The 70767-nt window shown below is 39.7% G+C and overlaps 4 protein-coding genes across 7 annotated transcripts in view; 1 reads left to right on the forward strand and 3 right to left on the reverse strand.

Moving 5' to 3' along the window:
- Nucleotides 1-1931: 1931 nt before the first annotated feature.
- On the forward strand, nucleotides 1932-21364 carry LOC140935963 (sodium- and chloride-dependent GABA transporter 2-like). The gene is made up of 15 exons (XM_073385540.1): nucleotides 1932-2289; nucleotides 4659-4793; nucleotides 7873-8023; nucleotides 8739-8828; nucleotides 9605-9737; nucleotides 10896-11030; nucleotides 11392-11498; nucleotides 12344-12468; nucleotides 13267-13379; nucleotides 14023-14151; nucleotides 15191-15290; nucleotides 16838-16938; nucleotides 17629-17802; nucleotides 18713-18789; nucleotides 19912-21364. The coding sequence occupies exons 1-15, from the start codon at nucleotides 2046-2048 to the stop codon at nucleotides 19931-19933; spliced, it is 1836 nt and encodes a 611-aa protein (XP_073241641.1). The 5' UTR covers nucleotides 1932-2045; the 3' UTR covers nucleotides 19934-21364.
- A 565-nt stretch (nucleotides 21365-21929) lies between these two features.
- On the reverse strand, nucleotides 21930-26505 carry LOC140935962 (microfibril-associated glycoprotein 4-like). The gene is made up of 4 exons (XM_073385539.1): nucleotides 26236-26505; nucleotides 24599-24702; nucleotides 24212-24488; nucleotides 21930-23175 (listed from the first exon to the last, which is right to left on the reverse strand). The coding sequence occupies exons 1-4, from the start codon at nucleotides 26489-26491 to the stop codon at nucleotides 22898-22900; spliced, it is 915 nt and encodes a 304-aa protein (XP_073241640.1). The 5' UTR covers nucleotides 26492-26505; the 3' UTR covers nucleotides 21930-22897.
- Nucleotides 26506-28788: 2283 nt separating this feature from the next.
- LOC140935967 (paladin-like) lies at nucleotides 28789-51517 on the reverse strand. 4 transcript variants are annotated; one of them, XM_073385545.1, is made up of 19 exons: nucleotides 51315-51517; nucleotides 47630-48057; nucleotides 42444-42611; nucleotides 41390-41550; nucleotides 40720-40944; nucleotides 40301-40412; nucleotides 39587-39691; nucleotides 39063-39158; nucleotides 38573-38713; nucleotides 37794-37847; nucleotides 37222-37284; nucleotides 36760-36882; nucleotides 36093-36149; nucleotides 35917-35976; nucleotides 33143-33292; nucleotides 31400-31549; nucleotides 30651-30731; nucleotides 29504-29644; nucleotides 28789-29098 (listed from the first exon to the last, which is right to left on the reverse strand). In XM_073385545.1, exons 1-19 carry the CDS (start codon nucleotides 51340-51342, stop codon nucleotides 28805-28807), a joined length of 2637 nt encoding a protein of 878 aa, XP_073241646.1. In that variant the 5' UTR covers nucleotides 51343-51517; the 3' UTR covers nucleotides 28789-28804. The 4 variants fall into 4 exon arrangements, with proteins under 4 accessions (XP_073241646.1, XP_073241647.1, XP_073241645.1 ...); XM_073385546.1 differs by lacking the exon at nucleotides 51315-51517 and adding an exon at nucleotides 49877-50325; XM_073385544.1 differs by lacking the exon at nucleotides 51315-51517 and adding an exon at nucleotides 49721-49828.
- A 3304-nt stretch (nucleotides 51518-54821) lies between these two features.
- LOC140935972 (histone acetyltransferase KAT6B-like) overlaps nucleotides 54822-70767 on the reverse strand; it is a 21052-nt gene continuing 5106 nt past the window's right edge. Inside the window, exons 3-16 of the mRNA XM_073385552.1 lie at nucleotides 70280-70400; nucleotides 67772-67884; nucleotides 67482-67563; nucleotides 67121-67247; nucleotides 66184-66258; nucleotides 65580-65749; nucleotides 64582-64759; nucleotides 63923-63995; nucleotides 62386-62475; nucleotides 61556-61696; nucleotides 60045-60138; nucleotides 59247-59393; nucleotides 58859-58943; nucleotides 54822-57937 (exon numbers count right to left, since the gene is read on the reverse strand). Of these exons, the coding sequence (XP_073241653.1) occupies nucleotides 56890-57937; nucleotides 58859-58943; nucleotides 59247-59393; nucleotides 60045-60138; nucleotides 61556-61696; nucleotides 62386-62475; nucleotides 63923-63995; nucleotides 64582-64759; nucleotides 65580-65749; nucleotides 66184-66258; nucleotides 67121-67247; nucleotides 67482-67563; nucleotides 67772-67884; nucleotides 70280-70400 (2544 nt within the window). The 3' untranslated portion in view covers nucleotides 54822-56889. The remainder of the gene's footprint in view (nucleotides 57938-58858; nucleotides 58944-59246; nucleotides 59394-60044; nucleotides 60139-61555; nucleotides 61697-62385; nucleotides 62476-63922; nucleotides 63996-64581; nucleotides 64760-65579; nucleotides 65750-66183; nucleotides 66259-67120; nucleotides 67248-67481; nucleotides 67564-67771; nucleotides 67885-70279; nucleotides 70401-70767) is intronic.

Genomic DNA, 70767 nt, shown 5'->3' on the forward strand with positions numbered 1-70767 from the left:
CAGGGTGCTTCCAACATAAACTGCAGCACTGTTGTTTTTATCATTGATGTTTGCCGCTTTTCATAACCAGTCTCCTCTAATAACTATGGCTTGACCTCGCTTGACTGTAAAATAACTGCTTTGTAAAGCTGTTACGTAACATGGTGGTAGTTGCTTCGGAGATAATTCAGTCAAGTGATTCAACCCCGGGGGTTTCAATTAAAATTGAAGTAGCCGGCAGATTTGAATAGAGTAACCGACTGTATCAACAGCCTACATTTTCGAGGGGTGTTCTGGGGGCATGCTCCCTCAGAAAATGTTAAAATTGCAAAGCCCTAAAAAGCAATTTCCAGCGTTTAGGCCCGGGGGGGGGTACTTCCGCGAATTTCGGATAGGGGTGTCCCGCGAAGGTTTGTGAACCCTAACCCTATTTAAGGACTAAGAAAGCGAAAAATGATACCCTTTGGAAGGCCCAAAGCCGAAAAATGACACCCTATTCAAGGAAAAAACAAAATTATTAATAGCATGAAAAGGAAAACTTTATTTCTTCTCCGTAACAATGGATGTATAGCATCAAGCATAAAATACTAGAATAAGCTACTTTAAAAAAAAAATGTTCGTTTAGGCGGGCGTTTTCACACTCCAGTATTAGATAATACAATTAAGGTACCCTATCTAAGGACCACACCAGAGACACAGAAACAAAAGGGTCAAAAAAGATACCCTATTTAAGGACCGAGAACCTCAAAAACCATACCCTATTCCGCGGCACGTACCTATACAGCCCATATATGGGAGTACCCCCCCCCCCCCCCCCCCACGGGCGTTTAGGGGACTAAACTGAGACTAAAAGATCGAGTTTTGCATTCAAGAAGATTTGGGTTTGTGTCAAATTTTAATTTATTTGCCACGCAATAAACTTCTGCAAGCAATGAGCAAATGATAATTATACTAAGTTACAGAGTTACATTTCCGCGTGAACAAATTATAGTTTTGTACATGACATTACTCAAACTAGTTGCTTCTTCTTCGGAGGAAAAAGTAGCCGACTTCTCTGAGCAATGTAGCCGACGCGTTTCGTCGGTCGTCGGTGCTTATTGAAACCCTTGAACCCACTCTTTGACTGATCTACTTTTCTTGTATTCAGTACTGCACTATGATCAAAATCTTTGTCCTTTGTCTATTGTGCACCGAAAGGCGGTTTTAAATAAAATTGAGTGTCCATGTCAGTAACCTTTCTTTAAATAATATGCTTATTTGCCCGTAGGAACATTCTTTTAGCTTATCTTTGATCTTTGCAAGTTTGTCATAAGACAAGTTCACATGCAACCGACACATGTTCTGTAAAATTATGAAGAAATACGTCTTAGGCCATAGAGTTGTTGCTGAATTTATTTAAAACCCCACTCTTAAAAGATTTTCTAGATAAAAATAATTCTTTGTCACGCTCAAATGATCCGTTTTTGTAGCAACTCAATTAGCAAACACAACGCCGGGCGTGAACCTCGTGTCTCCAGCTTTTGTACTGCTATCCCTGAGCTGAAAAAGCTCAGTACACCTGGGGTACCCGCAAACGCGAAGTAAAAAAGTTAAGCCAAAGGAGAAGTTCCTTTGACTGAAGTTTGTTTCGCTTTGTCTACAGTGAGTATTGACTGCAAACAGCCGAGTCCTGTGTGGTTATTGTTTGATCCGGATGCTGATATTGTCGACATATCTGTAGTCAATAACTGACTTCTTTGACTTCTTTGGGTAGATTCGATCACAAGATTATTTGGCAGTTCGTGAATTTCCAATAAGGTTTAAACCAAGCTTCCTTTAATTCAAAAACAAAAGCGAACAAGAAAATTAATCCACCATTTGTTCAAGAGAACACAGTGTATTTCGTAATAATGTGAATGGAATTTCGTCACATGGCACTTAAACAATGCATTTTTGTGTTTGGCGGCAAAATTAGTATGCAGTGAAGCTCTCTCGTAATTACTGATCCATTGCAATATCAGCCCAGTCACCTAGTCGCTGTACGAACTAGTGTTGAACACAGGAGTCCGTGAACATTACCCATCGACATGGCCAGTAGAGGCGTTAACCAAGATCTGTACCTCGTCGGCTACGACAGCAGGGCAGGCCTTGCTGACTCTGAAGTCAGGCAGAGTAAAGCAAGCGTCGATCCTTCAAAGGAGCCCATGGTTGAGGTAGAAGAGCGAGAACACTGGGGTCGCAAGCTGGACTTCTTGCTTTCCTGTATTGGGTACGCTGTCGGTCTGGGGAATGTGTGGAGATTCCCGTATCTTTGTTACAGCAACGGTGGAGGTAATTCAGTAATTTGACCACGAAAATTGATCTCTTCTTTGCTGCGATTTTTCTGACCAATGACGCATAACTTAAGAATGCATGAAGCGAAGCCGTTTTTAAGGTACTTCGCAGCCACTTGTGAAGTCTTTGATTTATCTAAATTAAGATATCACAAAGAATGCAGTAAAGTCCAAAACGATATGTTTCATGTAGACACGCATTCATGTTTCTTGGATGTTACGATAAGTGAATTTTTTAAGGGAGAACGGAAATAGCGTGACTGCCGTAGATTTAACGTTCGAAAACACTGAGAGGCCGGAAGCTAAATATTCTGATTGAAAGAATCTTGTACGGTATCGGTCAATCACGATAATTTCAGATGTTGTTATCTTTGATCAGTGGTTTGCTACCGAGCTGTATTCAAGTCTTACCGAGCGAGGGTTTGCTCCAGGGTGGGATTGAAGCCGTGCAAGGGAGATTAGGCTTATAATGAAAGACAAAGGAAAACAAGCGTCCTACTGCAAAAATTTGCATCTTAATTGAATCTTCATCCAAAACAACTCCATAACAAATGAAGACCGGCTAAAAATCATTTCAGAAGTTTGTTTGGCACTCAGCCGCACTTGCAACTGTCAAAGCGATATAAATCTTACAAGAAGTGTATACAGACAGCATGGTGTAATCAAAATTTTGTTTTGTCTATCAAAACTCAATTATGTACTGTCTCGCAATTGAATGAGAAAGCCCGTGACATTTTAGACATAACTTTTGTTAGTTTTATCTGTCAGCTAATTTTAAGGGTACACCCATTGCACTTGGCTATCTTCCCAGTACAAAGTACAATTCAAAAGAATATATATATATATAAAACGGTCTCACTCCCTTTTCACATGCTCATACAGCCGGCGTTGACCCCTGCAAGCACGGCAACGGAAGCGAAAACTTCACCCCACAACAGGATTCGCGTTGTGTCAAATTTCATCGCTTATTCCAACTCTTCTAGTTTGTCATCGGTTGGTGATTTTTTCAGGATTTGAATTCTAAAGGACTACATGTAACTTCACAAAAAGAAAAAGGAAACCGTTGTCTTAATTGTGTTCCCGTCCTCCATGAGAACTTGAATTGGGAAGTTTCGCGTTGTAGCGTGCAACGACGGCAAAGCAATGCACCCAAAAGCGTGATGCTCACGCAAAGTTGTTGTTTTGCCACTCTAAACCAAGAGTCATAATTATGGCTCTTGTCTAAACCTATGGGCCTTTTTACCGATACGGCGGCCATATTGAATTAATTCGATTAAGGAGTATTATAGGATGCCCATGGGGCATGAGAACATTTTGTTTGTGTTTTCGAGCGCTTTTCGGGACATTTTTTCTTAAGGTTTTCTTAGAATAAGATTGTAAAGGGAAAAAAGATCCTTGTGCCGTGTTTGGATGTAATAATGACCAATAATGATTGTCTTTTTCTAGTTTCGTATTAGAAATATGGTCTTTCACTGTATATTTCGGCTCGGGAAAAAGGCGATCATTATTACATCCAAATACGGCAAAAGGATCTTTTTTTCCATTACAATCTTATTCTTAGAAAACTTTAAGAAAAAATCTCCCGAAAAGCGCTCGAAAATACAAACGAAATGTGCTCACGCCCCCTGGGCATCCTATAATACTCCTTAAATCGAATTAATTCAATAAGGCCACCGTATCGGTAAAAAGGTCTATTGCTTTTTTGCTGTCCATCACGCTGCTTTGATCCGCTAAGGACTCTGGGACATTCCGGAAAACAGTATGACGCCGGTCCACCAAAACATAGCCTCCCCGCAGACGTCCTTTGGGGTTCGTTTATCACGCATTCATCATCCCCCACGTGGGGGAGAAATGAATGCGTGACAAACGAACCCCAAAGGACGTCTGCGGGGAGGCTAACCAATAATTAATTGTACGACCTGTTGTCGTGACACATATTTATGTCCCGGGCGCATCTTGGCCTCGAAGATAACTACCGTAGTTTGAAAAGAATGTTTATCGGGCGTCGAAATTTGGCAGCTGTGAGTAAATGAAATGATTATTAAGCATCAACAATGCTTCGATTGTATAGTCACGGTTACAGCTGGTTCAGTGATTATAAGTTAACTCCGTAGAACTTAAAATGCAACTGCTCATCTTTAGTAAGGTTTAGCTTATAGGGTGCCTCATGCATAATGATCTCTCAGCTAGGATGACGGGGTGGGAAGGGAAGAAAATGAGCCGAAAAGCATTGCTCTTCCCACCTAAAACATCCCTTTGCTGTGAAAATGGGACGTCAATTCAAAGAGAAAAGCTTCCAAGTTCTTTACGATCGCAGTTCGTGCTTGCCTCCATTTCTTTAGCTTGTATCTTTGTTTTCCTTTCCAGCGTCATTCCTGATCCCGTATATCATCTGCTTGGTCTTCTGTGGAATTCCAATCTTCTATCTAGAGGTCGCTCTTGGCCAGTATGTTGGACAGGGCGTGGTCGGCGCCTGGGCGGCTGTTTGTCCATTCTTGGGAGGTAAGTAGCTATTATTTCTTCCTCATTTGCTGTCGGCCTGAATATTTTTGTTCCTTGTGTCTTACAAGAGGGTCTGAATGGGGGGGTCCACTTGTCGGTTGTCGGTTAAAATTTAGTTACTTTGTCGGTAGTCGGTTAAAATTTTCGATCTTTGTCGGTTGTCGGTTAATCTCAGTTAATAAGTAAAAATGCATGTTAATGATTAATAATTATTAGGGGTGACTGTTGCACATCTATACCGGCGTAAAACCGTGTGTTGACCTTTAATATTTTGGCTGTAACAAGCATGTTCTTTGCCATGGTTTTCCTTTCTTGTAGGAAATAAGGGGTGGTTCTTTAAAAAATTAGCAAAGTAGCGGATGGTTTTCTTTGAGATCCACTCAGTTTCCATTAAAGTTTCTTTTACAGTAGACACTAAGGGCTGGTATTGTGTCACGAAAGGCAACATTTCTTCTTTGCTGTTTTGTTTCAGGAGCGCGGGCTTCGGTTTCTGTGAGTTTCATTTATTTCTGATTGCAATTTTTCTTTCAAATTGTGTTGGTACCGGGCCTCTGTCCATCTTCAACCATCAAGCGTTCTTTTGAATTTTGAAACACTTTCCTCAAACTCTTTTGACAAATCGGTGGGTGCGGTTGAAGGGGCAAAATGTGTGCTGGAAGGTTTCGGTAGTCTTTACATCAAGGAAAACTTTTTTGTTGAATTTTGTGCCTTTGTATACAACTGTGTCTAAAAACATTGTCTCAGTGCATTTCGGTGGTGAATTTAATAGTAGGATGATGTAAGTTTACTTCTTCGAAGAAAGTTACGATGTCTGGTTTAAACACGGTTTAGCTTAGACTTTGTGTTTCAATATATGACATGAAAATGTTGGCAGAGGAAACTGCTGTCTTTGTGCCCATCGCAGTACGGTGGGTTTGTAGGTAGAGCTTTCCATTGAACTGGAAATAATTTTCTTTGAGGATTAATGTAAGCATTTCTCGCATAATGTGTAGGACTAGGCGGGTTGCTTTGTAGAAATTTTCATATGCTGTGCAAACCGATTTCAATACCCTCGTTTTGTGGTATATTTGTGAAAACAATTGTGACGTGGTATCTTTGGTTACTTCCTAGAAAGGTAGAAAAAATACTCTTCTTTCTGAAAAAATATGTAGATAATGTCGGTCCATGGCAGTAGTGGGTTAATATTTTTCCTGTCGGTAGTCGGTAATTTTTTTCGCGTTTTGTCGGTAGTCGGTAATATTTTTTGCCCTTTGTCGCTAGTCGGATAACGCCATTCACACCCTCTTACAACCCATCGCTATAGCTAATCAGTCTTACTATACTTTTTTTTAATTTGTAGTTTTATTCGTTTTGTTATGATAGCGATTTTATTATGGGGTCAGCGATTACCCTGGTGGAATCTTTCGGCGGTGACTCGAATTTTCGGATCGGTCACTATGTCATATTTCGATTTTTGAACCTTAAGAATTGAGGTGAAGAGTTTTTAGTCCAAAAACCATTTGCAGTTGACGTTATCTTAAAACTTAATTCCGTTTCTTTCCTCAGCATAAAAACAAATTCTAGTCGTTGAGCGTGGAATTCAGTGTACTTTTAAAATCGCTTTCCGGACCCCAGGGCCGAGTTGTTCAAAGCTGGGTTGAGATAACCCAGGGTTAGCGCGAGATTTAAATTTAGTTTTGTAAGCTTAAAAAGCATTTCCGTTTTAATTCTTTTCGTCTACAAGTTGATGATTGGAATCTCTAAAAATAACAGAGAAAATTGTCCGAGAAAATGCCTTTGAACACAAGAAAGAGAAACCCGGATTAAACGCTAATCGGCCTTCGAACAACTGGGCCCAGATCAATAAAGCAGTTTACCAATTAACAATCAGTTTGATTGATGACTTAATCCTTGCAATCCCAGAGTGACTAAAGGAGTTTTGTAAGGTGGATCTTGCTTTTGGACAAAATCCTATGGTGTGACCATTCAAATAAAACCTCTTTGACACTACTTTCACATGGCCGGTATCATAGGTTTTGCTTTATTTTACCTTATGAAATTTGTAAATCAAATGTTGAATTCACTTTTAGGAGTTAATTGAGGCCCGTCCACACATATCCGTTTTTGTTTCAAAATAAGCGCTCTCTAGAGTGGAGCCGTTTTGTTGCAGTCATGTGGATAGATGAATACAGAGGTTTTTGAAAATGATTTCGTCACGTTGTTGGATACCAGTAACTAGAGACCTTTAGATTCTAAGACGAGTACGACTACGAGTACGAGATTTTCTCAATATTAAGTAGTGCTCGCGCGTGAACCAGCGTCATTTTGGCGGAAAAATGTGGTAGCCGTCGTCACTCTACTACAAGTTTTATCAAGAATGTCGAAGTGGCGGAAACAAGTTATCAAATGTTAGAAGTTTAATCATTTTGCGTTCGGAAGGGTGTAACTTCCTTCACTAAAGGTAGCAGTGCTAATCTTTCTACTGAAAAATGGTTAAATGAAGCTCTCCGGGGAGTCTATATTTTGAAAATACGCGAAAAAACTTTAAGTCAAATCTCGTACTCGTAGTAGTCCTCGTCCTTGAATCTAAAGGTCTCTAATGCGCATGCTTCCATCAAAGATGTTGCCGTTTTCTGTGTCACTATTGCGTTTTCGTTTGGATGGGCAAAAGTGATTCAAAAAATGCATGTGTGGACGCGGAGTGTTTAAGCATTGGATAAAAAAATCTCCGTTTTCAAACACAAACGGAAATTTAAAACCTGCGAACGGGACCTGAGTTTAACTGGCTTTAGTAAAATCCAACTAGTGGTCTATTATCATCGCTGCGTTCTGATTGGTTGAGCTACTACTAGGCTACATGTTATAGCCCACCAGTAGCGAAAAGCGCCGGCTTTGAAAACGAAAACAATGGCGGCTGAATCGCGTTTTGCTAGCTAAAGCTGTTTTGTCTCAATATTTCTGACCAACTAGTTGGATTTTACTAAATTAACAATTATTCCTCGAGCCCAAATGGCCTCTGAGTCAATAGGTCATTCGGGCTCGAGGAATAATTGTTAAATAACTATTAACTAATACTATTTTTTTAAATTTATTTTAACAGGAATTGGTCTTGCCATGGTGATTATCACCTTTCTCTGTAGCGTGTACTACAATGTGATCATCGCGTGGACGTTTTATTACATGTTTGCTTCGTTCCGGAGCACGCTACCATGGGAGAAATGTGAACCGGGTTGGAGCGACAATTTATGCAAGTATGTTAAAACTCGTTTGTTTCCTTTATTACTTAGGACTAAACGTTTTTTTTTTGCTTTTTAAATTAATAGTTTTTGCAATTGAACTGAAAAACTTGTTGTTTTCCTTTCGACTTGAAAGAAGTCAGGTATGGCTATAATTCAGTATTCAGGTGATTTAAAAATGTCACAGTGTATGTTAACTTAACATGAGCAAGAAAACAAATCTGGAGGTGGCTTGTTTATCTACGTAAAGAGATCGAGTGTTTCCAAGTAAAGTTAGAACATCTAAGAATCCGAGATGACTTACAGCTGTAATATATTACTGCAAAAAAAACACACTTACTGAGAAACCAGGTATGTCAGGTTGAGCTCAGTGTATAGTTTGTTACTCAATCAGCCGGTCGGTCGGTCGGTCGGTCGGTCGGTCGGTCGGTTGGTTGGTTGGCTAAAACGTAGCCTGTTAGTCAGTCAGTTAGTTAATTAGTTTCTGTAAGTTGATTACTAAATAAGATAGTCTGTCGTGTTAGTTACTTAGTTACTTAATTAGTTTGTAAGTTAGTTAGTTAGTTAGTTACTGAGTTAAGCAGTTAACTACTAAAGTCAGCCTCCCAGCGTTCAAAATAAAACAACTAGTCTCTAGTAATACTAGTGTCTTACATTAAAACATGGAACTTTTAATTAAGTGAGCTATCCTTATGTTTGACAATAATGTACTTTTGTTTCCCTTCTTTAGACAAGAACGCGGTGGTAGTGCTCCCAACTGTTCGTTTTTGGATCAAGAACCAAACTGTACATGGATCTCTCCTGAAGAACAATACTTCAAGTAAGCCGAGTTTAATTGAAGAGTGCTTCGCGTTAACGGCACAGCAGCCATAGAAAAACCCTACGTAAGGCAATCCAAGACAGTCTTGGACCCTCGGATTCCACTCTGTGGATTCCGGATCATTAACCTTGTCAGTGGTGCATGGATTCCGGGTTCCAGTTGCATGTTAGTGGGATCCGGGTTCCTTGAGTTGAATTACGGATTTCAAAGCCCAGAATTCAGGATTTCACCGGCTAAATTGTCTCGGATTCCGGAATCCGGATTACCCTGTGCAGTTGTAGTTCGAAAATCGGGCCCCAAAAGGCACGTTCAGCCCTTTGCGCGCACTTTTCGCGTCTACATTTGACGTTGCGTTCTTTGCGTTGTCGGCTTTGCTAAATCTGTCTATTATCTGATCGCGTAACTGGGTATTACACTCGTACAACAGTAATTGAGGACGATACTCATGCAAAATTTGGGAAGTGGTAAATAAGGTGTATTGTGGACAATGTGAAAGTGGTTTTCCTTCCTTATTATAGGGGAAATCCCTCCTATATAGGAGAATGACTTTTGGCGAGTTTGGTGCACATAAAATGAAAATCTGGCATCCGCCTTAAAAGTTGACAGTTTTAGCCTTGAAATCCGTAAAATTTGTGTGCTCTATTGTGTTATCGTATGAGTTCGAATTTGAAAAGAAGGTGATTTTGTCTCGTAGCTAGAGGTCCACTATCTCCGCGTATTTTTCTCTTTGTGGTAACTATCCCATTATCCCACTGATGTTTAACTGTTTATTTCAGCAACCACGTGCTTCAGCTATCAAAAGGAATTCACGAAGCTGGTGAAGTCAGGTTCGAGCTCGCCATGTGTCTTTTATTGGGCTGGATCATTGTTTACTTCTGTGTATGGAAAGGAATCAAGTCTGCAGGCAAGGTAATTTAACTACAGATCAGCTCGTCGGGCAAGCTATAGTTCTAAACTGGTTTCGTTAGTTTTTGAGTACGCAGGTGTACTGTCGCAATTCGTAATAATCGTAGCCTACGTCGCAGAGGTAATTTCAACCCGGTTAGTAACGTCTGCAAAGTAGCGCCGAGATCCTTGTTCAGGACTACCATCAAAGCGTTTCGTATTTCCCTTCAACCTGATTGGCAATCGACAATGGCATTTTTAACAGACCAATCATAGCGCGGACTCAAATCTTGGTACACAACAGCTAGGTATCCAGAACAAGGATTTTGACGCAATTTCGCAGACAGACTTAACCAAAGTTTAGTTTCGGTCTGTGGCGCAGGGATAATAATCGTAGCACTTTGTAAGATCTGTCACAATTTGTGTGTCGCACTTTATAAAAAAAATAATCGCAATTTGTTATACTGGTCCATCGCACTTATAAACAGTTATTGGATAAGGTTTTTGTGAAATCAGAAATATCCAAGGTCGAAGTAAGTGTTATTACTCGAACCGAAGGCCGATAACACAGCTGGACCTTGCTTATTCCGGATATCACAACAGAAATGACTCTTTTTTAAATGACGATATGATTGTCGCAGTGGTAATTGCAATTTTTAGCATTTCCAAATTAACCCGCAAAAAAATTCCGGGACTTCAACGGGGTTCGAACCCATGGCCTCTACGTTAGCGCTGCAGTGCCCCACAAACTGAGCTATAAAGACCCATACATTGGGAGCAAGCCAATTTGTTGAGTTCATCTTAATCCGTGAAAGGAATGAAGCATAGAGTGAAGATGATGTGAACTGCGGTGATACAAATTTAAATTTAAGATATGATCGTCGCAGCAGTAATTGCAATTTAAGCAACTGAAATTAACCCGAAAAAAATGACTGTTATATTTGTTTCATTATACGGTTTTTTGACAAAAATTACCTCTAACCCGTCGTCGCACGGAACATAGTTTGACATTGCTCTTGAAAAGCATTACGCGCGCAACCTACAGATTAGTCACAAATCTGCTTGCAGAAAACTCACTGATTTGTAGGTTGCGCTGATTTCCAAAATTAACTGTAGGCTCTCAGCCAATGAGGAGATAGATAGTGGTACAATGTATAACAGTTATTATTGTCTTTTTGTCAGGTCGTTTACTTCACTGCTACCTTTCCATACTTGGTTCTTTTCATTCTGTTGATTCGAGGAGCCACTTTAGAAGGTGCGGGAGAAGGAGTAATATTCTATCTCAAGCCCAAATGGAGCCGGTTAACAGACCCAAAGGTGACTAGAAGACAATTATATTTAATTCTTAAAGATAACTGGGTGCGAAAACCGCACAGAGATATCTCCCGAGTACAATAACTTTTTTTCGTGCCGTAGAAGACAAGTATATTTTGACAGTTGTTATAAATCTTTGTTTCATGTAAGTTCAACTGAAAAGTGACTTGTTGTTGCTGTTATTGTTGTTGTTTTCGTTATGCTTTAACTTGTTTGTATAAGTGTATTGTAACAGTTCAAAGATCTTAGCTCAACTGGGGAAAGGGTTTAGATAACTCTTCAATTTGTCGTTATTGTTGCTGTTTTTGTTATTATAGTTGTTGTTGTTGTTGTTGTTGTTATCCTTCAATTTGTTTGTTTCTAGGTGTGGGTACAAGCCGCTGGGCAGATTTTCTTCTCTCTCAGTATTGGCTTTGGCGGGCTCATCACCTACGGTAGCTACAATAAATTCAAAAATAACTGCGAAAGTAAGTGTATGAAAAGACGTAGAATTAAAGTACGAAATGTATCTAGTGTTCAATGCAAGGAAAGTAACTTTAACTTGGGTGTGCCGTCAATGGTCACAGCAGAATTAGTTTCACCGATGTATTCTACCACTCCTTAGCTACAATCTTGGACAAACCTGTTGAGAAAACTGTATACTTGGGGGGCATTTTTTTAAAACATCGTAGCTGTACCGGTTCTTCTCTCTCCCCCTTACCCTGAAAGCAACGTTGTTGTGTATTCAAAAGACAGCCTGATCCCTGGGCGTTTGTAGGAAGCAACATAAAACTAGGGTAACGGGATTTCTTTCCGCAAAGGCGTCGTTTTGGAAATAGTTTGTTGTGTAGGAAAGTGGACATGATGGGGTAAACTTTCTCAAGTAGTTTTGTCCGGGATTGTAGCTTGGCTAGCTAAGGGTCATGGGCTCCTGACTATAGAGGCCCTGTTAGGGTTAAATTGCGACAAGCGGCCACGTGGGCTTGAAATGGTGACGTAAGACTAGGTGAAATAACGACAAACGACATAAAGATGGGTTAAATACTGACAGGGCCAGAGACATAGCTTACTCCTCAAAACGCAAAACGAACGTATTTGAAATTAAGACTAGGGACTCACGTACCCCTCTCCCGCCCCAAGAGAGCCCCCTCTACCTACTGCTCGTAAGAGTGTTTTTCTGTCGAACTTTTTAAAAACTTTTTCGCAACATCAAATGCCAAAATCGCTTTCCGCCGTGAAACTTCCTAGCTAAATAATGGCAATTTCTCTGTACGTTAAATTCATCCTTTTAAAGCTTATTTACAATTTTGTGTTAAATGTTTTTTTTTTTTCTTCAGGGACACATATATCGTCTCATTAATTAATTGTGGTACAAGTCTCTTTGCTGGTTTCGTCATCTTTACAATGATGGGCTTTATGGCTGACAAACTTGGAGTACCCGTCGATAGCGTTGTAAAAGGAGGTATATTTTCCATTAATGAAGTCCTTTGTCTATTTTTTTGTTTATGCGTAAGTCTGAGTAAGGGCCCACTCCCAATCAGTCCCATGATGCACGTCAACACATTATCGATCCAATCTCACTCACTCACAGCCTCAAAAGTGTAAAAGGCAAATAATCTGTCAAAACAAGAAAACTAGGTCATTTCGGGAATACAGAAGTTCTTATGGTCTCCTGGGAGATGCTGATTTTCTCATGAAATGACCAGTCAAATCGGAGTTTCAAAAAACACGAACTTATAAGAAGTGATTATTATTGTTTCCTCTGGCGCTTTGTCAAATTGGTGTAACTTACATGTGACTGGCTTTTTCTTGACGACACAATAACGTTCCACACAGACTCTTGGTGAAAGATTTTCTTTGGAATGTGTAACCGGGATAAAACACTGAGCCGGCATAGCTGCTATAAGCTGCCGTTTGAGTCTGGAAGAGACTGCGTGGATTGTCATGGTGTTGTGTATGCATGCAAAGCACAACTAACAGTTTCTTCACAAAAAGTGATAACTGCATGCGACCACTTAATTCTGCGGTTGATATCCGTGCGTTTCAAGACTTCTTCCCCTTCATCCGCGGTAGCAGGAACTGCGGCTTGGGCTCGGTCCCTCATGCCCTCCAACCCTTGTAGTTCCCATGGCCTTTCATCTCTCTGACTGAGTTTTATTCTTTTACAACATCAAAACTAAATTCAATTTCGATTGTTCCACAAGAAACAATAATGTGCGATAAAAGAATTAACAATTTGTGCGTGAACATTGTTCCACAGGTCCTGGCTTAGCGTTCATTGCTTACCCAGAGGGAATCAAGCAAATGCCTGCATCTCCTTTCTGGGCGTTCCTCTTCTTTTTTATGTTGTTCAACCTTGGATTGGACAGTCAGGTAACCTTGATTCGTTAGCATAGCTACTTTTAGGTTCGTTCCAGGCAAAGGCCGAACACAAAGCACTTCCCCCGCCGTCTGACGCAGTCTAACTGATTAATTGGGAGGACGAAGTATACTTAGATTCCACCAACAATACTAGGGTTTGAAGAGTAATCCTCATTAAGCGGACACAAGTACATGTAAAGTAAACCGCCCCAAACATATCTTCCCACGTTTTATGTACGGTGGACCTACCCGTATTAAATGGACACGTCTATCACCTGCTCTCAGTATTAACCCTTTAAATCCCAAGGGTGATCAAAACCAATTTTCTCCTAACAATAATCATTACAAAATCAAGAAAAAAAGTTACGAGAATTAATAATTTGATCACCAATGAGAAAATGCTTTGTTCTTTATCAAATTCTCTCAATTGAATCTTTAAGAAATGTATGGGGATCAGTGTGGAGAATTGGTATGTTGATATTGGGGCTTAAAGAGTTAAGGCAACGTCCACACGAATTCGGGTAACAAGATATGCGGTTTTAAAAATGTCCGGATGGACAAGGCCTAAGCGGACCTTATAGCGAGAATTTCGTGGCTGTTCGCCTGAAAAATGTTTATAAATTTACTCTAGTCGTGTTGTTTATTACGCTTATAGTTTGTGGGAGTCGAGACCTGTACGACAGTGATGGCGGATTGGAAACCTGGCTTCCGTCGATACAAAACTGTCATTACACTGGGTTTCTGCATCATTTGCTATCTTATTGGAATTGCTCACGTAACCAAGGTAACAGAACAGACAAGAACTATGGGTTTAATTGTGATTACAAATAAATGCTTGCTTGAACCTTTTTGTCAAGATGATTAGCAGCTCCTTTAGCCTTTCTCGCGCTCTTCAGTTAAGACATTTTATGCTATAAATTATACATACCTCATGAAAAGTTGTCTTTGTTGTTTTCTATTGAGAAGACTATTTCTTTAATAGTTGAAAGACCAAAACATCCGCTAAATTGGTGTTTATGGGGCAGGAAACAGTAAGAAAACACAAAGACGCAACTTTTCGTGACGTATGTATACTTTAATAGCTGTTTTTGTATATTTAGCCATTTTATCGATCTTAAGATAAATTTCCATACAAATCCTTATAATTTGGCTTCTAGTAGGCTGTTGAGATTCTGGGCGCCCTGTGATTTCACTCGTCACCATTGATTACACGTACTAATTACACATAGGAAAACATAATTATAGCCCGCACGTTCTTTAAAGAAGAGTTTCTGAATCGATATAATTATCCTCATAAATAGTCCTTAGTCACAGCGAATCAAGGTAATGTAGTTTGTATCTGAATGGTAGGGCAAAGCTATGGGTGTAAACATTGTAGCACTAATAACAAGAAAAAAACTTGTAATTCCGACGCAAACACTCGAACGAAATTTTAACCCTTGGAAGAGCAAGTTCCGCACCAGTTTGGCCTCTCCCCTCTCCCCTTCCCCTTTTATCACCGTTGGGGTATGAATTTACTTTTTCCTCTAAAAGGTTACATCTGAACTGCAATGTTACTCTCCTTGAGTCGCAGACACGCAGTACTCTTCTGCTCAGTGTATTCTCTTGCATACACAGGTCCAGCATACAGAGGGTTTCTTACTAGTTACATTATTATTGACACCAACTTTTAACCTACAAACACAGTTGCTTAGAGATGGCTGGGTTGTGTTCGCTCGCAGGACAACTATCTTTCGGACGTTGAATTAACTATTTACAACAAGTAAACTGCTATAATTGATCAGTAACTCAATCAAAATTCGTTTTCTTTTCTTGTTTGCCAGGGAGGAATGTACGTGTTTCAGATGTTTGATTACCAAGCAGGAGGAATATCACTGGTGTTGATAGCCTTCCTGGAGGTTGTAGGCATTGGTTGGTTTTACGGTGAGTTGGTTAATTGGATTCCTCCGCGCCACAAGCGGTTTCCCTTTTTTACCAATGCTATTCCTAGGGTACTGCCTACATAGATACAGTAGCTTAAAGAATGATACTTCCTACATATACCACTTACAATATCAATTCGTGGGCTGATCGATTGATGATTGAATATTTGATTGATTGAAGTATCGACTGACTTATTGATTGACTGACTGGTATTATCATTAACTTTAACTTTTCACTTTATTGAATTCGTTGCATGTTATCAATTAATATGTACATTTAAAAAAGATATAAAATACGTTAGATAGAGAAAAATAATAAAATAAAATAGATGAATAAATATTGCAACTGGAGCAGGAAAGACAATGTGCCAGTTGATATCTTGCCCCAAGAACCAAATGGAATAAAACCATAAAAAAGTATAAATAAAGTTTTCTGGTGCCATTGAGTAACTGATGTCTCTGCAGATTCGGCGAATAAGGCCAAGCGTACGGTTTGCTCTCAGGGAGATCTGATTTATTTATTGAGATCACTGAAGGTTGTGAGACCACTGATTATTATTATCATCTCTTTAAATGTTCTCAAAACATAGCCAAAGTCTTTAAGTCTTAATGATGCTGACAGTTTCGATGACTGTCAGCCATCTTTGTCAAAACTTGGAAATCGTCAAAGGTGTCAGAAGCCTTAAATAGGCTTCTGAAGGTGTTAATTATTGCGATAAACGCGCCAAGTCACTCTGTAGACGCCCCCTCCCCTGGTTTGGGGGTGGAGATCACTTTATCGCAATAATTAACACCTTTGACGATTTCTAAGTTTTGACAAAGATGGCTGACAGTCATCGAAACCGTCAGCATCATTAAGACTTTAAGACTTTGGCTATGTTTTGAAAACATTTAAAGAGACATCAACTGTACTAGCCTGATGAATTTCTTCAACGATTATTATTATCGTTATCATTATCGTTATCATCATCCTTATCATTATCATGACCATGATCATTATTATTATTTATATAATAATGATAAAACAGTTCTATTCACTCCATCTTCTAGCTGTTCGTGGCGTTTTCAACAATATTAAAAATAATGATCAGTTTTATAATAATAAATAAAACATTAAACTCTAATAATAAATTAAACTATTATTAAATATTTCCTAAAAAGGTAGGTCTTTGAATTATTTTTATTTCCCCCAATCTAGGGGCACAAGTAGAAAATGCTTCTTTTTCTCCTTCTTCTTCTTCTTCTTCTTCTTCTTCTTCTTCTTCTTCTTCTTCTTCTTTTTTGATGGATTGATTGATTGATTGATGGATGGATTGATTGATTGATTGATTGATTGATTGATTGATTGATTAATGGATTGATGGATGGATGGAATGATTGATTGATTGATTGATTGACTGATTCACTGAGTGAAGCTATAGGGGCAAAATTATCCAAAATTTACCTTTTGCTAAGCCGTAAACAGGAAAAAACGTATGACAAGAGACAACCAGGAGAAAATTTTCATGTTAATTTTATAATTGGTTTGTTTCTTTTGTCCTTTTAAAGGAACTGAGAAATTTGCAGATGACATACAAGACATGATCGGTCACCGTCCGAACATGTACTTTCGCTTGTGCTGGAAATACATCTCTCCAATCATCATCGGCGTAAGCATGACGTGTTTATCATATACAGTCAACATTTGGAATCGGGTGTTACTATAACGAAGAGCGGGGAACTGGGAGCGGGAACGGAGAATAGGATATTGAAACTGAATGAGAGGAAAACAGAGAATGGGTAATAAAGTTACTGATAGGGCTAGGGTTTCCCCTTCCCCGTTCCCCGTTCCCCGTTCCCCGTTCCCCGTTCTTCGTTTTAGTAACATACACTTGTGCAGTTATACAATACGGTTGAAATAATAGTAACCATCGTTCAGTTTTATCTGTGTTACTTTGAAAGAAATAAGTGTTAACTTCTAAGAATAGATAAATTCAACTTTTTGACGAAAGACGATTTCTTAGGCTGTTTAATAAACGAATCATTACGCCAATTTTTTAGAGTTGGTGCGAAGTGAGACCAAGCTCAAATGCGACCCTACTCTGGCCTCATTATTGAATCTTGTAGGGGGAAATAAATTTTTCGTCTTCTAATCTGTTTGCATTTTTTGGTATGATGACAAAAACCTCTTTAGTAGAATTTGTAAGTGATGCTATCTTTTTTTTTGGAAATTCTACAAAATGGCCTTTTAGCTTTAGAGGTTTTCTTGAACTTTGTTATTTGGTACTCTCGAATTCTCGCCGGCCCCAAAGTTTTAACTCAAAAGAAATATTAACTGCGATTTTTTGCTTGCATTTCAGGTTATCTTTATCTGGTTCTGCGTGGATTGGACAGGAATCTCTTATGCTGGTTATCAGTATCCACCTTGGGCAGAGTTCCTGGGATGGATGTTGTGCATAGTATCAATACTTTGTGTCCCTGGTTACGCCATTTATCGTTACAAGAAACTGCCTGAGGGTGGCACCTTTAAGGAGGTAACAACTTCACATTTGCTTACCATTTTTAAGGATGTTTACGGCAGCGTTCTAACAACGCTATGAAAGGGAATCCAAGACAGTCTTGGATTCTGGATTCCACCCCGTGGATTTCGGATTCCACTGGTGGATTCTGGGTTCCAATCGTTAGTGGGATTCCGGATTCCAAAGTCCAGGATACGGATCCGGATTCCCTTACATCGCGCGCATAATTGCAGTCGCCAAGTGAAAAAAAATGTGTATACAAGTTTTGTTTAGAAAGCGCAATGCCAAGAAAGTACGAATGAGAACTCGGTTAACTGTAAAAGGCTTTGTATAGGTTATTTCATTAAGGCAATACGATCATAATTATCATAAACAGCAACTTTAATCGTCGCAGTCTGATAATATTTCTTAGATGTTAATCATTGTTTCCTTTCATATAAATAGGACAGCTTGAGTAGCTTGGTTAATTTCAGGGGCACCCAACGAGAACATAGTTCAAAGCAACTTAAACATAGCATTGTTAAACGTTTTTTGGTATTCAAACGGTAGATATAGGCATATTTTTATCCCCTAAAAATTTTTCATCTGTTCGGATTCCCTAGCTGAAAGTCTATTGATCCGAAAATTATAGGGATCAAAACTTACCTTTTCGAAAACTTCAGCCAGAAAAAAGGCTCCCGAAAACTCTAGGTGACCTTTTTATGGTAAAAATCCTTTAAAAATGGGCAATTATACCATTTTTTAGATGTTCGAAAATCCTAGGAGAGGCAGGCATGCAAGAAATTTTACAACAAATGTTCCGAAAATTCTAGATCTCAAATCGTCTTCCGAACAGATATTTTCCAAAAATTGACGTTGGGTGCCCCTGTAATTTGTTTTTATTCATTTTTTCTCACCATAAATATCTATTTCTTTATTTCTTCAGCGTTTCCGCGCAATCCTTCTTCCAGATGAGCGTGTTATGAGCAAAATCCGACAAAAATACGGACTTCCAGAAAAAAGGTAAGATAATGTGATCTTCTTAATTTGGTATGCATTAAAAACGAAAGCCAAACGTGATAGATTGAACCTTGAGAGTGGGCGGTTATTAATTTTTCACAGATATAAGTGATTGTAATAGCCTGCGTAGCAGGCGCTTGTAGTGGGCGAACGAGAGAACGGGCGCGCGCGTGAGGGAGACACGCGAGGGGTGATTTACTTCTCGCGTGCCCTTTTTTTCTTGTGCCCACTACTTCCAAGCGCCTGCTACGCAGGCTACGATTGTAATTACATTTTTCAACAAACGTGAAGATGCTCCAAAGCAGATTTTAACTGTTAATTGAATGTTTCTTTAAAATACTAAGAAAACTCGGTCTTCAGGTTTTTTCAACTTTTAACATGGACCAGTTAAGGTACGGAAAACGGGCAACAAAAAACGTGCAACTTGTCTCGCAACATTGCTGCAAAACGAGTTGAATAGCGATGTTACGCGTTTTACCACCCACATCAAACCTGTCTTGCAACAAATCAGATTGTAAACAGGTTTGAACATGGGTGGTAAAACGCGCAACATACCGTAGCTATTCAACTCGTTTTGCAGCGATGTTGCAAGACAAGTTGCACGTTTTTGCTGCCTGTTTTTCCGTACCTTTAGGGAAAATACGTCGACACCACTGAAAAGAGCGCTTTAAAGTTAGTTAAAATGCCAAGTTTGAAAGTGATTTGTTAAAAACTAACGAAGATGTGACTTCTCAAAGTCGCGAAATTTTACAGACGTTTGAATGGTCAGGGGCACAAACTTGCCTCCCACCCCCCGCCCCCACCATGCATATACATGTACAAACGTCTGTAAGTTTTCGCACCTTTGCGGAGCAATATCTTCCCTCGCTTAGGACGTTTCACTTTCAAATTTGGCAAGGCTCTCTTTCCCGTGCTGTCGACAGATTTTCCCTAACTGCTCCTTGTCAAAAATTGAAAAAAAACCTGGAAGGGTCTATTTCAATCTCATTGTCAGTATTGTTAATTCTTTTAGTGGGGGGTTGGTAGGGGGTGGGCGCTTAATTGCATAAATACAGTATTTCACTTTTGAAGGTTGGTAAGTTAGCCTAGTTTATTCTAATCCGTAACGTGTCTTTTTCATTGCAGGGCTCATTACTATGATGAATGATCAACTCAGTATCACAATTTACTGTCGCTGCTAAGTCTTTCAACCATATAGTTGCCTACTAAACAATGCTAGATTAGTTAATGATAAATGGGGATTCCTCCTCAGTTTAGTGAAAAGGTTCAGCCATTTTCTTACTAAAGAGATGCTTTGTTCCGCAGGATTTAAGTGCTTTACGCATCCACAATGTTGGTGATGGGACTTATTAAAACATTTTCTACTCTCGTTTCTAGTCAATAGACTTAAGAGATGGGAAGACCTTCCGAAAGAAGCCTTTTCTTGGGGCGGAGAAGTATGGGTTTCTCTCGCCCCATGAGGTTCCACTCTAACCTAACCCTCGCGGAAATAACTCTTGTATGACTAGTGACGATGCAAAATGTATTTTTAGAGAGAATAAAGGGTAAAAAGAGATTATTTCCATTATAGACCCTATTTACTAGGTAATCCTTCTCAATTAGTTTAATTTTTAGTGACAGAAAGGCAAGACATTTGAATTAAGTTTTTTTAAAGTTTTAATCCAATAATTAGCCCAAATTTTTCACCCAGCGTAAAGTATTAACTCGTCTTTCCTGCCGTTTTGTTGTGAAAAACAATAAGAGAAGGAATAAAGCCTATACAGTCCAACGCGGTCAAACGGCTTAGGCAATTTCCGTTTAATTTAACTTGTATTTAGTGGGTTATCGTTCGCCATGAAATGGAAAAATGGGAAAGGAATTTTAAAATAATTGTAAAATATTAGTTATTGCAATTATCTTTGTATTTTTTGTCAAAATAATCAGCTTCCTCTTTTTGAAAACCCTTCGCGCCAGAGGAAAATTACGTTGTCGGACACATGGCACCCCCAATAACTCCAGTTATAGTTGTTAAGCACTTAGAACTTTTTAAGTACGACTCCGTGAAAAAGAGTGGTAAATTATGTAATTATAGTGTATTGGTAATGTCTTAAACTGTAAACAGTGCAAGTAATGACCCCAACTTAAAATATCTTTGGTTAGCTTTTGATTTCTATCCGTTTGATCAAGGAGAACCTAAATAGGGATCTACTCTCTAATACCCTTGATGCTCTCTAGTAAATGCACACCCATGTAAGATAATCAAATCCAAGACAGTCTTGGGTGCTGGACTCCACGCTGTGAATTCCGGATCTCAGGCACTGGGTTCCAGATTCCTTCTACGTGGAGCTTGGATTCCGGATTCCACAAGAAAAAAATCCCGGATTGCGGAATCCGGAGTACCAAGCCATTGGGCGAGGTTTCGTTTCAGTGATATATCTCACTTTCAATTATTTACTCTTGAGTGACTTTGAATAATAATAGCCTTTGAAATGAAAGCTGGTAAGCGATAATTTCTGGTAGTACATGTATTGTATGTTTCTGTTGTTTAAAATTTAAGGGGAGCGAAATAAAGACTGAAAGAAGATACTTATCTTTTTAATTAATGATCCATTATGTTACTGCCCTAAAACTGACCTAGAGACGCATGCAAGTATCTAGGAATATGAGCAAATCCGTGATGTATGACATCAATTAATGATCAATAGATAATCAACCAGTAATCATGATCAGGGAATTTATGTAGCGAAGCACTTTGCATTGTGGGGTAACGGCCTTGCAGGGCAGCTAGTTCTGGATTTTTTTTGGTGGGGGCGAGGGCATGCGTTCTTAGACCCTCATCGTGTTTCCGACTAAAATATATTTTCCCTACCTGTTTCAGAACTTAACCAGAGTTTTCACGGGCTTCCTCAAGATAGAAATTACCATTAAAAACAAACAAAAACAACAAAACAAGCCCATCCAGACCCACCCAAGAGAGAAAAAACCATGCCCTGTTTCAGACACTGATGATTAAAATCGAAAGCCACACTCAGACCAAAGTGGGTCAAGACCATTCTCTAGCGCACTGTCCACGTACCTTTATGGGTAACATCAAAGAGTACACTCGCGGGGAAATGACTATGGCTTATTTTGGGCTAGACAAAAAATCCATTACAAGTAGAGGGCTTCAGCTGTTTTAATCGCGTCATATGTACAGATGGGATGGACGATCAGACGCACTTAGCTATCTCTCCTTTCAGATGTACAAATTAAAGCAGATAGGTTGTCTTACAATTCATATAACAGCTACCTTTTGTGTAAATGATCTTTTATTCTCCACCTCAAAATCAAGTTGAATCACTTCCTTACTATTTTCGCTTTTTTCTCGTGACATTACAACTTTTATTGCAACGTGACTTCTATCACTTAGTTTAAGCAATAAACGCAATTCGTAAACATTCTTTCCCGAGAGACATAGGCTTTGCAGAAAATGAGACTTAAGTGGGCATGAGTCTTTGAAATTTCCGAAAAGGCTTAACCTTTTATAAGTCTTCTCTGTCCTCGATTTACAACCTGAGGAGTTGGGGTGGGGTATCATTCATGGACGCAAGTCTTAAACTTAATGCCCACTTTCTGATTCATCACTATTCATCACTATTGAACTGTGTTTATTTGACAATTTTTTTGCGTATTTATCTTTCTAGCGGTCATGTTTTTCTTACATACTTTCAGAAGACTACGTCACTTGCTGTGAACTGTAAACCAATTCTCAACATTCACATGAGGGAGCTCAAGCAATTAGGCTTTTTTGAGTGACGCACGACGACCAGAAGTGGACTTTTTGCATTCTTGAGAAGTGTTTTTTGGCCAAACTGTCTCTACTATAGGAGTGAAGACACTCGGCAATACAAATTTGGTAACATCGAGGCATATTTAAAGGGAAAAGTCCTTACTTCCGGTTGACGTACGTCGCTCAAAAACGTCTTTATGAAATTTTACTGCTGAAATAAACACGTCTTTTGCAGACCACAATAAATGCTCACAGAAAACCTTGGAATGATACTTAATTTCAGAGAGGAAGAATTACAACATGACAGAAAAAGAAATCATATCTCAAAAGGTTATGTCCATCCCAATTTGAGTGATATTTAGGTTAATGCCTTCCTTTGAAACCCGTTGGTCGTAACTTCATTTCAGCTCGTGACGCGGAGTAATAAAGCCCTCCCCAGGTCTTCCAGTTCACGCCGTCAGCATAGGTTGTCTGCTGTCTGTGATAATATACACCATTCAGATTTGAAGAAAAGCACGCATTATACCACCAAGCTCCTTTATAGAACTGTGCGCAATTTCCGTCAGTGGATTTGTCATGATCCCGGTCACGTGTCGTGAACTGCATTCCACTGTGCCAGGTTAGGGAATCTCCTGCGGTTCCTAGTGAAGGGAAATTCTCACAGTGTAAATTTGTTCCCGTATTTTTACACTGGTAATAGTAAAAAATATAAATTAAAGAACCTCCTATAACGAAAGCTCCTTATAGCAAACAAATTTTGTCAGTCCTCGTAATTGGCCATTGGTTATATCGAGGTTCCACTGTACAGTACAGCAGTTAATCTTGACTTGGGTTATTAGAAGGGAGGCTTATCACAGGCTGAGGCCTAAATACCGTCTCAATATCCCCACTCGACCAGTTTCCGACCAACTTATTTTAACTAGTTCATCGCGTTTTTATCCCCCCTCCCCGCCACCTCCTTCCCTTAGGGGAGGGCTTACGCCTTGACACCCAAGTGTTGAAACTTGTTGGAAGTCCCGTAAGTGGGTGACACTTTTTGATCTTATCGATCATTTAGCTATTTGGAGATATTCAAGTAACAATGACGTCAATCAAGAAATAATTCTTAACTTAAGATTTTTCAACAATATATCTATTCAATATAGATTCTTCACTTCACTTAAGACTAGAGCAGCGTTCGGGATGCGTCATGGGTGTGACTTTTTTTACTATGACTTTTAATTAAACAATCTGAAGTAAGTGAATAGTGCTGTGGTATCTACATTTCCAACAAGCTGAAATTCTTATTTAGCAGGGGGAATATGTTAACTGACAACCGCTATTTAATAGCGGTTAGAACTCAAACTAGGCGGCTAGACGCTCATTTGATACTGGCTGCTAAATATAGGAAATACATTAGGTATGACATACGGCATTTGCACAATGACGTCTTTTTACTTAATTTCGTTTCTTCTCTCATATTTTAATTTGGTAATCCCATTGAGGTTTAATTAAATAACAATAGCCCTAATTTGCCCAAGAAAGCAATACCTCGAATGATTCTGGTGGTGGTGGTGGTGGTGGTGGTAGTAGTAGTAGTAGTAGTAGTAGTTAAGTAGCTATATAGTAGCAGTTGTTGTTGAAGTAAAATGACGCCATCGTGCAAATGGCCAATTTACCGAGTAATGAATAACTCACCTGTATAAGAGCCTAATCCTAAAGTGTAATTGCGCTTTTCGTTAGAGACCACAAAGTCCATGTAGAGAGCATGCGCAGATTGTAGCATCTTGCCGCTCAAGTCGACTCGCAGCACCATCCGTCCCTGATTGGTCAGACGGTGAATGTTGTCCAGTCCCAGCCAATATTCACCTCCAGCCGTACCAAACCCTTCTTTGTAGTCTTGCCACTCACGGTAAAAATCAACCGAACCGTCCAGCCTCCTCTGGAAAACGGTCCAGCCCCCACCGTCTGTGGTCTGTTAAGGCAGGAGGAGACAAAAACAATTCAATTAATTTGACATTAAAAGGACTATGCATTGACCAATGGCGACGATCTCCTGGACAAAAGTGCTCTTCTTTGACCGACCTGATCACAGTACACTTCAACTGCTCCCTCGCCGTCTGGATCGATGGTGTAAATACCGTTTCTATGACGACCAGACTTGTAAACGTCAGCACAATCGCCAGGAACTATAAAGTAAAGAAAAATAATAAAGGCTTAAATTAATGGCTATGGCAATTACTTCATGGCCAACTTTCAATTTTAAGGAAAACTAAATAGTTTGAAATAATATAATCTTCGTGCTTGCATTGAAATGTAGATATCATATAGGGTGTAGTCGGTTCAGAAAGACAGGGAAATGGCCGCAACCAGTGCTCCTGTGCAAATAATAGGGAACTTTAGCAATTGCGACAAAGACAGCAACGAGAAGGTCAAAAAGTAATAGGTTTGATCGGCAAAACTACAACTCTGCACGCCGCGCAGCACACTTTTTTTGTTCGTTTCCTTGCCTTCACTGCACCACTACGACATGAAGTTCCCTCAAGCAACTTTTTATGGAGGACCTAAACACAAGATGACAAGTTTCTCTTTCTCTCTCTAAACTTGGGTGCGGTCCAAAAGAATTCAATCCTAAGGAAATTCACCTACATTTGAGATTTTACGAGACTTGGAATAACCGCAACAAAATTTGAGAAAAAGCGAAGTCTTTTTAGTGACGTTTTTGCTGCTGTCGCCGTTGCTAAAGCTCACTGAGCGTCTGCATGCATACTGAGCGGTTTATCGTTCGTATCGGGCAGTTTTAGGTTGCGATCGAGACTGGTTCAGTATTGTGTTGAACTGCACCATGGGATATATGAATTATGTAGAAGGGTAGGGAAATCTGTCATTTTTGTCTGTAAAAGGGCCCAAAAGGGCTAACAGATGAATTTTGTTGCTTATAAGGTCGAGAAAGCGTTCTATTTTTGTGATTAATTCTTATTTAAAAGACAGTGCATTTACAGCAGTTAAAAGGGATGCAAAGTTCTAGACATGATATGTGAACGGGATACCATTTGTCAAAAGAAGGTATACAGGGGTACCTATTTCGTGAAAAGTGGTATATAAAAGGGTAAGGGGTTAGATCCCTGGGCGAAGCCTCCCTGTATAAACATTTGTTGGGTACCCCTCTCCCCCTCCCCCTCCCGACCCAAGTGACCCTCCAGGGGTGGCCCTCAGCAGTTCAGCTTATCTAGAACAATCAGGCTGTCTTGCAAACGACGAGAAGTGTTTTTTATTTATATTGGCTCAAGTGTCCGCAGGTATTAATAAGCTTTCCTTAATGAGCTTTAAGAGGTTAATCTTAAAGTGATGATTGTAATAAGTCGCAATTAATATTGGTTATGTTATATATGTACGTGCTCACTGAAATGATTGGTCGAGTGTCTTTCGTGACTCAGTGACTTGATTTTAGATCCTTAAAGCTACGATTGTGATTTGGTAAATCGATGTTGTGGATAAATAAATCAGGTAGAAACAACATGATGTTATTGAAACTGATAAGGACTGAAAACATTGTGAAAATCGCTCCTTTCGTTTTTTTTTTTTTGGACCAAATGTTTGGCAGAAGAAAAATGAAAAGAATGACTTTAAAAAAAGCGTAATCTGTTCGGGGCAAGCATACCTCTCACACTGCACTTTTGTTTAGATACAAGTAATCCTCTTTATGTTTGCGATAAACATACCTTTCTGTGGTTCTCCATTGCATTCTATGTCACTAACTTTCCTGTTCAACACAGCTATTCTCTGTTCTTGCTCGTCGATTTTGTCATTCAGCTTACCCACCATTGAGATGATAGAATCGAGTTTGTTTCTCAATTCACTGTCAGTGAGAGATGTGGCGCGAAGATGTCGCTTCTTTCTCTCGTAATGATCCGCTGTTTTGGCAAATAACACGAGGAGTAATCCCAAAAAGATTCTCAGCAAGAATAATCGCGCCATCTTGGCAGACCAAGTGGAATGTCAATGAGCCGAAATGATAGCGTGATAAGAGTTCAGGTTTTCGTTGTTCTCAATGAAACATAACACCTATGTAGAACACAGGGTCACTGATATTTAAAAGACGCTTAGAACATTCATTCCATATTTTGATAAAAGGCAGCAGGGTTCTTCGCCAGAAAATAAACAGGCACACCAAAAGTCACGCAACTTGCAACGGCACTTCGTTAAAAGGTAGTGTTCAACCATAGGATCAATCAATGAAGACTGACTTCTGGAGGCCTAAACACCCTGCTAAAGCTTGTGCCACTTCATGTAAGGTAATCCAAGACAGTCTTGGATTTGGATTCCACGCTGTGGATTCTGGATTCCAGGCACCAGTTTTTCCGGGGTCTTTGTCAGTGGAACGTGGATTCTGGATTACAATCGTTAGTGGGATTCCGGATTCCAGAGTTCCCAACTCAAATCTCCCCGGATTCTGGGTTCCAGAAGCAAAATTTTCCGGGATTCTGGGATTCGGTTTCCCTAACGTGGGGCGAATTGAAACTTATAATTAGGTCCCCAAAACTCCAACGGTCAAGCCAAGAAGGGGACACCCCTGGGACCAAGGCAAGTGTTCCCTTAATAGAGGTGCTCTTTGAATAGAGGTTGGGCCGGGGTTTGGTAATAATTAACCATCATAAAATATTTTTCTTTTATTCTGCATAGGAATCTGCTGTAATCATTCAAGCAGCTAAACAATATAAATACATAAAACAATCATTATTTAACTCCTGAAACCACAAGTTTAGTACGTCGATTTTAGTGAGATATTTCATGTTTTGAAAACTGTAGCCATTTTGACTAAAGAACAATGAAACTTATCAACCCTTTTTGTGGTCAGACACGGTTGGAGTACTAAGGTGTCCCCCGAAAGAAAGTTAACACTGGCTATCGGGACCCAGAAAAAGAGTCCCTTTCTCCTGAATAGAGGTGTCCCGTCAATATAGAGTTAACAAATACAAAGGTTATATATATGAACATTTTTTCCGGGGCCAAATTTTCTGTCCCCTGAATGGAGGTGTCCCATGAATAGAAGTGTCCCACTGTATGAACTTTCATGATAACCACTTTCGTCAGTCCCAAAAAACTCTTTACCAAAATCTTCCATCCGAATAAAAAGTTAGCGCCTAACTTTCTTACACAGGAAGTTCTTGGATCGCACATAACTAGCCAAATGCTGCCCCATCTCCCGCGATTCCCTGAGAAACGTTTTGCTGATCAGTAAATCATGGAATCCCTCGTGGCTTGGATCCCTCCAAGGGAGGGATTCCGGATTCCGGAATCCGAGAGATTTTTACTTGTGAAAACTGGAATGAGGAATCCACGGCCTGAAATCCAGATTCCAAGACTGTTTTGGTTTTCCTTACAAGGGGCGACTTAGAAATCCCCGTAAGAGACCATGAAGATTTTGTGGTTTCTTAGGGGAGGTTGACTTTGATTCGTTACTCTGATATTTTAAGTCAGAGATTTAACCCCTTCTGTGCCCCTAACTGAAATACAACGACAGTGTTTAGAATATTCTCCTTTCCCGTCAATACACATGTATTCCATTCCATCAGGACCGAGGCATTTAAAAATCTATGCCAGGTCGTCAGTTCTAATTGATGTCTTAAATCCGCTTCAATAAATTAAATACCGCTATTTTACAATTACAATAATAGTTTTTTTAGTTGCACTATATTTATAATGTATCTTACACTTAAGGGACTAAATGACTAAGTCAATATTTTAGTTTTCTTTAATATTGTACTAATTACGATAATGTTATCTTTTTATTTTACATCATTTACTTTTCAAAAACATGTCAAATCTAGGACTGCAGATTTCTTTTCATTTTTCTTCCTAGACTATTAATTTTTTAGAAGAGATGTAAAGACAAAATTCGCGTTCTCCGCCCCTCAGGGACTATGACCCTAAGTTAAGTTTTTCCGTCAGTGTCATTCACTGTCACCTTTTTGGATGCAATAGCGACCTTAGATGTCCTCAGAGGAAGCAATGATGAAGTAAAACTTGCCGAAACTCGAACTGTTCATTTTCGAAGTCTTTTAATCGTCGCTTCGTTTTGATAGAATAAACAAACTCGACCGCGATTACTCCTAATGCCAAAATTTATCTCCCCCCCCCCCCCCCGGAAATAAAACGTGACATTGCTTTTACCCCATTAATCCTAAACCGCGTGCAAAGATGGCGGGTATCGTGAATAAGGTCTATTATTCCCCCTCCCCCTCCCCTAGCTCTCCCTCCCCCCTCCCCCCTACCCCCTTCAGAACGGTTTCAATTTGTCGAGTTCCCTTTGTAACCTTCCCGCCATCTCCATCGCAGCGCGCGCAGTCGCTCCTCGGTCTTTTCAAAATCGTGGAAACCAAAATTGTCGAGAATTTCGTAAACACCAGCTGCTGTTGCAACTTCCATCATCCACTGGCTAAAAGATCGCTGCCATTTTGTTCTCCTCTCCATGTGAAGATAAGTGTTAAACAGGATAAGGTAAAAATATCTCTCCAAATAGTACAGGCTTCTTTTACGTAGCTCAAGACACTTTTCACGGCTTGCGCAACAACTGCTCCGGTACTGTTAAAACAAAAAAACAACTATAATTCAGCAGTGTAATAGGAAGAAAAGGTGAAAGAATCACAAAAAAATAGGTACAGAAAGATCCGACGTGGGCAGGTGGCATAGGACGCTATCTATCAGGGATGGTTGAGCAAGTGCTGCTCCGTTACTGTTTACATAATAATTACGCAGAAAAACAAGACAAAAAGTTGACCATAACGCATATTAAAAAGGCAGGTCATTTACAGAAGTTAAAAGAGATGCATTGTTCTAAACTAGGTATGTGAAAGGGGTACCATTTGTCAGTAGAAGCGGTATACGAAGGAAGTACCTTTACTGTCAAAAAGGGTAAGAGGTTGGACCTCGGAGCCGAGCCTCCCCGACAATGACTAAAGGGTTATATGAAAAGCTTTATTCACTCACCAAGTTAAAAGTGGAGAAGATTACTTCTCTCGGATGGTAATGCATCGGTGTCATGGTTTCTGAGATTCTGTCCAGAACATAATCAACCTCTCGTTTCCTTTGAGGACCACTTGGCAAAACCCGTTTGAGGTGACGAATAACCTGAAGAAATATTAGCAAAAAAAACATTTTTCGCCTCTGCTGAGGTCAGCAGCCTAACCTCTTAAGCTTTTTTCAACTTTTCTATGATTCAACTTCGTTTCCAGGCTTTTTTCTTCTCCCTGGAGGGACAGAGCCCTGGAAGTAGATAGACCGGGCTGGGAACGAGCTCGGTTGTTTTTAATTTTAGCCTGAATAGGCATTTGCAAGATGACGTCATTTTACTACTATGACCAGAATCCTTCATTTTTTTTTCTTGTTCAAATTAGGACTTTTGTTCTTTAAACCTGGCTGGGATAACCAAATTTACATTATGAAAGGAGAAACGAATAGGATTCTGGTCTTCGTAGAAAAGTGACTCCATGGTGCAAATGGCCTATTGACCTCGCAATAAAAAAAGAGGAACAGAGACACAATCGTCTCTCCCCGACTGCTTTTTAGGGGAGGGGGCGTCTGTACCCAAGGTTACCTATATATATCGAAATATTTCTTTCAAATATCTTCTTGTTCACGAAGAAAGAAAAAACAAAAAATGAAACAAAAAATAAAAAATGTTTTTTTTATGAAAAGACAAAGGACAAAATTCCCTAAGAACGTGTTGAGCTACATACGGGAAACAAAGCATACGTTCAACCAAAATCGATCTATTAAGACTGGTTTTCTTTGTCTATAAATGGTCACCCATTTAGAAAATTCCACTGACATCACAGACTACAAGAGATAACTACAACCAATAGGTTACGCGTTTGACGTTTGTTGTTGTTAACTACCATTTTTTCTCTTCGATTTCTTAAAGATAACTCTTCAATGTGCTACCCTGCCTAACATGTCGTATGGTAATCTTCTCTAGTTTTATATTCCACCCTTCCATAAATCCATGCGCTTAAAGTATGCAAATACAGTTTAAAATGTTTCCAGTTTTCTAAATGAATAAGGTTAGAAACTGTACATCAGAGGTTTATGGTACCCTTTTATAACTATAGACCATTATTTAACACGCAACACTTACAGCAAATTCTCCCAGGGTATACTTTGCGTTCGGGACACAAGCTGGATCTTGTTCATCTACTCTAGTGCCAACGGGAAACCCCTAAAAGATTGAAATGAAGGTAATAAATATGAAGGTCAAGCAATTTTCACAGACACAACAGTCTACAACACGAATACTTTCTCACTACAAAAAAATCTCTCTCGGATCAGAGAAAGCTATGACAAATTCATCTTACTGGAATATCTGGTACACAAACTAACATTTTCATTTCTTTAAATCGAACTTGAAATCGTCCAGTATTGCCCTACGTCCAGGCCAGCGTTTGGCGGATTAGATAAGGTAGGACATATCTCGCTATCCCCACTTGCTCGCAGGCTAGAGCTCTCAAAGTTTTAGTCTGTTCCAAGGAATGGGGACGCTTTCTCTCCTTTCCTAGCGCTTTTTTTTTTTCGATCTTCTTTTCATAGTCGCACCACTCTCTTCTAACTGAACGCCTGAAACAGCGGGCTGTTTGAGTTTACATAAAACCTACGATCGCCTCTTCACCGTTTCCAGTGTAAACTGAGACAAGAAAACAGACAGGACAATAAAATTCGCCAGGAGTCCCATATGGAATAAAAGACTCATGAAACAAAACGCCTCGCACCCAGACGTCTCTCTCCTTTCTCATTCCCATGGTCCATTGCGCTTCGTCACTAGTCACTCGCGTTCCGCGCACGTCTCTATGCGAAATACGAAGTGCCTGAAAAGGAGACGGTATCATTTACCTTTTTGTTGCAGTATATAAGTGCCGCTATTGCCATTCCTGTGGTTGTTCGACCTTTACCCTGTTCGCAGTTAAACACCAAGGCAGGTCCGTCTTCATCGGTGTAAATCTCATGTAGGTTGTTAAGGATCAACAATATGCGATCAAAATCCTGCAAAGAAAATGTCTTGATCAGATAACTGAGAAAGAAAGAAAGACGATTACTCGAATAGAATCCCTCATGGAATTGGTTTCAGGATATCTTAGCTCTAAGAGGTAGCAATGATCTAACTAAAGGAAAATAGGAAGTCCAGTTCGGGAAAAAATCTGTTAAAAGCAAACAAAATACACTCGAACCTCTAGTATAAGCGACCACCAAAATGGTTAGACAGAGTACGTGGTTGCTTACAGGAGGTAATCGCTTACGACCGTCGAACTGCAGGAGTCCGGACACATCTACTTTTTGCAGAGAAAGTATTCATGCAACTTTTTGGTTACAATACCTGTGAATCCTTTTTTGCTTTCTAACACTTCTTTTCACACTCTGAGTACCGTACTATATACAGTAAACACAAAATCAAACCATTGTCCCAGGTTATCGCTTAGAAAAGGATAGAAACAAGGGACAATCCTAAAACCGTCATCCTAAAAATTGGTTACAGTCGCTTACGAGAGGTGGTAGTTTACGAGGGGTTCAACTATAACTAAGTCTTTGACTGGGAGAATTAATTTCGGTGTTTCGGATAGGTAGTCGCTTATAGGAGGTTCGACTGTATACTGTATTAAGTGAAAATTAAGGTCATGGAGGAAGTATTTTCAACCTTGGTTGCCATGTGTGTGCGTCATAACTATGGGCTCTCTGTGACGTCCGCACAAGCGTAAAATTTTCTGACACGATCTTTAGGCTATGTTTGCTTAGTTATGAACTTCTTTCAGCTCGAGAAAGCTTTGCTCACGGTTATTAAGGAACACACTTATAGCGGAAGGCATGGCTAGAGCTCAAATGGTAAGATCATTCAAGTGTGCTGCCTAGTTTCGACTAGTTGTAAACGAAGAAGTTCACGGTCCCAGCTCAGAGTTTTGCCTCCCTGGGCGGTGACTTTAATCCGTTGGTGTTTACCCCAAACATTTTTCAGTTTGCCCTACCAAAGAAGACACTAAATAACCAACAACATACTTTGCAAAAATAGTGATGTTAGTCTCCACCGGTGTCTGTAAGTTGGCCTTATTTAATATTATGGAGCATCTACTTGGTCACTAATATTGCCTCTGCACCAGACTGCAAAACAGTCCTTGTTGAGTAGTCAAGTACGTGCGAACAGTAAAACAGAAGGTCTAAAGCGAGGCTGAAAACGGAGAGTGAGATTTCAAGTCTATTTCTGCACAGGATAGAGAAATTCCTTCGCCCGCACAGCGCTACTTCCCGGGGAAGACTCCATTATATAAGCCATACCAAGAGCCTGGCCATACATAGAGCCATATAGATATGTGCTGCACCAAGGGATATGGTTTTTGGGCCTTTTTTGTCTGAAAACGGGTATAGAACTATAAGTCTGTATGAACGTATTTGAGTAAGACAGAATGAGAAATATGCGAACTCGAAATCGTTCAAATCTAAGAAATGATGACAAAATTAATTTTTTATAGGCCAGGTCTGAAAACGGGTGTGATTTTTTGGTCTGAAATAGGGTGAGGATTTAGAGAACCGGGCGGCACACCCCCGCCAAGAATTCCTAGGAGTAACCCCCGGAGGCGTTGATTTTACCTTTTCCTCAGGTGCCTTATCTTCTGGTAGCGGCAACCTAAAGTACGTTGTTTGTGGATGCTTTGATATGCACAGCTCCGCTGATTCTCGCAAAGTCAAAACACTGTTGAAATCCCGCTCCTCCGGCTGTGAGTTGATATCCAAATACACCTAAACGAGGATAACAAACTCTTAAAGTTAAAAACTAAAACACTGAATTCCTATAGCCCCGCGCTTTCTAAGAAAAATTCAGAGTCGTCAAAGTCCAGTTATAAGTAAATGTCTTCTGATAGTGGGTCAGGCACAGTATACTAGTAAGAGGGTCTCAATGGGGTTAACCGATAGGCGTAAAACGGCTAAAAATTTAGTCGATAGCCGTAAAAATTGAAAAATTTTAACCGTTAGCCGTAAATAGGGTAAAAAAGAGTTAACCGTAAAAGAAATTGTTCCCTAGATTTGCTACTTTTAAGGAAGATACTAAGCTCACTTATGACACTTATAGTTGCGTTTTTTTATTTCCCAGCTACTCTGACTCTGTACGCACGTTAGGCCAAGCACCTTTTAGGTGTTGACCAAGACCTAGGCTCCACTCCCGCCGCTCTTTCAGGAAAATAATTTTTTCCATAGCGAAAGTCTGGCTTCTTGCTGGGAATTAATATTTGCGATTTTCAGAAGGTCGTGTCCTCGAAACACTAGTGAAACAGCACGCAGAGATGTCACTGTCTGTAAAACACTTTGCCGATAAACAACATTTCCCTATTTTTCTCTGACGCTACGGTAGACATTGCCATGACTAGTCCCTGTATGGCGTCTTCCCACGCCATCTCGATCAAGGCATTTCGGTGGCGAACTCGCTCGGACCACGTTACCCGAAACGCATTAGCCGCGCGAAACAATGAGGCTTATGGACAAGGCAACGGCTGACAGTCGTTCAGTACAGTCCTTCGCTATCATTAAAAACACTGGACACGGGAATTTTGTTACTGGCCGTTTTCACACTAGAGCTGGAGATTATCAGTCTGAGACTAGCCTGTATACGGTCGCCCTCTTCCCGACAGACACCTCTTCTCCGATTTTTTTTGAGGGGAGTGGGCGGCCGTACACAGGCCATCTGGAACGGATAATCCATCTTCAAACTGTCCGTCGAAATTGAGGGATAAAGTCAGGCGGATTATTTATTCAAAATTGAAACTATTCCATTTTCAAATTAAGACGTATTACTTATCTGACGCGAATCATCAAACGGATAACCCGTCTCACACGAATAATCCGTCTCTAGTGTGAAAACGGCCATTTCTGTTGTAATGAATGTCGTGCCCCAGCCTTAAGTTGGGCGTTCGCGTGAGTGCTTTGCTTTTCTCACGAAGATTACGAAGACCTCTATTTTGCTTTAAAGATACAAAAAATACGGGCTAATTAATATTTAACTTTTTGAAACAAAAGAAGTTAATATTTAACTTTTTTGTTAACCGTAACTGAAAAAAATTAACCGATAGCCGTAAAAGAGCCAAAATTTTAGCCGATAACCGTAAATGCCACCACCCCATTGAGACCCTCTAGTAATCGACTGCACTATCCTGGTCAGTTTGAAAGCCAAAGTTGGATTAATCAAAAATCAAACATGATTCTGAGGCTTCGGGGACAAAATTGCAAATTTTTCACGACCCATGAGCTAAATTAATAGACGCAACTCTGCTCGCAACCTCGTTCCCAGTGTCCTCTCTCTTGCTTTGAGAAAGAACCCCGGTTGCGGCTGGTCACGTGGCCCCCAAAATTTGAGAGCCTGCAAAAATAAGGGAGGGAACTCTGTCGGGGTCCGAGAGGAACTTGAAATGTCAACAACGCTCGAAAAAATTCGAAAAAATAGTATTGCGTAATGCAAGAGAGAGAACCCTGGGAGCGAGGTATGCTATTTACTTGGTATATTGTTCACCAGCCGATAAATTAACTAAAGTGGAAAATACCATTACAATCTTCAAACTGCCGTCTGGGTGGTGTTTCATTTAAACCTTACTTTTGAATTATCTTTTCCTTTTCATGAACTGCACACGCGGAGTATGCAAATTTACAAAAAGCTAACTTTGCACGTGCAAATCAAGACAGATTTTCTGTATCCTGCTGGCAGAACGGTGCGCAAATATTTTTTCAAGTGCAAATTCTCTGAACAAATAACCTGTTCTGTTTTCAAAATAATGTTATCGTAACTAGCCGAAAGCAATGTAGTTTGCACGCAACTCAAAAACTCAAGCGATATTTTGAAGCAAAAATTTTCTCCCTACCCCATATAGTATTTCTGAATCATCGTCCAGTCGAAAAAATTTAGTGGAGGGCCTACCCCCTCTTCGAAATTCATTGACACACATTTTCACGTGACCAGCCGCAACCAGGGTACTTTCTCTAGGGAAGAGAGAGAGAGAACCCTGGGAACGAGGTTGCTCTGCTCTTGCATCATACGTTAGTACATTTCTTTTACATCGACTTTGCACGACTACGATGTAAAACCTCCTTACGCGACTCTTTATGGAGAACGTGAACATACGACGACAAATTTTCTTTCCTCTTTTTCAACATGGATAAAGTCCATAAGAATTCAACTCCAGGAATAGTCGCGCACGTTTGACAAATTGAGCGGCTCGAAATAGACGCGATAAAGTTTGAAAGGATGCAAATTCATTTTTTTCAGCTAGGCGTTTTCATTGCCGCCGGAGGAGGCTGGGTCGAGATTCGTTGCCATGACAACAGTCTATATCCTTTGTCAGAGAGAATAAAATATAGAAAGATAACTACGATTCTACCTGAACAGGACGCTTCTTCCCTTTTTTCAGTAAGTCTGATCTTAACTCATTTTCCTTTTGCTGAAATTTTAAAATAATGCACAATTTTTAGCAGTGCGTAGAAAAGTAACAAATTGCCAATTAAGATAGTGCTGTAAAAACAGGTTTTTCAGGAGTATTTAAAATCATTGATGTACCTCAATTCCAGAAGTGTCCAATCCTCTGTAAGGCATGTGATCGCAAAGGTGGGAAAGCTTAAATTGAAACAAAACACGATGTGAATTTAACAAATGAAATTATAAAGTCTATAATTATGAAACTGGGAAAGGTTTGAACCCACGAGTCATTTCATATTTAAGTAGGTTGAGCATGATCTCCCGAGTGAACTTAATCCGTACGAGGACTAAAACACAATTTGTCAAGTTAACAAAGTTATAAATGGCCAAGGAATTTTGCTATTCTTCCAAAAGCTCCATGAAACAATTTCAAATTTTTCCATATTCCTGCAGCAAGCTATAACAGTACAAAAAGGAATACGTTGAAATCAACCAACCCGCCCAAGTGCGATCATGACACCGACAGTAAAGAAAAACCCGCGTATAAGAAACAAATAACTGTTCGGCTTAAAATTGGGGATATTGTCCCTTATTATATCAGTTATTTGAGGCTAGACATGTGTTGGAAATCAGGAAAGTAACTAAAAATGTGAGCCTTTATCTAAAAAGCCGGTTAGACCCAAGAAAACCAACATTCTTAGTAGATACCCAATATACAAGAACCCTAGAAAATATTTATATAATTAGGTTCTTTATAAGCGGCTTTTTAATAATCTTGCCAGCTTCAGTATTTCTATTGCGAGCTTACCTCTCTTGGACTTAATGTGTTCCCATCACAGTCTACTGCGAGGTCTTCTCTCACGTTAAAGAGAACAACCTTAGGGTGAAGGCATTTTGCTCCGAGAAGAAAGCTTACAACACGATTTAGACCCTGTGCAAACGGAACGAACAGTAAAATAGTCAAAAAAGTCCAAGAACTTTCCAACGTTGGGTTGTAGAGTCATGAACTCTCTTCAAGACGGATAGCTTTGGGAGCGACACCATTAAGCCACTATTAATGATGTCCGTCTTATAGACAGTCAAATAAAGCAGGGGGCCGATAAAGGCAGGTACTAGGTCTAGGTGTCCGTTTTACGGAGGTGACGTTCTTATAAAGGGGCAAGTCTGTTAAGAGAGAATCGACTGTGCCCAGAATACTGTTGATAAGGAGAATGAATTACCACACATTAAAAAAACAACAACAGAATCACAAATTCTAAGGTTGTCGCACCTGTCTTGAAGGTTGGCACATGCCATACACCGGAAATCCAGGAACGTTGCGAAAATTTGAAACCTAAACGAAAATATACAGGCGTTGAATAGTAAATCAGGCTTCAACAGGCATTTGGAAATATCATCCAAGTTATGGAATTATAGTGTACCAAAACCGGATTTTTTCCCCTTTAAAGTTCTTTGCTTAGTTCAGCGGGAAAAAAAAACAGACAGATTTCAGCAGAAGCGGTTTACTTAAACTCACACCAGACGAACTGGTTGCATTATATCCCTGGTAAAAGCAATTGTAAAAGTAACGAGTATAATGCAAAACAACTAGACTATAAGTTACCCTCTACGATTCATGGTCATAATCCCTTTAAACCCCAATAGCCACAAGCAAGTTTTCCATACATTCCCGTCTGATGAAAGACCAAAGAGCAGCATTTTCTAAATTCTCATAACCTTTTCTCTTGATTATGCATTAGAATTCCAAGGAGAAAATTCATGTTGGTCACCCTTAGGATCGTTAAAGAGATGGCCACGTCACTCGCTAAGTCAGTTAAGTTTCGCTTACGCTTTAATTTGTACCTCAAATTCCCGCCTCGTACTTAAGACATCGAGACTAATTTGCTCATCAGCAACCTACGAAGAAAAAAAAAGGATGGTTAAAACCCGGCAGAAAGAACGACTCTTAGAGACACAAAAAAAGTCATTTTCCTACTAACGGATTTAGAAATAAATGACCGGGGCTCTGAAAGGATTGATCATGAATACCGATAATAAATAGACGAGGAAACTTTCGCTATTGAAGAAACCATGACTAGATTAGCTAGTGAGCAAAACATAATTCTGTAGCAAGAGATTAAAAGCAAGTGATACTATTTTCCACACTGCAATATAGAGAGCTTTATTTTCTGATTTAAACAAATAGGCCATTCTGAGTTCCAAAAACCCTCACTTTCAAAATGAGGCCAAGTGTACAATCTTTCTCGTGGAAATGAGTTTTACTTGCACGAGAATGAAAATTAAAACCATTTCCATATCAAAGGCTGAGCACTTAACCTTGTTTTGATACAGAGGCCTGAGAACTCAGAAATGGCCCCTATTAAATGGTGTGGGGTGAAATCACCTTCAGAAATCACGTGATCCATTGCAAACAACGAATGTTTCACAGAACATGCTCTGTTGCCCATACTACCTACTTTGGCTACTTAATAACCTACGCACTTTGTAATTCTCTTCATTATACCGGTTAAGTCCGTATCGATGAAATCATACACTAATACAGTCGATAGGTTGATAGATTACTCGATGCCAGCAAAGATACCTTGTTTTGCTTCTAACAAAGATTAAGAATCAATAATCACCAAGAAAGTGGGATTCTGATATTTGGACATAAACTCTGACGTCACTCCTCTTTCCATGACGTCGATATGACTCAGCATTCGGTACAACCAAGGTCTCCGCTGCATCCACTTCCGAAACGTTTGTGAAAACATGAGCGGGAACTGGAGAGGGAAAGTATTGAATATTGATCATAAAAGTGCCGTTGGTAGTCTACCGTTGATTAAGTACGTAGGTTGGCTTGTTTACGTCCACGAGGACTTTTTTTGAACAAGCCAGCATAGGCGAATGCAAGGTTCTACCGGTACACCCCTATCGTAAAAAAGTTCCATCCTCCCCTGGCAGGTATTTCCTGTTTTCTCTCTACCGGTATCTGATTTGGCCTGCGGAGCAGGTGCTTGCCTCTGCTGCGCGCCCCGTTCTCTCTCACACCCATAACTTCCGAGTGCCTGCTACACGGGCTTTATTTGATGTGGTTTTTGTAAAATTTTCTTTGTATTCCTTAGCTCTTACCTGTTCATGTAGATACGCATTGAAGAGAATCAGAAAGAAATAACGTTCCAGGGCGCTCAATCCTCTCTTCAACCAGTATTCACACGCGCTCTGGCCCTGAAAAGTACATATTAACAGAATCACAAGATAATTTATATGAAGAAAATCACTCCGACGGAAGTATATGCGTACGTGTTAAATAGGGCTTTTTCCGGGTCCTATTAGTGATGGCTAAGATTTTGTACTGATTTCTACTTCCTGAAAATAAAAATTACCGGCCCACTGGTGAATTGGCAACCAATCTGAAGTAAAACCAAAGCCGTTTCCAGCCTTTCGCACCGGTGACATCTCCACATATCGCTGACTAGTTGCCTACATTATCCACGTCTGTTCTGATTAGTCAAGATAAGAGATAATCTTGGTCAAGGAGATAATTTTGGTCTCAAGGGCTTTGTCTCTTTGCATTCAAGGCAATCATTCATACAAGCCGTTTTTCTATTAACCATTATATTTAATCAAATATGTCGTTTAACATTTAACCGTACCTCAATCTTGTAATCATCCTTTATTTCTTCTAGTTTCTTTTTACATTCGTAACTAACAGACCGCAGGTTCATGACTTCAGAACAAATGTCAATCACAGAGTCCACCTTTTATTAAAACAAAGCAAAACATGACGTAAGCAAGAAAAAGGTTACATTGCTGAACACTGTAGTGATGTTTGCGGAGAATGCAAACTCAGTGAAGAAGGAGTGATCAGCTGCGGTGGAACATTGGTCAGGTTAGGGAGGAGCAATACCATACATGTGCTAAATCGGGTATTTGTTCATGGAAGGATGGAGTTAAAATCAAAGGCGTTTAGTCTAGTATAGTCAGAGAACTTTGGTCTAGGAATTTCATCAGTGAGTATAAAGAATCTGAATTGGACTTCCTGTTGTTCATAGTTAGTCTTGGTGGGGCAGTAACATGTGGCACTTCGTCTAGTATAGGGTGGCAAAATTGTAGGTGAACATGGTCTGCTATAGGCCAATGTTTCTAGGATCCAATGCAGCGGCACACCTCTAGAGTACCCCCCCCCCCCCCGACCCTCCCTTCCCGGAGATGGAAGAATGGGAAGATAACACCCCTCTTGATTATCTTAATTTCTCCCCTAATCTTTATTGCACGGGTTAAGATTTAAGAAAAACATAATCTCTTGTTAATGGGACAAGAAATAAGAATAAGTGTAATTATGAACGTATGCAATGCTGATATGATACCTCGTGTTTAATCTGCCTTCCATTAGGAAGGTTCTTTACAAGCTGCTGAATGAGCCGAAATTCTCCTCTTTCTAAGTTTGGCTTGTTTTCATCGACTGGTAGCGGAATTGTGCTGAAAATAACAACGGTGAAATAAAAAACAAGTCACACCGTACTGTAAAACTGTATATACTCTATATGGGCTTAGGTCATGTCGCTCCTATGGAAATGGAAATGGCTTAGGGTGGCAATATTACCGTTACAGATGCCACACCCCACTCCAGCAAAACCTGTGAGTACAGCACTTCCCCCCTCCAGGCCTTTCCTAAAAACGATATGATCAAGTTTACGCCCACCTTAATTACCTGTACTTATAATCCATGCAAAGACGGAAGACAGGATACAGCCACGTAAGTCTATGAAATCTGGGTTTCACTTACTGCGATTCTGCCGGAAAACCAGTCCTGTGACACATGATTAAGCAGCCAATCACCATTCCTGTAGTAGTTCTACCCTGACCGACGTGACAGTTGAACACCATGGCGGGCAAAGGAGCTGAGGAGTTTCTGTCGAATAGCTGAGGAATATCTTTTACGGCGCTGATAAACTGATCGAAGTCTTGCTCTTCGGGTGCATTTGTAGCAGTGATTGGGATTCGAGAATACCTGCGATAAAATCATACTTTTAAGAGATATTCCTTCTTAAATTATGGGGGATTATCTTTAGCATTTCAAGCAAAGGAAAACATCGTCCCTTTTTGCCTTATTACACTAACCGATACGATCATACTTGTGATCGTTCAGGCTAAGCGTCCTGGTAAACAGTCCACAAGCTTAGCCTGTCCGACAACCGCCTCTCTTCGTTTCTAACCACCTGAGCAGGTAGAACAGAAATGAGCTCTGTTCCGATCAACAAGTGCAAGGCTTCAAGGTGCTCAGTCTGCTGTTATGTGTCCAGCGCAGTCATGTGATCTAATAAGGTTGCCATCTTGAGGAAAACAACACGAGGGAGTCGAAACGTCGAGAAAAGTTTCACACTGTTTCGTCGAGGAGTAAATTTATTTTTAAATCTCAAGGATACATACGTTTAAGGAAAAGATAACAACCTCACCTAAGAAAGGGAGTCAGGAATATCTGTCTACTGTAAATCTCATCCAGTACACACAGGTCCTCTTCGTAAGCAACCTTATATAGGTGAGGTTCATCCTCAAACGTTTCCACGTTATTATAAAAATAAAAGTTTCCACCTTCCTCTATGGAAAACTTAATTATCTGCAACATGAATAAAAACGATCACTAGACATTACTCTGATTGACGTCACATTCTAAGATGTATAATAGCAGTAATGCTCAAGTCAATGATATAGGGCGTTTACACATGACGTAACGGCGGCCATATTGGTTTAACAAAACAAGGTAAAGGAGGTCTTACGTGTTGGTGTTTAGCCTGAAAAAACAGCCGACATTTGGCGACGTCACCACTGGTTTCGCCGCGAAATGACGTTTGGTGACGCCACGACTGGTCCTCCTCACCACCTCGAAATGACGTCTAAGAAACGAGCGCAGAAATTCCATACTGATGACGCGTCACTACCCAGATCTGGCATGGGTAGTGCTTCTGAATGGGCCTGCCGCGTGGGAAATTTGCTTCAGCCTATCAGAGGCACTACCTAGATTTGAGTAATGACGCGTCATCAGTATGGAATTTCTGAGGTCGTTTCTCAGACGTCTTTTCGAGGTGGTGCGGGGGACCAGTAGTGGCGTCACGAAACGTCGGCTGTTTTGTCAGGTTAGTTGGTTTCCCAAACAAAAACCTGCGGGATTTGAATTTCTTATATATAAATGCTTCCTTTTGTTCCAATAAATTTGCATAGATGTTGGCCAAGTGAGTGAAAACTCTCTATACAAGAAACATTGCAAATGCAAAAGCAAATCATCTATACCAGCAAAGCAGTGATTTATTATTATTTTGAAGCTTTTCAGATTCTTAAACAATGATTTCATCGACATACAAAAACTTGGATTTTCTGGGCTATCTCTGAAGATGCTAAGCATAACTTGTCTTGCAAGAACCGGGATTCGGAGAAGGCCATGTTCCAAGATCTTCAAAAAAAATTTCCGAGCCGTCAGTCCGGGGGCTGTTAGTTAATAAAAGCGTACTGTACCTCTTCTCTAATATTGAGTTCTGTCTCAGCAAGTTCCTCGGGCTTTACTCCATGATTAGCAATGTTTCCCTTTAGGCTACTGGGGTCTCGTGGCGAGTATGGCACGAAATCATGATTTAGCCCCACAAATATCACGGGTTCCTCTCGTAAGTTAAACGACACTATCTCCTGTGAACAAATTCATCAGCACATTAGACTGGCTTTCAGGTAGATGTCCAATATCACAACAGCGTAGCACAGTAAATACTTAAAAAGGTGTCATTTCAAAACTCTCCCGAAATCTGTCATCTTCTGTGAAAAAGAACGCTCCGTCTGTTCTTTAGAGGTTTCTTTAGGGCATGCGTTCGAAGCCATCTTTACTTTTCTGATTTATTAATTTATTGATTTATTTACCTCGTTCAAGTTATATCTATTTATTTTTCGTCACTACAAGAAATTAGATTACTTTCGAGTAAGCCTTTCGTCTTTTCCCGTTTTCTGAACTGCAGTCTGTTATCGCCAAGAATTACGCGAAAACACTAAAATGTAGCCTGTAGGGTGTAGGCTTTGCTTCGTGGTGGTCATTTTGAACTAATGCTTTAATAAACCTCGACGCTGCCAAATTTGTATTACTAAGTGTCTTATCTCTCACAGAGACGATTTTCCATAAAACTTTTGGCAAAACCACTGGACAAGAATGCAAAAAATCCACCGCCGCTAGACGCACATTGCTCATAAAGGTCTTGTTAAACTCGCTAATTGGCGGGCAGCTAGTGCGAGGTCTGGAACTGACTACGGACTGTGATAACTCCTCAAGTAGTTTGAAAGGTTTGGGTCTAATAGGTATACCCTTGGAAATGATTTATTGACTATATCTTCGGCACAGATTATGGAGCTGAATCAAAATTTGGCACACGCAAATTAAGAACTCATCGTCCTTAACATTTTAAACTAGAAATACGTTATCGCAAAAATCTCGCGAAGCTAAAAAGGGTCAGCAGTGAGAACAAACGGAAACAAGCCAAAGGGCAAAAATGCTGAATGGCGTCTTTAGGAATTGTTTAAGGCTTGTTCTAGGCAACTACGGATACCAAACCGGTAGTAACGGCCGCTCTCTCCGCGAGAACTATAAATATTGTGTTAATAAGTCACGTGATATGTCACGTGACCATTTTGCATAAAAAATCTTAAATAATTGACAAGAAATCGAGCAATAACATTTTTCTCATACATTAAATATTTTTAACACTTCACGTTTGGAACGACCGTCCATTGCTCTTCCAAAAAAAATATGAGGGTAAACATCATTCTAAATGCCCAAATTTAATACTGAATTATTTAAAACTTTAATTTTAAACTTACATTCATTCTAAGGTTAGAACATTAGGTATGTCTAGCCTCTATCAGAAACGCTGATTTATTTATCCAAACAAAGCAAAATAATTCGCCACCAATTCCAATTGACCAATGTCCTTCATTTTCAATTTTTGGGCACGTGACATGCCACGTGACCATGATTAAACGTTAAGGCACAAGAAGACCTCAAGATTTACTTTTCGGGAAAATTCCAATTTGTTCTAGGTATTCTAGTAAGAGATATTGCCAATCAATCATATTCTCCAAACACACCGTTGACCCAGGTCTTAAACCCCTTGCGGAGATCAAAATGGCCGCAGCTGCAATCGCTGACGCGGCTGCTACAAAACATCGTCGAATCTATGTAAAAAGGCACTTTTATCTTTTGCAGTATCTTTTGTAATTTTGCCATTCCAATGAATTTAAAAGGTTTTATAATCATGATAAGTATCGTTTGTAGTAAGCAAAAAGTAAATTCACGGCCGCTTTGAAATGTTTCCTTTCCTTTTTTAAGTGTAACTGAATATTGAACTGAGTGAAGTGACTGCGGACTTATTGGCCAGCTACTTGGGCAGCTCTTGAAATTGTAAATCTGCCTCAAATATGCGTATATCAAGAATATACCCCATCGCTGCATTAAATACGACCTTCCAGAGTTTCGTTTAATTATGTACCCCATGTACATCAGTGGATGAAGTTAAGTACAGTTTACTATACAAGTGCGTTAGTTTCCAACGCATTTTGCGGCTGCTGGCTGTAAATGCATTCTATAGGCGGTATCAAAATTTGATTACGAACGTATATTGCAGCTTGTAAAGTTCAACCTGTATTAATCGACCACCCTTGAGTAATGGCCAACTGATCGTTTAATATGACTGTGGCAGGATGAAAGTTTATTAAAAATACAGATTCAACCAGTTCTAAACACAATCACGAAGAAAATATAGACGAGTAAAACTATCCGTTAAGAGACGAATTGACGACAGATTTATTCCAATGTTAGCACTTAATAGACGTCGCCCCGTTTAGGTTCACAATACTGAATTCCGCCATAATTTTGGCAAAACTTGTGCAGACCGCTTTAGAGAAGGGCGGTGACAGCTTACACGGGTTCGCTTAATACGGCGAGTTTTCATGAAGCTTCATTTTCAAAACCCTTTGTCATTAAGATGCAGTCTGTATGACAGCTTGACGTGTAAAAAATAATTAACGTTAAAATGTTTGCGGCAAATTATTTAAGTGGTTGAAACACGTTAAAATCCGCCAAAAGGTCATTAAACAACAATTAAAGCAGTGAATATTGTTCTTTTAGTATATATAAAGCTAAAGAGGACTCTTGAGAAGATCACAATGAAAAAAAATCGACATTCGGCATGACAACTGAACCTTTGGGCAATTCCAATGATTACTTATATCCGTCATTTCAGCTTTTCTTTTTCTTTCGTAATTCTTTACTTTTTGTTACCATGAAGTTCAAAAAAGGTAACGAGACGCCGATCTGGGGTCTATATACTTTTACGACTTTAGCTGTACTTAAAATAGCTACTGTCTGTTTAGCAATCAAGGCAGAAAATATTAACCAGCCTACATTGTAATAATTCCGCCCTCAAACTTTAGAATCTTCTGAACGAGATCCTATGGTGTTACGATTCAAATGAAACTTCTTTGGCGGAACTTATGCACAGCACGATTTATTTCTTAGGATCTTACGAAAAGAAATAAAGTTTTCACTTTGACAAGATTCAGTGTTGCCATGAAAGCGCACGCGGACGCGCTGGGCATTAGCGATCTTACGAAACTACGACGGCGACGGCAAGGAGAACGTCAAAAAAGCAATAGGTTTAATGAGCAAAACAACAACTCTACACGTGCATCACGCTTTTTTCCTTCGCTTTCTCTACACAACTACGACGTGAAATGACCAAATTTTAAGTTTACTTGAGAACGGGAACTGCAAGGCGATAAATTCTACCATCTCTGTCTGAACTCGGGCGCGGTCCCCTCTCTTCAGCTCCAACCAAAATTCCCTTCTTTTAAGTAACAGGACGAATTGGGATAATCGCGAAAAAGTTTAAAAGGATGCGAAGTCTATTCAGCGAAGTCTATTCAGCGATGTTTTCATGGACGTCGCCGTTGTCGGATCGTAAGGTCCCTATTAACGGCCGGCAGAAAACTTCTGTAACTGCCAACAAACTACAAAACTAAATTTCTCGTTCTTTATGTATCCCAGCGTTAGTTGCCCTCATTGTTGGGTGATAAACGTTGAAGCTCTTCCTCTAATTCCTTTGACTGTCTCTGACTTTCGGGAAATAGTTATCTTAACGGAATCTATTCGGGATCTATTGGCAAGCATAAATTTTTAAAGAAAATACAGACATAACTAACAGCAAAAAAATACAGTATTTAAGAGAGTAGGATGTGTACGTTTTTAATAACATAAAATTCATCTGGTGTCTGATTTGAACATTGCCTTTTGCGTGACATTATCATTTCTGGCTTTGTAGATACGCATATGTAGTACAGAAAGTTTTTACAGCCAGGCCAAAAGTGCCCTCTTGGAGTCCGGTTAATGCTTCAGCGCTTATGACAACAAGAGGTTCGAATACTAATCTTTTTAATTTTCTTATAGCATACACCTGAAACGTTTGTGTTTGTTAGATTTGACACTTTTTATATTTCTTTACCGAATATCACTTCATCAGTTATCTAACTACAAGACTCAAGCATCCCTGACGGTTTTTCCTTTTAACATTGATCGACAAACGATTCGGGTGTATTATCCTTCTTCAGTGTGGGGAAAACCGTTGTTGTTTATTTAAATCATGCTGTGTAACCTCGATCGAAAACTTGTTTCCTCTTTTTTATCATTATTATTATTTTCTATCTGCTCTTTATCAGTCAGTTCACAATGAAATCCCAGAAAACGCTAAGGTGCTAAAACAATCCACATTAATTGCTTCTACTGTAGCTGATTTTATAAGAGAGGCGCCACCTTTAAATTCTTCTTCAAGTTATGAAATTTTGACGTTGCTATGTGAACTGTCATCAATAAACAGTATTCCCGCCAGAATTTTAATATTTTAGCGATTGCCAAGTATACCTTACAGATAAATATTTCTAATTTGTTATCAGACTTCTCTTGAAGATTTTTCAGAGTTTATTTATTTAACTGGAAGAATTAAATTTTTAGGGTTTGATTAGACAAAAAATATTTACAATTTATAACGACGATTGCACAAGAAAACTTAATTTTGTTTCTGTAACGCAGCGAATAAAATGCTTTAGACAAAATACAAGTAGTTCCTTGTTATCATTTTGGCGAAAAAGACTGAGAAAAATACACTTCCCGCTGAGAATCCTTTGAAGGTTTTATTACGCTGAACCCTACGAAAACTGTAATTGTAAATTCAACCCTAAATGAAGGGCTTTTCTTTTTTTCCTAATAATCCATCTTATATTTTGTTTACTGTGTGTTGTACAGCGAAACGGAATCCGGCTGTGACGTGACTAACTACTAGTTATCTCTAAGAAACGGCGGAAACCGATATCTGCGTAAATTCACTTGGTCTGTGAGCCCTCAAAAAAATTAATTTCGTCATGTAAATTTTCGATTAGATGACGACCGCTTTTTTTTTCAGAAAATAAAGGTATTTAATTCTCCATTGAGGGATGGAAAATCAAATAGGAGATCTAAATCAACCCGCAGTGCTTTTTACAGCTAGATTACTGAGAAGAGCTGAAAACAATCGCAGTGCACAAAAAGGTTTCTTAAACGCTTCGGATGCCCTGAAAGTCGATAAAGATCTGCAGATGCGTTTGTAGCTATCATAAAATTAATGGCTTATACTTACTTTATGCCCACTTTCGACTAAGGTTTGAATAACATGAGCTAAACCGTCCCTGGAAGGCTGACCCATTCCATACACGGGATAGGGTCCTTGACTCTTGCGAAAATTCGGCGCCCCATACTTGTCCAAGGTCTTTAGTTTGTCTATTCCGTCAAAGTGATCTTTTATCAGGAAATATTTGTCTTGAATAAGACCGTGAACTGGAAATCCCTCTTTGATGTACCCTCGCTTCCGAGCGAGCGGAGTATGAGTAGGCTCATAGCTCAATGTAATGAAGCCGTTTGAGCGTTTCTTCGAAACAGTGGAAGTTTTTCTTGACGCTTTATTCTCCGATTCGTTCGATGAAAGGCTTTCCTTGACATTTGGATTCGATCCTGCCTGTGATCCTCCGCTGCTAGCGCCGGTTCCCATTTCCCAACATCTGAAAAGGCCTTGAAAAGGCCAAAAAACAAAAATTACCTTCCGATTGAGATTACTGGAAGAGATTGCACCTTCGCTGCTGCCATTGTAAACAAATGAGAGAAGTTTTGTCACAACGAGCATTTGATGTTGGTTGGAGAGAATAATGTTCATTTGTGCAGCTCATCTTGACAGCTGTTGCGGAAAACCGACCAATCGTAAAACATTTTCTCTGAAAGGAAACCAATAAGATGCTGCAGGTGGTTTCAAGTTCACATAAATACAACAACCGGTGCACGTGTCTCTGGGCAACAAAGACTTCAATGAAAGGCACTCGCCTAAAAAAACAACGCTTGTAAAAGTTTTTATGTGAAATCGAGAAGATCCTCTCGTCTTACAGCAACGCTGAATCGATGCCCTAAATTGATGCTTTCCAACTTCTTAAACCGCTTTCCTCGAAGTGACATGATTGGCTCTCAATTTCAATTAATGACTTTAATGTGTGAAATTTGCAAACGGGCAAGCACCATTTAAAGTTTTTTTGACGATGTAAGAGTCACGTATCACCGAGATGGTTTTCAAAGCAAAACTGAGTAGAAAACAGAATGTGACTAATTTTTTACAGCATCTCAAAATTCATTCAGTTTATACGATCGAGTCTGTATTGTGCGCGCTGCCTGTGTTGTCATGACAACGCACTGGCAGCCTTTGTAACGCGGGCAAAAGAACAACAGAATTGTTGTTGATGCTCCCTTAAATCTTCAAAATATGCAAATGAGATAAACATCCCATCCGAATATGAGTTAACGGACGGAAAAAACCTTCTTGTCAATAATGACAACAGTAACAGTAAGGAAACTAAGCTCAATGTTAGAAAATTTATCACATAAAAAAACAAATCGAAAACCACCATTTGTCAATGGTTCGGCTCCTAAGTTCGAGGAAAAAAGCTGCTTTTATTTTGTAAAAAGCGTACGTATTTCGTCGATTGTTAAATTTTTTTATGCTAAGTGTACAAAGAAAACAGAATTTCTTTTAATAAACTTCGCTTTGTTTGGGGTGTTAAAGTAGCTTTAAATGACAATTACTACGGACGGAACATTTATTGCGGTGATTTCTATTTTTTTGTCACATTCCTAATAACGCAAGCTGAATACGAAACTGATTTCTGCCATTTTTAGGGCCAGTTAAACCTATAAATTTCCAAATGATGTGAATGTAGACATCAAGTGCATGGATAATCTACTGCTGCTTGCGCAAAAAAGAATAATCGACCGAACAAATTTGATTCATCTTTGTATGAGTTGTAAATATACTCATGGCTTATAAGGTTCTTAAGGTTATCGTGAGTTTAGCAAGTGTACGGGTGTGACCGTCGTTCCTTTTGGGGTAGAAGGAAAACACGGAAAGAAAACGTAGTACTTTTTTGGGGTTGACTTTCAATGGAACCCAAATACATTGACCGTTACCTACCTTTGCAGACGTACATACAGACAGAGGTTTTATTTATTCGCTTTAGCATATTTTTTCGAATACGATTGTTCAGCCTGCGTTCTGGTTTCTTGTATTTACAAAAAGCTGAAAAATCATGACCGATTATTTTTTTCCTAGGTCAGGAAATTCAGAGGCAGTTATTTTTTAACGATGTTTCAAAATATTATGGAGCAAACTCGATCGAAGCTTCAATAAACTTACATATACGTCTTTTTTGATCCTCCATATCCGTCGACGTAGGTGTCTGCAGTAGTTGCATGAACAATCACAAAGATTGCATATATAAATATGAAACATTACTCCGTCGAGTGATGGAGGTTCGAGAATCAACCAACTAATAATTACGAAGTTCCTCACCTCTTGACTGTTGTGTTAGTGCTATGAAAGACAACCGGAATCAAGTTCCATGGAGTCCACTTGTAATACTCGAACACCACAATGACATCTTCGGTTTAATGGTAACACTAGATTTTCAATTTAATGGTCATTATTAATGCTTATTTCTCAGAGCCAATGAATTCTTTCAAACTATGTCTGAATACGTGGCTATGTTATTATTGCTCCAAAATAAAAAGTGAATCTGAAAACGGCCGCTAAACTATCCTCAGCTGTTTCATGACGTTTTCCGCATCAGCGTAAACTTACAAAGCAAATATTAATTTTCTTTAGTAACCCATGCGAAACACATACTCAGACCGCGAAAGATGGCAATGCTAAAAGCAGAAAAAAAACTTTAGCGACACAAACACTAATCAAATGTTTTTCTTAGACAAAAACAGAACCATGTAGCAACTAATTATGTCACCAATTTGATTGCGTAGCTTCTAGGTCCAAGCGATATTAATTAAATTTGCATTAAAAAGAAAATAATGGTCTTTCGGTCAAAGGAAAATCAATTTTCCATGATCGATATCACAACCCTAAATTTAAATAAGTCGAACGCAGAGAGGTTCGCCGATCGCGCTAGCAGCAAAAAAGTTTTGACTTCATGCCACTTTTTTAGCTATTTCTTTCTAGTCCAAGGAAATTGGTCGTGAAAATGATAAGATTATTGCTGTTAGCTTTTCAGTTTCTTTGCTCTTACATCGATACCAGCTGTGTATTCTTGTGACTCTATAAAGCACGTCAAGAGTGGCTATATATGACAGGGAAGTCTGAAGAATATAAATTTGCCAAGGTATCTTCATAGTCGATCTCATTATATTAAAGTAAAATCAGAATTTAAAGACGTCACTGAGTCACCACAGTTGTCTTTTACGGACGTCATTTAGATTTGCATATCAATTTATATTAATGAAAATACACTGACAATGGACTGCTATTTTGATGTCGTTTAATTTCTCAATGGCTGTACAACGAGTCTACCGCTCGTCATAATTCATAATATAAGAGAACTGTGTTCATTTTAAACCCTTCAAACTAATTTTGAGAGAAAAATTAAAAGGAATTCGAAAACCAAGCTTACAACAAGATTGATCAGATTGATTTCAATGATAGTCCCTTACACTTTTGTTTTAGCTAAAGCAGTTTCCAGTTAACCTTAAAATTATGATCTGAAACATGGAAGAGCAACATAGTAAAACCCCATTCGACCACTTTCATTTAGTTCACTGAAATCATTGAGGATGCTTGATCGTTCACGTCCCACAGAAATAAAAACAACGTAATATCTTGTTGTCAAATCAGCTGACTGTTATGAATTAAAATGAATATAATACACATTTGTTAAAATAATTTGAAAGTATGATCGTATCCCTCACGGTGTCGGTGTTTCAGTTTTAAGGTGATTCTTTACCTGCGATATCCCGAAAAATGTGACTCATGATTTAGCCTTTTTGCACGATCCATGAACTGAAAGTCGAGGCTGGAAGGTAAATCCCGTTTCCACCACGGGTCTTTGAATGAAAATAACTAATAGTTAGTCTTTTCTTCCATTCGAAGCCGACCATTTACATGGAGAGCAAACTAATCATGCAGCTATAATAACTGGTCGCTATAAATAATATCGCGGGCACATCTTTTTGCGTCCGCGTGTTGGAAACCAAATATTTCGCCGCGAAAGCATGTCTGTTTGTTTAGTAAAAGTGCAGCCATAATGAAGACAAGTCTTTAAAAAGTACAGATTATTCGTTTTTATTTGATATTACAGCTATAAAAGGCGAGTTTTAGATTTTATCTCTCTCAAAAGTACATGTGAAAGTAACAATTAGTCACTATACCCGGCCACGCGTAGGCCGACCTTTTCCGCAAGGAATATTATTAAATATAGTACCTTCTTTTTCTTTCCATAATTGATATTTTTAACTCAAAACGTAAAGAAAGATGTAATTGTGTGGGTGATAACATATAGAGGTCAGCAAAGTGACTGATTTTCATATTTCATCAAATGTTTTGGGGCCAATACAACGGGTAAAGTTTAACACGCGTGAGTGTCGCGCCACGCGAACCAACTATACCTCCGGGAAAAAGGACAAATTTTGCCCCAAACTAAAAACAGTGGTAAGCGAACAAATCATTAAATTCAGAATTTTAAACGGAACTTGATATAACCAACAAATAAGGAGCTACAATTATTACCCTCTCTGGTCCAATACTGTTTAAAAGCAATTTTTTCTTAAAAGTAATCATGGTAATATCAACTGGTTAATTTTAAAACATTTAATTTTAAAACATAAACGCTTCAAACTTAGCAGTTATGTTTGGTCTTTTCTTTGTCTTTTCTTTTTTTTTTTTATTATGGTTTCAGCTGTTATACGCCCCTCTCTAATCCCTTTTTTTGTATCAGCGTTAACGCTGATATAGAACCAGTTGCAAGCAATTGACTGTTTCCCACACAGCTAAAACATCAATGCAGTTTTGCGGAGCTTAAAATGTTAGCTTACCTGAAAAATCCTTCTGTCGACTAAAAGAGTCCAAAAAAGGTATACTTTTTTTACTTCCGAGCAGGTTTCTTAATTTTCCCTATAGCAAAGTACACTTTATAGCGATCCCAATGTTAAGCCGACAGCAGAAACAATTCTCATCAAAAAAAAACTTTCTTTACGACTGAGAGAGAGCCATGACTTTTGCCCAGTTATTTTCTATTTGCATACTGCCTGGTCAAGAGTTCCGTTTTCAATCAGCTTTGAGCAAATACTTATATGAACTAAAATATCATAAAAGGATTTGTTTTTTCCCGCTGGTTTCTCAGTTCGATATTATCTCTCATGGATATTCCTTATTTTTAAGAAAAGGTCCCTTTTCTTTACGAATAAACATACATGGTAAAAAGAAGATAGCTTAAATCCGTTTCCGTGCACGATATTTTATATGCGTTGCAAGATTTTTAATAACCCAACAATATTTGCTGCGCTGAGTGACAAAATAGGCAGTTTTGAATATAGTGTTCAGTCAAATCCATTACCTTGCGGGGTTTAACGGCAGTATAGAAGTGTCATGTAGGTAATTGCAGCGGTCTAAAAGCGTAATAAAATCAATTAGCCTTTGCACCTATCATAAACACCTGTAACAAAGTGCGTCAACATGGGTCGATAAATTTATTTTATCCACACAATGTGGCTGAAAGCCATGATCACGAAGATAACACTTCCTAAATGCGTTTCAAATTGTGAGCCAGCTGCGAGGTGTATGAATCGAAAACTATAGCTAGCTAGCTACTTAAATTATCTTGCGGTGGCTTTCATCGGGGAATGACGATCCCAAGCCCATCAAAAGAGCCGACTAGTTTTATATCGGTCTTAAACGAACTGAACAATGCAATATACCTATAGGAGCTCATCTAAAGGGACTTTTTAAGGAACCAAGCAGGGAAAAACGAACTGCATAAACAACCACATGTGGGGGTCAAATGACTGACCGTCGGTTCAGTGATCCGCATAATCAATATATATCGCCTGAAGGGATCTATGGGACTATTTATACGACACGTCACCCACGCGCCAGCCGGGCTTCTACTAACAGTTATTTAAAACTGGGGAGCTTTAAGGAGCTGTGTCACGAAATTAATTAAAATTCAAAGAGAGGGAACTGTCACCAAACTGAGTGAGACAAAAATAACCAGTCAAAATATTAAAAGAAGGTATAAATAACATAGCAAATACAAAACGAGAGAATGAAACGAAGCCATAATTTCGCCGCCATTCCCAATTAATTTCTCAAAATCCATATTATCGAGTTTTTAAAAGCTTCACGTATACGGCAAACGTCAGATTCAAGTTGAGAATTTCTCAAAATAGAAAATGAGCAGATAAAAGCAGCTCAAAACAATTCTTATGGAAACAAAAAATTGCGTGAAACTACTAATTTTAGGTGTAGAAATAATGAAGAGTAAACGACAGTGTAAAGAGGAAACTTGGTCACGTGGTACAAATTGACGTAAACGTGATGTTTAACCCCTCTATTAGCAAAGTGAATCAGACAGCCGTGACATTTTGAGCGACGCACTTCAACCGAACCTTTTCCATTAAAAAATGCCATTGACGCATACGTCTTGACGCTACCAAACTTGTATTGCTTAATAGTCACATGTCTGATATATTCGGTGGATAGCGCCATACACCTTTGAAACAACTGGGGCCAGGACATCAGCGTTACATACGGGGGGGGGGGGGGGGGGGGGGTGATGAACTCGTCAATCGCTCCTATAGGGATCGCGCGGAGGATGATCTTGGCCATCGTGACGTCACGAGAAATTTTAACTTTAAATGGTTTCATCGAGCGAAATTGTTTCATGGTTTCAAGTGGTAAAAGTCGAGACGTTACGATGAAACGACCGAAGGTACGTGTTTATCTATTAATGCTATATAGTAAAATTGCAATTTATGCTAGGAAAGAGCATTTCCATCGTAAAAAATCAGGAACTTCCCGAGATCGACCCAAGATCGTCCGGACAAACAAACTACCAAGTTCACCACCCCCCCCCCCCCCCCCCGGTTACATACTTCTCCATTATACTCTGCCAGCGACTGCTGACCGCTAAATGACCACCTGCAAATGATAAGAGAGGACTCGGGACGAGTCAATAGGTATTTGGAGATTAAACAATTTTGCAAAATTCCAAGATTTTATCAAGAACCCTGTCAGAAGCCTAACTCTGCCTTTGAATAACTTTCTTGGATCGAGTTCTCCGGTTTTATAATTATTTGCTGAGTTAATTGTGAAAGGTTGGGTCCGGACAACCATAGATTCTGCTTCATGACTTTTTGGCTGGCGTTGCCCCGCTGACCGAAAAGCCAAAAGACTCTGGGTAGGAGATTGCTTCATGACTCCATACTTTGAAGACAAAATGAAGACAAAAATCATAGCCATTGCAAGCGTTATTTATTAACTCAATAATCGAAATAAAAGACTTGAAAAGGCTGAGTGAGTGAACAAATATCTGTTAAACTTGTCAATCATAGGCAGAAGACTCTAAACTTGCCGTGGAGAAGTGAAAAGTTAAAAGTTTCACAAAGACAACTAAAAATGTAGAAATGTGTTTGATAACATAAAGGTTGTCATGACAGTTAAACACTTACAATCTTTTACACGTGCATGAAATCCGGAAAATACTGCACTGTGATACAAGTCATGATCCTAATCGAGTCCAACTCTGAGCAAAATACGTAATCGTTTCGAATCTTTTATTCATATTAATATTCATTTTTCTTTTTAAAGTTTTGGTTGTTATCACTAAGAGCTAGTTTCTACATACGATACAAACCAGAACACCAAAGCACCTGTCCAGTAACACACGCGCCTGAACCAGCGTCATTTTGGCGGGAAAACGTGATAGCCGTCGTCATTCTACTACGGCACTACGGGTTTTCGCGAGTATATCGTTATGGTGGAAACTGTTGAAAAAAAAAGTACCATCTGAATGAAGCTTTCCGGGATGTCTGTTTTTTCTGAATACGCGAAAAAAATTAAACGTCAATCTCGTTCTAGTCCTGGAATCCAAAGGTCTCTATTGTGCACAAAGAGATACAAGAAGACAGATTACCACAAAAAAAAAACTCAATAAGCAATGAAACCAAGGTGTACAAATTATTTGTTGACATGCGCACACAGTGACCAAAGAAGCCTGAGCTTTCATGTTGGTCACTGTCTTGTGTGATTGGATTAACAAGTTCAAGATATAAGCGTGCGCAAGGTCAGTGTGCGAAATTGTAATTCAGATAAGGAAGCTTAAGAATTATATTCAGTTTAATTATTTTTGTCTGCAATTTGATAATTGGAAGCTCTGCAAGAAAAACAGAGAAAACTTCCAAGAAAATCCTTTTGAATAAAAGAATAAGAAACCCGGATTAAAATTTGACCCCGGGTTAGCGCTAATCGACCTTCGAACAACTGTTCCCTGGAGTCAAGAATGCTACTATTCACGTTGGAATGCCTAATCATCCTCGCGTTACTGAGTATAATAGTTGATTGAGCTTTTCCTTGTCTCTGGACTGCGTTGTAAGCGTTTCCATGCTAGCAAAGCGTGAGCGATAGCGCTTTGCTCGCAAACGGACGCGACTTGCCAAACAGGGCCGAGTTGTTCAAAGCTGGCTTAAGATAACCCAGGGTTAGTGCGAGATTTGAATTCAGATTTGAAAGCTTAAAAAGCAATTCAGTTTTAATTCGTTTTGTCTACAAGTTGATGATTGGAAGCTCTAAAAATAACAGAGAAAATTATCCGAGAAAATGCTTTTGAACACAAGAAAAAGAAACCTGGGTTAATTTTAATCCCGGGTTAAGCGCTAGTCGGCGTTCGAACAACTGGGCCCAGGCTGGCTTGCGTCGTAGGAGAAACCAGACGTCAAAATTTCGTAGAAAATCCCAAGAGCCAGAAAAAAGTTCTTAGGGTGAACGTTGACTATGGTTACGTTCAGACTTGGTGCCTGGGCACGGTGCCCGAGTAAGCTACTCTCTGGGTACTGAATGAACACACCCGGGTGCCTCTGCGTTCACGTTTTTCGGCTTAGTTCCGAGGCAATCGCTTGCCTTGCTTACCCAAAACTCCCTGTTTCGTTCACGTTTCAAAATGGCATCTGACGAGGCCATATGGAGCAAATATGTACAGAGCTGGGTATCCCAGGTGTGAACACAACACCACTTTGTGCCTTTTTGTCAGGCACTAGTACTTAGGCACCTAGTGTGAACATAGTGTTACCTAAGATAAAAACTTTGAAAAGAGAGTCAGCGTTGAAATCTCTTTACATGTTACCACTTTTAAGATGTAGGTTAGTTGTATTTAAAAGTGCTACTTCTTTCTTTCGAGGAAGAAGACCTCAACACCGTGACCAAGGCTTGAGTTTCTTCACACCACGATAAACAAAGTGGTGTTCCCGAATACAAACAAAACAAAACAAAAATAAATAGCGATAACCGATGATAGAACTTTCCATTACTCAAATCTCATCATCGGAAGAGTGCTGCCCCCCTAAAGAAGGCGTGGCTCCTATAGAGAACACCTCCTCGGATAGTTCTTTAATGAGCGCCGTGCTATCCGTGTCAGGGAAATCCTCAACCGGATTCATATCTTGGTCTACAGTTAAGTTATCAGATGTGTTAGCCTCCTTGCACTCAAAACTAGGAGACAATCTCGAGAAATTTGGATCCATTCCGATCTGCGCATCCGCTAAGCTAGCCAGGGGAACTCGATTACTTGGTTGGCTTCCAAAACCGGCGTACACGTGGGTAGGCGAGTTGTTCGCTTCGGAAGAAGATTCACTCGTTCCACCTTCGGAACCCTTTCGGGTATCTTCGGCAGTGTCATCATCATTGTTCTCCATGGGCTCGCCGTTATCGCTGTCTTCGGACGAGGACGAAGACGAAGATGACGCCGACGATGACGACGCCGAATCTTCGGAGTCCGAATTATCCGCAGTATCTTCGCTCGCATCCTCTCTCGGCTCCTCGTCGTTTAATTTCATTCTCTTTTTAACGGTGCCTGTACCAGATACTACTCTATTCAACTTGCTCTGCGCCGCTGGATCAGAATCTGCTTCTTCTTTCGCAGATTTCCCATCGCCATCCTCCTCCGGCTTCCCTTCGGGTTTTTCGGAACCGCTATCGGAAAGCGTATTACTTCTTCGGCGCTTTCTCGGGCGAACAATCGGTCCCTCGTCATCGTCCTCGAACACATTTCCATCTTCCTCCTCAGCATTTCCGTTTAAAATCATCCCGTCCTTGGCGTTTTCAGTATGACTACCGTTAAGAATATCCACCCCGGTATCCTCGGGGTTTCCCATGTTCCCCTCGGGACTGTCACTGATACTATTTTTTCCCTCCCCATGAGTCCCATTGACTGATTCGTTCTCCTTGTCGACAAGCGCCATGTTGGTGTGTACCAGGGGCGTCCACCTAAGAGCATCGGGATCCAGCACAGTACGGTTACTCTTTTTCAGCTTGTCCATGTGAGCGCTGATAAGGCGTTGGTTAACACACAGCACAAACCTGGAAAAACCAAGGGCAGCCAACGGTTTTAACGTGTCCTTTGCTTAATTCATTTTTTTTAAATTACACGTTTCCTACGCTGAATAGATATTCTGCTATCCTGTTTGAACTCAACTTTCATAATCGTCGAGACAAGTGAAACAAACTGTAGTCCCCAGGGTAGCATGATGCGGAGAGGGGGGGACGCCTCCCTCCCTTCCTCTCACCCCGTTTCTCCCCCTTAACCCTCCCTGTCTGATCGCACTTATCGCCTGTTGCGTCCTGTTTCCCAATAGATCGTTTTCACTGTCACGCAACAAAAAAATAAATTGGAAACCGTCCAGTGGAAGAAACCAAGAAAATGAAATGTTATAAAAGATTAACATATAAACAATTTGTCCAAGTCTCAGGTCTTTGTGGCCCATAGTTTCTGACTTATTTGGCAAAACGTTTCCCGCACCTTTATAGAGCTCTGTATGGAGACGCCATATTGGTGCACCGTTTTGGTGCACCAATATGGCCGCCGGAAATCAACGAAAACATCTGGAGTTTACTTTTTCTATAAAAGCTCTTTCTTTTCACTCGAGAACTAACGTTCGTACGCATAAACATATCCTCTAATACTTGAAGTGGTTATATTGTTGAAAATCAAGAGGAGAGACTTTTTTTCAACCAGTCAGCATTCCTATTTTGGTGTCACGCACTGTGAAAACTCGGAAGTTCAAATTGCTGTATTTTCGAAATGAAACGTGCTACAGAAAATGAAACTTGTTCAAAGATTTCCTTTTTGTTTAGCTTCAACCTAGTGTAAATAAGAATTCGTAAAACCTCGCTATTTTGACTTTACAATTTGATGACGTCACAGTGAAAACCATCTATAGAAAGCCTATTCATAGTCTAAACCAACTGCCGCTAACAAATCTAAAAATCACAGTCACTTACTTGCCGTCACGTTTGTGCACCATGTTAAGAATCTGCAGTGTAGCGGCGATGTCGTGTGGATCCATCCCAGTCGCCTTGCTTATGCCTGTAGAGCGCAAAATATTTCACTAGTCACTTCATTCAACGGACTACGTTACATTTCACAGGTACCCGAAAACCTCACGAACATTTTGAATTGTGAATGAAATACTAAGGTCTGACCATTCAAATGAAACCTCGGACAGAACTTTCACATGCACGGTTCTATATATTTGTAATCCTACACTTTGAGGGTATTTCACCACTAAAGATTCGATACGAAGATTATATAATCCCAGGGCTTGCAAGCGGCAGTTTACGGTATTTCAAACTTGAGGATTTTTATATTAAAGCAGAAAGCGTATCTTACCTCTTATGGTAACATGTCGTTCTTTGTGATCATGCAGGTACTCGAGCAAAATGCTTTTCCAGTAGCTGCGATAACTGATTAAACCGAGATCTGACAAAGGTTTCTCAGGTGAACCGGGTTGGCCTTCGATTCTCGACAACAGGTAACCTGCACAACGATTAAATACAATTTAACAGGGTTGGGACATCTATGGACATAAAGGAAGCGGGCTTCTTACGAATGACTAGCATAATGTGACTTCAGCATATCTTTGCAAACAATATTTGTAGCTCGTCGCACGAGACATTTGTTATGCGCTAAACTGGCATAAGACTGTTCACAGGCCCCTGTTGTTCCGAAAGATCGCTGTCGAGCTCGAGCGCTCACCGTCACTGGCTTGTAATTGGTTTCAAATGCAACTTGGGGGCGGGCGTCGCTCGGTCAAGATCGCGGCTTGCAGCTCTCGTTCTCGGCGAACTTACGGAAAAATAGGGGACTGTGAAAAGGCTAACTGACATATTTAGCCCGATGCAAGCGCTATTCAGACACACATGCAGCTTGTAATGTTGCAATAGGCATTTTTAGTCGTTAATCATGATGTCTTCCTTGCTGCAGTTATCCCAATTAATAGCTCGCCTCAAGAGTTATTTGTAACACGTCGCACTTAAAATTTGTAGTTCGCCACATACGACAACTGTAGCTTGAGCCTTCTTCAAGCCCAAAGTTCTGTACACGCTTTATCTACCTTTGAACATTCACAAAGTAATGTTTAAACGCAGACATTAAGACGCTAAATCTGACTATTCTTCCAAAACTTACTGAAGTCGATCAGTAGCCGGCCATATCCTTGTCTTTGACAGTGCGGCATGGTCATGATACAAGATACGTTGTACTTTTGTTGACACGACTTTTCCTGTGGTAACAAATTACCAAAAAAAAAATGTCCTTCACGCTGTATATAAACCTGAATGGAAACCCTTATCCTCATCAATAAGAAACGGCGTGCGTTTGTAAACAAACTATGGCAAAACGTCAAAGGCACGGCCGAAAAAAAAAAGATTTTCAGTTTCACATAAAGTTGAGTTTGGAAGGTAGATTAAGGACTGTAAATTTATTGAAAAGCTGGTGTTTCGAGGGCTTACGATCGAGTTCTCCGGATTTCAGTGACGGGATGATCGAAGCATTTTTTTGGGTTTGAAATTTTCGATTCCGGGATATTTTTGGGAAGGAAAATTTGGCAAGTACTTTTTGGGGTGGATTGATTTTAGTGGACATTTTTTGGGGCATTCAAAGCACCAGCTTTTTCTTTCGGCATTGGATTTTTGGGGGGTACATTTTCGGTCCAAGGATTTTTTGGGGTTTTGTTGGAAGCCCTACGGATTCTTTTGGGTTTTGATTGTTGCCCCCTATTCGATCATCTCCGTCACTAAGAGATCATAATAGGACAGACAGGGATTCTCCCAGTCACGCCTTTGGGATATCTCAATTTCGAAAAATATATATTTTTAGAACTATGCGGACCATGCGGAAACAACTTCAGGTAAACTAGTTAACTTCCGGAAGACTCGCGCGAAGCAAAGTCTCTCCACACCGTCCATCCATTTAGGCCGCCATTTTTTTTTTTCATATGTTGACTCCGCCTTGCTTTGGCGCGCTGAATCGTGATAGCGAGTCTTCCATAAGTCAACCAGTTTACCAGAAACTGTTTCCGCATGGCCCGCATAGTTCTAAAACTAACTTTTTCGAAATTAAGATATCTTGGCCAACGCCCTTAGACTCTCTCTTTGTCCTATTACGATCTCTTGCCGTCACTTGAGATCCAGAGTACTCTCCCTGGGCATTGGGTCTCTCAAAAACGGCCCATAATGCAAAAATTAAATATACAGAAGCCGCAGCGTAATCTCTTTTAAGCAGATTTAACAAAGACAACAAACGCAGCGACCGTAACGATGACGCGCGCAGATCCCAAAACTGAATTGACAAATGGCAGAGCGAGAAATCGAGCACCCGAAGTCGTGTTCAGTCCTTTCCGCGCGCTTTCGTGTTCTCAATTGACGTTACGTTGTCTTTGCTGAATCTGCCTATCATCATTCAGTGACGCACGGAACTTTCGACGCTTTTTGCTAACAGGAAAAAGGAGATTTTCGTGAAGGCACCGAGAAAAACAAACTAGTCAATGAAGTGAACATAACACTTCAGGCGTCACGCCTTAGAGGTTCGTGGAAACGGTTACCTAGACTGCTACTAGTTTTACTAGTGAGAAAATATTTCCTCTGAAAAGATAACCCTTTTTTTGTTAATTAAAACAACAACAAAAAAAAGAGACACACCTTGGAGAAGTAGCCCACTAAATGGCAGCCCTTCTTGTCGTTTTTCGTTAAGGCATAGAACAGGAATGGTTCCACGTCATAATACAGAGTCTTGTGATCAAGAAACAGTTTGGCTAACAGACATAAGTTCTGGCAATAGATCTAAAACAACAAATGATAGTTATTGCTGATGACAAGGCTTAGACCAGAGGCGACGCCTGTTGGTTAATCTCCTTTTGTAAACGGCCGATACAATTTCTACCAGTCAATGTCATCATTGGAAGACTGAGACCAGACGCCCCCACGCCCTTTCCGCTTCGCTAGCCGAGTTTATTATTATTATTATTATTATTATTATTATTATTATTATTATTATTATTATTATTATTATTATTATTATTATTATTATTATTATTATTATTATTATTATTATTATTATTAATTTTTTTTTTATTATTATTATTTTTTTATTTTATGTATTTATTTGTAATTGGCCCTCTACCCTACTGCAGAGCCTGGTCCCAGGCTATACTTCATCGTTGGTAGTGCACCGAATAGTGTTACAGCAAGGTTAACAGTAACATTTTTGCAAATCTGAAAAAGTAAAGTTCCATGTTGATTTTAACGTTGAATCTTTGGGGTAGGGCATGAAGATTTTCAAAGACAAGTCAACAAACTTCCCAGTCTCAAAATGTAACACACTTCGGAAAAGTCAAACCAAACCTCTCCTTCTTGGCGTTCAGTATTTTAAAGTTCATGCCGGTCAGAATCTACATTCTATTATAGACCGGTGAGGTCCAACAGTTGTGCTAAAAACAAACTACAAAAGCCAGAAGGATGTTGACTATGACCTTGTTAACGGCACCATCCACTTCAAACACAGAGATATCGTCTTTACGGTAAATTTCGTTCGCTGGAGGATGAAACCATTTACACTTTGTCTGTAGAAAAAGAGAACACAAGACTATTAAGTCATGCCTTGTCTTTGTTGGGCTTGTCCGAGTTTCAAACACAACTTCCATGGACAATTTTACAGTCGAATGTCTACTGATTAGTCATCTTTTGGTTGCACTCTTAGTCTGCTTTCGTGCTGTGTCGAACTGCACTGTTTAGGGGATGGGCATGCTATCGCTTCTTTTATATGTTGGCATTACAAACAAAGTTGGGCAGGAGAGTAGGTCCAAATTCGTCCACAAAGGCGAGGCAGGCACATCTAGAATTCCATCCACGGAAATATTGAAACTTAAAGGGGCTACATCACACTATTAGCTATCTTTTAAAACGCCAGAATTGGTCTTCAAATCATTGAATTCAAAAACTAATGGTCCAGGTTTGTTATTTACGACTATATTTAGGCACTGACACGGGTTCCTGCCAACTATCGTAATGGATGACAAACATGGACGCGGATCGAAACTCGAAAAAGTTGGGCCAACCTTTTCCAAGTTTTACTGATAGCGGAGCTCTCGCGCGCGCCTGCGGAGTACCATGGGTAAGTAAATCTACCCATCCCAGAAAGTTTGGTAATCACGTGACCGTTTTGGAATATAAAGCCAGAGAGAGACAGAGAAAAAGAGATAGTAGGCAGCAGGGCAGCGAAGCTCAACGATAAAAAGGGCGACAGAGATCTAGAGCGAGAGATAAAAAAATAACAACAAAGGAGACATTTTTTTGTTTGAAGAACAACGTGAAATTTGTAGCGGCGGTGACAACATGAGAAATGCTAGCGGCCACCAATGCAAGGTGAAAATGAGCGGCAGTGAAAAAAAAAGGTGAACGAGAACATGTACGACATTTCGTCCAAAAAACGTGTAACTAAGAAATTTCTTAAGTTTCACGTTGTAGTCGTGCAAAACAACGGCAAAGAAATGTACAAAAAAAGTGTGCTGCACGAGCAAAGTTGCTTTTTCAACGTTCTCGTTGACTTCGCCGCTTAGCATTACACGATTTTATATTTTGTTTGAACAAACTTTAAATATTATCGAGAGCTTCGCTTTTAGCCCTGACTAAAACTATATATTATGCCTGCAAAAATCACCAAAAAAAATATGATGGCTAGTGCTCCCTGACGAGATCTGTTTAATATCTTCTTCATATCTCTAACGAATTATTTTGTGTATGGGTCATTAGTAAGGCACTAAGTAACGAGTTCAGCACGGAATTGACCTCAAACAACAACATCCTCATGAAGCTAATTATCTCATTGTGAATTAGTATCCGTCTTTCATGATCAGTACGTCTTTAAGACAAGCTGATAAATGATTGAAAGGATAATAGCCAGCCGCTGGTGATGTAGAATTAGCCGAACGATTAAAGTCAGTCAGAGACAGAAATGTATTCTAATTGAATAATTTATAATAGAAAGTTATTACTAAACCAGTATATTACCATATGACGCATCAAAATGCTTGAACTCTTCATGTACTTCAAGCAAAACTCGCACAAGTAAAGCTTTGGAAGTCTGCAAAACATGACAAGTTTCAAGCTATTACTTTAGACCCTTGGGCTCAATATGTTTCAAGCAACGCTACGTAAAAGCACGTTACGCAAAAAAATAGGATGAAGCTAGAAGCGAAATGCCTTTCCTACAACTCAGACACGGTGAGAATCCCTTCTCTTTTTGCGGGTAACAGAACCAGGAAAGTCAAAACGTCAGTGAAATAAACTAAGCCGACAAAAACACCTAAACACAAAATCTTTTTTAACCCATAAATCCAAGAGAGAGACAGAACGAGACCGCCCCCTGCACCACCTTGGTAAAAAAATGGGAAGGGGCGGCTGAACACAATGTAGGAAACTCCTCGTCTAGGGAAGGAGCAATGTGTGCCGACACAAACGCAACTGCCTGGGAGACTCACTAAATACATATATGCTACACAGCCGTTTTTAGTATCGTCACGCAACGCTCCTCCTCCTCTTCCTCTCGCTGCGTGATGACACTTGAAACGGCTGTGTAGCAGACTATTAAATACCCAAATGATAGCAAAATGGGTCCCTTACAGGAAAGAGACATGACTACATAAGGCACAACATGGGAATTTTTATACCTAGCATACTCCTGAGGGTATGGTGACGAATACCATGTGACAATCTCATAGCGACCAAACTGGATTAGTGGTGGTGATCGTGTGCTCGGCACAAGAGGAGTTGTGGTGTCCAGGTTCATTGCAGCATTGGCTTTCTCTTGAGCTTGTTTGAAAAGTGCTAAATCTTCCTCTGTGACTCCTAAAATAGGTACGAGGTTATAATGGTTGTTAGAACCCAACTTCTTGAAATCTTCTAAGGGTGTGCTCACATCGGCACTATCCAGCGAGGTCCGTATTAGGGCACCGTGCCCGAGCATCAAGTGTAAACGCTGTCTAGGGTCTCCAACTGGTACTTTGGAACGGGCATCATGGGACGAAGGGTGTGTTCACATTAGTGTTCAACGAGTGCAGTATTCAGGCACTGTGCCTGGGCACAAAGTGTGGTTAAGCATGTGACCAAAACACAGGTTCAGTAAGATTCAGAGAAGACTAATGACAAAGTGATGGTGTACAGTGTAACAATCAATAATCTACCATGAGGTAGTTGCTATAATACCAGCTTTTTTTTAAGTGAGAACGAAATTCGATGGTAATACCATTGAAATGATTACCATCGAAATGGAACCTCTTCAGCAGAACTTTGAGATAGTACTATTTATTTCTAAGGATTTTACAAAACAGATATTTTTCTGGCCACCATAAAGAGTGAAAGAGTTAGGACCAGACTCTACAAAACAGTGAAAACCGAGCCTGCGACCAGTAACACTGACTCTGATTTTCGCCACCTGTCAAATTTTCTACGTTCAAGTTCGCTACCTAAATACTAGGCTCGCTGCCTATTAGCAAAATCCAAAACTTGTACCTTCGGAGGGGCAAGCGAGAAAATAATATGTTACAGGATCTTTTTTTCTAGTGGGGTTAAGGAAATATTGATTTGAATGGTTTCCAGGACGTAATATGTAGCGAAAAGGTAGCAAACTCGAGAAGTAGCGAAACCAGCCGTTACACCAGTAACTAACCAGGCGGTAGTTGCTGTTGTTTCCTAGGTGATGTAGGCGACAATGGAGTTGCAGGGGTAGACTTGGTTGATGCAGGCGGTCTGCCTGGTCGCCTCCTGGGCGTTTCCTCAATGGGCTTAGTATCTTCCTCCACCTTTTTGCTTTCATTTGCAACTGGGCAAGCTGGAAGACTGTGACACAACAGAAAATGTAAGAATCGCTACCACTTTTCATCCTGGGCTTTAAATGACAAGATTAACCAGCCATATGCCAGAATAAAAAGAAATGGAATAAATAACCCTTAATTGCTTGTTTAGGAACTGTTTACAATATGCATACAGGTGCTCCATCATGTTGTCAGAGGCATGGAACAAAACAACAAGGCAAAATTTTTTTCGAAGGGACAAGACACTACCATATAAAATCTCTCAGAAACTGGCTTTTCTTCACATCTACCTATAACGGTGATGCATAAATGATGAGAAAAACCACATTACACCTCTTTCAGAGATATTCATCAGTTACGTCAGTCAGGACCGGACAAAAACCAACAGGACAAGCAAAACTGTTGAATAAGAACAAACTGTGATGCTACTGGAACATTAGACAGTCTGTACATGCATACCTTCTGTGAGATGTAAATCGTCCATTGATATGCCCTGAACCATCACATCCCGGAGTTGGACACATACCACTTGACCTAACGGGACAAAACAAACATACAGTACTTGAAGCTTGTTCACCCTTTGTTGTTACAGTATGTAAAAAGACATGGTACAAAACTGGTCGTTTGGCAGAGATGATATGTATGAAAAAAAATTAGGATACATAAAAAAACAACAAAGAAATAACAGTGCAATCCGAATCAATGCACAATGCACATTTATCAGCTTTGATACTCAAAGGAAAATTTTTAGTGCAAGTTTTGCAAGAAAAGACTCTTAAGCATGCCCCATAAATGAGCAATTTCTAAATGGACTATAGATTCAAACAAAGAACATGCAAAATTTACTGGCAGACTCAAATTGAATTCTATATTTAAGATTATCACATTCGTCAATTTTATCCGCAGAAGACTCCAGAAGTCAACATTAGCACTTACTTAATCTCTCTTGGGACAAAATGTTGGCTTAGGGGAGGAGTAGGTGCTTAGTTTCACAGAGGCCTATTAAATTGATCCAATTTTTCATACGAGGAAGGGGTCGAGTAAAATCTCAGCCAGAGGAAGAATTGCGGAAGAATCTAAGCAAAAATAATTTTAAGAGGAGAAAAAAAGGTACATCAAAATAGCTCTACTTTTTTCACTAAAAAAGCTCTATTACAAGCAACATTTTGGATAGTTTTTAATTAGTTCTTTTTGTCTGAATGGTGACTATTTATAGAAGTATCCTCTGTTGCATTAATTGTAAAAAAAACAAAAAAACAGGTCAAACATTATCATTAAGCTTAAGCTACAAGTAACAAAGAAAAAATAGCATCCCCAGCAAACACTCCAGATAATCACTAAAGAGGACTTCCTTGAATGCTACGCATAATGATGGTTTCACTACTGATCCACTCACCCTTGAACTTCAGCTGTTGCCTGTGGCTGAATTTTTCTGCGTGGTGGGCTGGTTATAGGTGTTTCAACTTGTCCTTTCTTTTTCCTTCCAGGTGTTTTGACTTTACACCCTGAACAAACCCAGCTACCTGCAGACCATTCACCAAAATTAATAAACCCCCAAAACTAATAATAGTAATAATAAGTAGGTTCCTTAAATTCTACCAACACTTACCTTAAAGATCCTACAAGAAGCAGTTTTATTTTAGAAAACTGATTCAGTGAAGATGTTTGATCAGCGAAAGAGAACACTGAGAACACTGTTAAGGGGAACCCTCCTTCAAGAAAGCACTTAAAAATACCTAATTGTACCAAGAATGTACCTGTAGGTGTTTCAGTCATAGGAGGTGACAGACATTCCATGTGAAATCCTTTGTCGCATGCATCACAAAACAAAAGGTTATCCTGAAATAGAACACATCACAAGAAGTCAGGGGCACCCAATGACTTTTTACTGTAAAATACATGTAACTGTTCGAAGGAAAAAAACCATTTAAGACGCTGCTGACATATTTGGAAAGAGATTTGTGAGTCATATTTGGGTACCGCTGATGAAGTCTATCGTTGAAAATTGTAATTTAGCACCACATACTTTCACGAGCATAATACTTACGGCATTTCCAGCATCACGACAGACAGAGCACACTTTACACTCAATGCACTGCCAGGGTTCTTGCTTTATACGAGCTGTTAGCTGAGGAGAGTACTTCAGGCATAAGGGGTGACCTTGGAAATATTTTTAAAAAAGTGTTTAACAAGTCAGATTAAACACTGCAAGTGACAGTAAAATACTACCCTATGTTATAACTTAAACTCTAGTAAAACATCAAGAATACAGTACCATACAGTAAGATGACAGTCTCAAGTTCATCCTTAAAACTCAAACTCTCCCATCTCAAAACTTGAACAAGTTGAGCTTTGAAATTAGGGTAGCCTGCGTAGCAGGCACTTGGAAGTAGCGGGCGAAAGAGAGAACCGGCGCGCGCGAGGGAGACACGCAAGGGGTGAGGGAGCGCCTGCACGGAAAGCCACCGAAAATCGTTTCAACTCGCACTCTGTGAGTGCGGATATTTCCAATTGGTTGAGAGGCTCCCGAGGGAAAAATTAACCGCGCGGGGCGAGAAAACTGTCAATCAATAGTACATGGACAACGTAGTGATGATCTTGCATTACACCACTGGGTCCTGAAACCACTAAATTGTATACAATCGAAGTTCAGGTCTCGGAGGTCACTTCAATCTGGTTTAATGGGACTATGTGGCTGTAATCTCAAAGAAAAGTTGGAGTGTTCAAACGGTATTCACGATGGAAAGAATTGACATCGGATACGCATCAACAGAAGTGGCGAGAGACAAAAGATCTGTCGAATCGTTGCAATGAAGATCAGAGGAAATATTCTTTGCTCAGGAGAACTTGGCGGCTTGTGCTGTCGATGGAACCTATACCATCAAAACTTGGACATGATTGATGAAATGAAACACTTACCAGGGGCAAGAATTTGAAAAAAACATTTCACTATAGTATTATTCGCCGTTCGGAGGCGACCTGAGGTCTGTTGTTTATGTCTCATTACACAGCATGCATTCTTTAAAAGATACCCAGTTTTGACTTTGTTATTTCCTATTTATTGTGCCCATGTTAAAAAACGATTTAAAGCTGTGTGTTAACCATCAGTTTATTGCTCCATCGCTCTATAATCAGATAACCCAGCTGATCTTTGTAACAGATATATTTAGACCGAAGATAAAATGTACAACGCTTTTTGGCGGCTTGCTTTGTTTGTGCGAGGTCAGTCGTTTTCTGTCAAAACTTTTGACAGATCACGCAACGGCTGCCAAGTAATTAGAGAGGGGGCAGGAAACGATTTTCGGGGGCCTTCCGTGCAGGCACTTCCTCTCCCCTCGCGTGCCTCCTTCTCGCGCGCCCGTTTTTTCTTGTGCCCACTACTTCCAAGCGCCTGCTACGTAGGCTAAAATTAGGGAATCCAGTCTCAAGTCTCAAGTTTCAAGAACCAGCATTTTTGAAAATTCATCACTCAAAAAGATTACGAGAAAAAGATTTATTTTTTGAGAAAACTAACAATGACTATTCGCACATGCAGCGGTTTGCACTAGAGAGTCAGCGCTTATGTGTACAACTTAAGCAAAGTTACATGTAAGTTCAGTTTTTTAGGCCATAAAAAAGTCACCCACGAAAGGTTTTTTATCTTAATTTTGGAAAATTTGGTGTAAAATTTGGCTTAATTAATAAAATAATAATAACAATACCATAACATAAAATTTTATATTGCAGGTTAATTCTGGGTTATTGTTAACTTTCATGGAACCTAGGTCACGTGTATATGTTACAGTTCAAACTTATATTCAGGTTAAAATTTTTTAACCTAGGTTGATTCTCAATTTTCTTTGTCTCCTAGCCCTAATTCATGAATAATTAGGGCTAGGAGACAAAGGAAATTGAGAATCAACCTAGGTTTCAAAAACTTAACCTGAATTAAATTTTGACCTGTAACATATACATGTATGTAAATAGGTGCTGGAATACAACATGCTGCTGGGTTTGATGAAAGATAATGGACTAGCATCCCATCAAAGGGGTGTAGCCATTCTCCTACTATAGGTACTTCATGCCACAGAAACTCAGGGTTAATCTCTGGCCATATGAGCCTTATATTTGGCTTGTGAGCATTTTTATCTACCTTACTGAAATTTAGGGTTGGCCTGAGAAAACAGCCGACTACAGTTGTAGAGCAGGAATTCCATACTGATGACACATCACTATCAAGATCTGGTTAGCACTTCTGATTGATTTAAATTTTGCTTCAACCAATCAGAAGCACTACCCAGATCTGGGTAGCAATGCGTCATCAGTATGGAATTTCTGCGCTCGTTGCTCAGACGTCATTTTGCGGAGAAATCAGTGGTAGCCTCGCGAAATGTCAGCCATTTTCTCAGGCAAATTTTGGGTTTGCTACTCCAACAGCTCAATGTTTGTAAACTAGAGTAACACCCAACAATTCTTTACAACTGACTTGTTTCTTAGGTCTCATCCAGCATTATTATGATTGTCTTTTTAGTTTTATCAAATAAAGGTCTTTTCAAAACATAATAGTCGGACCCACCACTGTTTCCACAATCAGCACAAGAAATAAGCTCTTCCTCTTCACCATCCTTATTACAGTCAGCTGTTCCCAGACAAAACCCACAGAAGGTGCTTGCATCAACTTTCTTCTTCTTTATAGGCTGAAACATTGTGCACATTCATGCCCTAATTATCTTGAGAAGCATGAACCTTGACGTTTTCCTTTTTGTTTATCTTGTCTAATTATTATGGTGCAATTGGATGTAACAATGTTATAACTCAATGTATTCATATGCATATTAGCTCACTTCGGTGAACAGCAACTTGTATATCATGCAGAGTATTAAAAAACTTATCAGAAGTATGGACTAGCTCCAGCAATGTCTTTTCCCTCAAGACAGTAACAAACACAGTGGCCCACCAAAATGCAGATTTTTGCCTTTCAACATAATGCTTTAAAACTTGCTTACCACTCCTAATATGTCTTAATCAAGGATTAACAAGACACCACACCTGGTATTCGGCAAA

The sequence above is a fragment of the Porites lutea genome, chromosome 4 (assembly GCF_958299795.1).
Source record: "Porites lutea chromosome 4, jaPorLute2.1, whole genome shotgun sequence".
NCBI classification, from domain to species: Eukaryota; Metazoa; Cnidaria; class Anthozoa; order Scleractinia; family Poritidae; genus Porites; species Porites lutea.

Coding starts and splice junctions, on each gene's coding strand:
- LOC140935962 (XM_073385539.1), bottom strand. CDS start 26,491: ATGGCGCGATTATTCTTGCTGAGAATCTTTTTGGGATTACTCCTCGTG. Junction 24,703..26,235: donor CAATGGAGAACCACAGAAAG/GTATGTTTATCG, acceptor TTTACTTTATAG/TTCCTGGCGATTGTGCTGAC. Junction 24,489..24,598: donor TTGAAGTGTACTGTGATCAG/GTCGGTCAAAGA, acceptor CTGCCTTAACAG/ACCACAGACGGTGGGGGCTG.
- LOC140935967 (XM_073385542.1), bottom strand. CDS start 48,199: ATGAACATTATTCTCTCCAACCAACATCAAATGCTCGTTGTGACAAAA. Junction 40,945..41,389: donor TTCCTGACTCCCTTTCTTAG/GTGAGGTTGTTA, acceptor ATTTTATCGCAG/GTATTCTCGAATCCCAATCA. Junction 38,714..39,062: donor ATGCGTATCTACATGAACAG/GTAAGAGCTAAG, acceptor TTCCCTCTCCAG/TTCCCGCTCATGTTTTCACA.
- LOC140935963 (XM_073385540.1), top strand. CDS start 2,046: ATGGCCAGTAGAGGCGTTAACCAAGATCTGTACCTCGTCGGCTACGAC. Junction 14,152..15,190: donor GAATTGCTCACGTAACCAAG/GTAACAGAACAG, acceptor CTTGTTTGCCAG/GGAGGAATGTACGTGTTTCA. Junction 16,939..17,628: donor TCTCTCCAATCATCATCGGC/GTAAGCATGACG, acceptor CTTGCATTTCAG/GTTATCTTTATCTGGTTCTG.